This window comes from Anoplophora glabripennis, unplaced genomic scaffold (genome assembly GCF_000390285.2).
Source record: "Anoplophora glabripennis isolate ALB-LARVAE unplaced genomic scaffold, Agla_2.0 scaffold466, whole genome shotgun sequence".
In the NCBI taxonomy this organism is placed as follows: Eukaryota; Metazoa; Arthropoda; class Insecta; order Coleoptera; family Cerambycidae; genus Anoplophora; species Anoplophora glabripennis.
The window spans coordinates 11,127-64,991 of record NW_019416918.1 but is presented as its reverse complement, the minus strand read 5'-3'; the positions used below and the strand labels follow the sequence as shown (position 1 = coordinate 64,991).

At 33.7% G+C, this 53,865-nt stretch overlaps 1 protein-coding gene and 1 long non-coding RNA gene across 2 annotated transcripts; both read right to left on the bottom strand.

Moving 5' to 3' along the window:
• Positions 1 to 6,350: 6,350 nt before the first annotated feature.
• Positions 6,351 to 20,504, bottom strand: LOC108910157. The gene is made up of 5 exons (XR_001964442.2): positions 20,305 to 20,504; positions 16,943 to 17,233; positions 15,183 to 15,248; positions 12,023 to 12,207; positions 6,351 to 10,217 (listed from the first exon to the last, which is right to left on the bottom strand). It is a non-coding gene; the product is annotated as an uncharacterized LOC108910157 (long non-coding RNA).
• A 964-nt stretch (positions 20,505 to 21,468) lies between these two features.
• On the bottom strand, positions 21,469 to 30,972 carry LOC108910144. Its single transcript, XM_018714670.1, has 5 exons — positions 30,721 to 30,972; positions 28,338 to 28,579; positions 28,031 to 28,276; positions 27,772 to 27,979; positions 21,469 to 21,630 (listed from the first exon to the last, which is right to left on the bottom strand). Exons 1-5 carry the CDS (start codon positions 30,970 to 30,972, stop codon positions 21,502 to 21,504), a joined length of 1,077 nt encoding a protein of 358 aa, XP_018570186.1. The 3' UTR covers positions 21,469 to 21,501.
• Positions 30,973 to 53,865: the final 22,893 nt, after the last annotated feature.

Sequence of the window (53,865 nt, the reverse complement as noted above, 5' to 3'; positions counted from 1 at the left end):
ACGGGGGCGTACGTGTCTTTTGGTGTATTTGTCTGTCTGGTATATTGTTTGTCGGGGGTCGCAATTTTAAAGAAATGTATTTTAAAGTAATGCAAATAACTGATAAATAAGTAAAAACTTACCTGGGCATAACCCCGGGACAGGTGCCTGCAACAAAGATGCCGACGGCCTCTATGCTTAGCCGGGGATTAGGTCGGTGATTAAAAGGAAAGAAAGGGATTCTTTCCAGGTAGCCTTAATAAAGGCAGGTAGATTTTGCTCGTTGCAATCACTTCACCTCACAAACAAACACGTCCGCTCAGCTCGGCTGTTCGCACTGAACTCAAATTCGGCCTATGCAGTATCTAGTACTATAAGATCGATGGTTTTGCTCACAAAACATATGTTTTGATTTTTTGTCTTTTGACAGCTGTTGCCACAAAACATATGACTGTTGCTGTTAAGTAGAAATGGCGGTTAATAAATATTATGGAGACATATACGATTGAACAACGCGTTTTTACTTTTTATTGTTAAAAATTATTTTAAATTTGGTGAAAGTTATGCAGAAGTTAGAAGAAGATATCGTACAAAATATGGAAAAGCAAATTGTCCAACAAGCAGCATCATTCGAAATATTGTGAATAAATTTGTAGAAACTAGTTCAATTTAAGATCAAAGGAGAAAAATTTAGTCGTATTAAGTGGTTGTTAACATAAAATACTGCACAACCAAACACAATTCGTCATTGTTCACAGCAATTAGGCATTAAACAAACCAGTTTATTCAATATTTTGTATAAGAATCTTCGCTTAAAGGCTGATAATATACAGTTAACACAAGAATTATTGCCAACTGATCATGGATTACCTTGTACATTTGTTAATTGGGCTCTTGCAGTGAAAGAAGAATATTATTTTTTCTAACAAAATCATCTTGATGCTCACTTTGAAATTGGTGGATATGAAAACAAACAAAATTGTCATATCTGATGTGTAGAAAACCGACGATAATTTTGGAACAAAAAGTAACTGTTTGGTGGAGTGACTTCTTTGAAAATGAACCTAGAAATGTTGTAACTGTGAATGGTGCTTGATACTGAACGATGATTAATAATGTTTTATGATTCATTCGAATTGGAGCGTATTAATTAGCAGAATAAGAGTGGTTTCAACAGGACAGTACAACATGTCATACAGTAACGGAAACAGAAATTTGGTAATCAAATAATTTTTTGAGATGATGACCACCAAGATCATGGTAATCTATCACCATTAGACTTCTTTTTATGAGGTTTTTTGAAGAGCAAAATTTATGCTGACAATTCTTAAACCATTCAGGAACTGAAAGAAAACATAACTAGCAGATCGCTCAAATTGAACCACTATTATGCGAAGACGTGATGGAAAATGTTAAAAGATTGAAGGCTTGTAGAGCTGCAAGAGGTGCTTACTTATCTAACTTTCTTTTCCATTATTAACTGCAACATGTCTACTTTAATATTCAGTAAATATATTTGGTAATTTCGAATAAATTGTGTTTTACTAAAAAAAAAGTTGATTCAAATTTGACCATGCTTTAGAGAAACGAATTTTTGCACTGGCGCGGCGTACTAATAAAATTCTATTTCCTGAATATATTCTTCATTTCTTTGGTGCTCTACAAGATGCTCACAAATTTATGCTATTCGTCTTTTTTTTATTTCTTGAAGAAATCAACAAGTATATCTTGCATAACCCTTTCTATTTAGAAACTTTTTTGTCTTAAAATTTTACCATGGTTTTTGAATAATAAAATTTACTATTATAAAAAATGACGTGTAGCTACCCACAATTTCTTTCCACTTAAATCTAACCATATACTACTATCAGTTCTTTTAAGTGATAGTCTGGAATCTGGAATTTTAGGGATTCTCTTGATGAGACGGCAGTGCATTCGCATAGCACATGTAGTAATTATGTTTTCGAATTTTAGAATATTTTCAGTTTGACTTTAAAAAGGTGATTTCAAATAATGTTTTTTTATAGATTTAAATTTCTTGTAAAAATATATTGGGATCAATTATTGAATTATGAAGGGTATTTAACTTAGCAAAACTTGTGAGGGTTTCTATTTTTTCCAAAGTATTATAAATTATTTCGAATGAAAATATTTGATGTACCAATAAGTTATCTGTTTCCATTAAATTTTATTTTTTTTTAACAGTTCTCAATAATTCTTGAAAATAGCATGAGTTGATTGTGAGATTTTTACTAATCTCATTAAAATTATTTATTGAAATATTCATTAGTGATTGATCAGATCGCTTTAAATTTATTTTGATTTTGCTGAAGCATATTTATTTGTTGATCAAATTTTTCAGCATCATTTTGATCTAAATTACCTGTTAAACATTTTATTGTTGAATCTAAACCATTGATTAATCCTGTTTTTCTTCTAATATTGATTTTGGGATTTAGTCGTACTAGTTTTCATTGTAATAATTTTATACACATTTTATATACAGGGTGATTCATTAACAATGGGAAAATCGAAAGCTGAACATACTACACGTGAAATGGTGACCATAGGCGCAAACATGCCTTATCCGAAAGTTGATTGTTTCGGAAATACAGGGTGTTGAAAGTTAAAATTTTAAATCAGTTTTTTGCGATTATTCTGAAAATATGAAGGTTAGGAACTTAAAAATTTGTGAAACTATATTTTTTTAAGCGATGAATAAGATGCGCGTTGCAATTTCAGCGTTGCTTATAGAGGGCGCCACTTACGACCAATTTTACCGAAAATTTAGTTAATAACTTTTTACCCTGTATGTCTAACATGAAACTTGATTCAAAATCTGAAAACCAATAATTTTTCCATTAATTATGTATTCCTGTTTTATTTCGGGATCTCGATCCATTTTCGAGAAAAATCGATTTAACGAACACTATGTTTTGATACCTAATACGAGAAATTCACTGATAGCTTTACACAACGTTTTCTGAAAGATCTTCGAGTTTGAAACAACATATTGGCATTGCTTCTGACTTTACTGGCAGCAATTTGTATTCTTTGCCACAACTCGTCATGCGAACCAATAGATTCTTTGTAAACTATATCTTTCATTCGAAATCAAAAAGAAAAATCAAGAGGAAGTCCGGAATTCTGGGTGTCCAAGCTGACATAGCCAATCGATTTGGAAAAACTGCATCTAAATATACACGCAGTGGCCGAGAAAAATGCGGTGGTGCTCCGTCGTGCATGACCATATGTCTCTTCTTAAATAAAGTAGAACTTCTTCAAGCCGTGGAAGAATTTTTGCTTGGCCACCCAGAAGTTGTGGTAAAGAATATAAATTGCTGCCAACAAAGTCAAACGCAATCCCAATATGTTGTTTCAAACTCGAAGATTTCTCAGAAAACGTGTAAAGCTATCAGTGTCAACAGTGGACTTTTCAAACAATTCTTTTAAATCATTATTACGTATTTCATTTATTTTATTGTTATTTTTTGTTAAAATAACATGAAGAAACACTTTGTTTCGGTTTTAATTTCTCGTATTATTAAAACATAGTGTTCGTTAAATCGATTTTTCTCGAAAACGAATCGAGATACGGACATGAAACAAGAGGACATAATTAATGGAAAAATAATTGCTCTTTCAGGTTTTGAATTAAGTTTCATGTTAAACATACAGGGTAAAAAGTTATTAACTAAATTTTTGGTAAAATTGGTTGTCTGTGGCGCCATCTATGAGCAACGCTGAAATTGCAGCTCCCATCTTATTTGTCGCTTAAAAATGTATAGTTTCACAAAAAAAAAACGATTTAAAATTTTAACTTTCAACACCCTATATTTTCGAAACTATCAACTTTTGGATAAGGCATGTTTGTGCCAATGGTCACTATTTCACGTGTAGTATCTTCAGCTTTCGATGTTCCCATTGTTAATGAATCACCCTGTATAGTTATAATACTATTTGACCGATCAAGCCCATCTTTTGCACATCTCTTAAGGATATAAAAACTCACATTTTGGGAAAGTTTGGTAAGATTTTATTAATTATTTAAAAAGTTATTAACAATTAAAGAAAAAGCACTTTTATCGTTTAATTTTGCAATATTTTTTTTGTTTATGAAGCAATTTTAACTTATAAAGTCTCATTTTAAAGATGAGTTTCTCTAGATCAAATCGTCTATTGAACATTTTTTGCTAAGATTAATAGTTTTTTTACAATAACGCGTAGAACGAAAAATGAAGAATTTTTGACCTATTTGTTGATAAAAAACAATGACGCTATACTTTTTTCATGGCCCATTTGATAAGACGCCTCTTGTATTATCATTCCCAAGACTTTCCAACAATAAAATCACGCCAGTAATTAATCAATTTCAAAATGTTTCCTTTCCTGTTCTATAAGGTTATCGGTAATAGTCCGGGATTTCCATTATAAAGATGATAAGTGTTTGTTGCTACTGTTGTGTGGATGAGAAACCTGGAATATTTCGTTTTTAATTCTTTGAAATGAACCGTTACTACTTTTTAAATTTTTTATTTTGGCTTTATGTTTGGTAGAATTTCTACAATTTCGTAAGTAGGAGTCAATTTTTTATCATGAGCAGAAATTATTTTTTCTTTTTCACTCATTTGTGACTCGTGTACGTTTTCGTATATATTGCCTATGTGAATCAGCATAGTCTGAGCAAGTAACAAGGTCGAATGGATCTCTAGAGACAGTATGACCAAAAGTTAAATCAAAAGGTGAAAATTTTGTAGTTCTGTGTATACTAGTGTTATAAGCGCTAACAGTGAGACCTCGCCGACACCCTATAACGGAGGTGGGGTCGTCTCCGATGGCGGTCTTTTCAAACTTAGTTTAGAGCTGCTTTTTTCCCCAAGGAGATTGTGTTTGTTTTTCTCCTATTATTTTTTAACTATCTTTCTAAAGGGTTTTTCTGTTCCCTTTTTCTATTTCTTTTTTTCTTTCTATTTTTTCCCTTTAATATTTTAATTTTCAAACTATTAACTTTTTAATTTTATGTGTATACACAACTACTTTACTGTTTTTGAAATAGAAGATATCAAATTCTTTCAAATACACCGAAAAAATGCGACGCCACATGCCGTTGTTTGGTGAAGCTGTTTGCACTCGTCAATCTATCTGTCGAGTGAGCTCTAGCTCCACCTAGCGCTCTTAGGGCTAGACGCCCCGCATGTCAGGCTGCACTAGCATCCGACGAGTCAACAGTCAGCGCATGCGTAGTTACAAACGTACGCCACACAACGTTTTCTCCAATTAGTTCCTAACGCGGACGAGCGCTTATCAATAGATGGCGTAGCAAATGGAGCTCGGACGATGGTCCGTTAGAATGATAAGCGACTTTGAGAATCATGAGCAGGAATTTCATAAGCGACATGCGCGTCGTCGTCAGTGTTGTTATCAGTAGAAAGCGTTATCAGCAAATAATGTATATTGAATAATACTTAAATATATAGCGGCACTACCTACTTGACACATAACAACCAATTAAAATCTAAGTGTTATCATAATTCGTGAGTAGTGCTGTATCCGCCGCTTTTTATCCCATAGAACGTTCTTGTCCTGCATACATGGTGCACGAGAATTTGCTGCTTCTTCGATGGTCTGGATGTCCGGTGTATTCGACACGTACAATGTCGGGACCTAGAGAAGAGGCACGGGATGAGAAAAATCTCAGTATGTGTACATTGCTTATTAACATAAGTCAATATTATATCAGACAGAGAGATAGATGCCAAAAACATGGTGACAGAGAGAGACAGAAAATAAACGATTATGCATTCCGAAGTACTTTCTAACGTAGGAGGAAATTAAGAAGTTTACAAATTATAAAAACATACCAGAAAGTGAAAAAAACATATTCTCTACTCCAAAGGGGTTGGTTACCACAATCTCGTAGAGGCTAAATAATGTAAACGAATTAGTCTCTACTCCAAAGGGGTTGGTTACCACAATCTTATAGAGACTAATTACCATCGATGTATTCTCGGGAAACAATAAGTAAATATTTTTATTAATACAATTAATCCGAATTGACTGATTCCGTAAACATATACATACTTTTCTTCTATCTGTATAATTATATATTTTTTTCTTGTTTTGTTTTATTATATACATGTTTGATGTTTTTCTGTGATAGGCATTTTGATGTATGTACATATTTTACTTTATGTTCTTGAAACAAGTGTAAAGTTATCATTTGCCAGTCTTCATCGATACCTCGTAGAAGCAACTACACTTTCATCTACAGCTAATTCTTCAGTAGTTTCTGTGCGTTTGTGCCTTTACAACGTCTACATCTCGTTCAAGTAATTGTATCTAGTGCTCCTAACAAGTAAAGTCATATATATATATATATATTTAAATAGTTCTTTGCATTTTACAAGCTTTTGTATTGTTATAATCTGGATCTTAACGCAATTAAATAGTTTACCTAACATTCTTTACATTTAACAAGCTTTTAGTTATACAAGCTTTCCTATTGTTATAGTATGGATCTTAATGCAATTAACAACGTTTCTTCCATCTGCAGAAAACCATACATTAAACTGCAGGACCTACCTGTTGGCACACCTGCACATATTTGGGACATAAAAATTGTTACCACAAAGTTTGGACGGAGCGCTTTAGTAGACTTGGGGGATAACTCTGTCTTCCTACCAAAAAGAAGCCTTCACGCAATCGAAGCTAATATTGAAAATTTTACACCTGGGAAGTACGGCTTGGTATTCAAGGGGCTGCAGCAGTGCAGTCATCCAAACCCCATCATAAACTTTGAAATAGTGGAGCTATCATTGCTACAGCCTGAATCAACATAGAAAAAAAAAAACTGTAAGTGCCCCCAAATATTTTTTGTATCGTGTTTCTAATAGAAAGTGTTTTACATTAGTTGCACTCTTTTAATTTTTACATTTAATTGTTAATTATGGACTCTCTTGTTCAGGAAACCGATAATTTTATTGCTAAACTAACCCAGGTTTTAGAAGTTGTCAAATACGGTTGATTATTCGGGCTCTTAAAACGTTTGATTCAATTGGAACTAAGCGAAAACTGGAAACTAATATCGGTCACTTAAAACGAATCAAAATTTTATTAAAATCAAATTCAGAACATACAGGGGCGGGACATAGAGATAAGCGTAGTCATCGAATACGCTGGGAGGACGTAAATTCAGCATTTTCAAGTCGCATACGATCTGGTTTAATTATAAATTTAAAACATAAAGACATTAAAGCTTTCTTGAATGACGCATTTTTCCTATTTAAAAATAGAATATCCAGAATTCTGAACCACCATCCAACCATAAAAGTTAACGCTGCTTTTTGTGGAGAATTTATTAAAGCTAAACCTAATTCAAACGAAACAATTTCAGATTTTAAATATTTTAACACAAAAAATGCTGCAATAGATTTGAGTACAGATCTAAGTTTGGTTTCAAGAAAATGTTATGGATAAAATTTTAAACAAAGTAGAAGAGTTCCAGGAAAGGGACAGTGGGTGGGCGTTACACAAAATTGTTAGTTTAGAAATTAACATTAACAAATTTGAAATGGGTCACGGGGTCTCTTCCTTTATCAGGCTCCCCGAGGTAATTGCTAAAAAGCACGCTTGTGTTAACGTAAAAAATTACGATGATGCCTGCTTCGCTTGGTCTATTGTTTCAGCACTTTACTCAGTTGATAGATTAAAAATCCAAATAGAACATCATCATATCCTCATCCCTCAACTATTCTGAATTTAGACGGAATTGATTTTCCAATGCAAATTTCGCAGATTACTAAATTTGGGAAACTTAATAACATTTCGGTTAACGTTTATCAATTAAAATTAACCGGGAAGAATAAATATAACGTTGAAACTGCTCGTTTAACCAACAATAAACTTGAGAGACACGTTAATCTTTTAATAATTCAAAATGTTTATTTTTATGAACGTAAGGAAAAAAGTAGCAGCGAAAGCGTAGAAATTAAATACCATTTTTGTTTGATTAAAAATTTATCGCGGTTAGTTTCGAGTCAATTAAGTAAACACAAGAATGCTAAATATATCTGTGATATTTGCTTAAATTATTTTAGTACTGAAACTGCATTAGATAGTCACACTGAAGATTGCTCTAAAATTAATAAATGTAAAATTACCTTCCCGGGGGAGAAATCTTTATCATTCAAAAACTATTGATACAAGGAAAAAGTACCGTTTGTTTTATACTGCGATTTTCAGTCTATGCTAGAACCTTTCACTGATCAACAACAACATACGTCAACCAAAAAATATCAAAAGCATAACACAATTAGTGCAGGTTTCTATTTTAAGTGTTCCTATGATGATTCTCTATCGTTTTACGCGAGCAATAGGAGCCTCAGGTGTTGTAAGTAAACGTTGAAAAATTTAATAATTGGTGGGATAACCCCCCACCGCTTTTTCAAGTAGATGTACCCCGTTGTTCATATCATATGAATCCAAATAAAACAGTCAGATGCAACAAGAGGAACTTCGAGGATCTTTTCCGTTGGGTATACAACTTATTGCCCCAATGAAGAAGAAAACAGTTACTTTCGACAAATCTAAAAATCAAGTGTATCTAATGAAAACGTAGACTTTTGCGTCTACTGTAGTTTGACGTAGGTACTGGGAAGAATTAATATGGCTTCCAAAATCCTCGAACCACTATTAGTTAAACATCTTGAAAAAAATCGTCAATTAAAATCCGATATAGTACGATATGACAACCAGTGTAAAATGAATAAACAGTTTCAAAAAATGCAGATTCAAGACAAGTGGGATGATGTATTTATGAAGCTACATCGATTTTCTGTAACGAAGGATGGACCTACATCTACAAGAATTGTACCAATTACCTTATAAGTTACATTCATTTTTAATATGCTTAATATACGCTTGCTTATCCTTGTTTGTTTTATTTCCTCTCTCCCTCTATTTTTCAGGTATAACAAAAAAGAGCAGTTTTAAGACTTTACAAATCATCGTGTAGCTCATTCGTCTGTTGCTTAACAACGATGGCCGTTTTACATTCCAATTTCATAATTTTAACTGCAATACTACAAAATGTGTTGTACGTGCATGATATACTCAACGTACACGAAATGTATGTGTGCTACAGAAATGTTAGCGAGAGTGATACGGGTCCACATACAGTTAACTCAGATGAGACATACTATAGTTAATGGTGGGAAGATGAAAGTTTTTACATAAAAAATTCCAGAACATTTTAAATTCTACAAGTTGAGAATAACGTTTCAAGATAAGTCGATTGGAGATTTCGATATCTAGAGACTGTTACCTATTTTAAACTGCTCTGATTATGAAGATGTATACGCAGACGCACTCTTCGAGATGTCTGAGAAAACAGATATGAATATAATCTCTGGGCTTATTTACTTTATAACAGTTGCTACAATTGCATTAGTACTGAAGACTATCGCAAAAATCATTCAAAAGTATTATGGCTTAAGATCACTATAAATTAATGTAACGAAAAATGTATTTGCCATTGTGCTTCAAGATATCATTATGTCAAGTTGTCTTGTTGCTGCTAGTTTGTGTTACAATAAGGGCTCGCCACACATTAAATTCTACATATCATACGAATAATGGTACATTCCACTAAAACCGACGACTTGTGCTAGTCGCCTTATTGTTGTTTCTACATATAAAACTAAACTCCACGTGTCGCCATGTAACACGTCGCCATCTTGCCCCGCCTAGTTTATCTAGACCAAATTAGAAGCAAGTACGATACACAGAACGAAACGTTCATGGTATCCGATATTCGTCTGGAAACGTAGAATATAGTACTCTGAACTCTACACTTGGAGATAATCTGCAACAAGACGAACTGCGAGGATTTTTTCCGTTGGGTATATAACTTATTACCCCAATGAAGAAGAAAACAAAGTGTATCAAATGAAAACGTGGAGCTTTGCGTCTTTTTGTAATTAATAATAATTAAGACGAAGAAATAAAGAACTACTTAAAAGTTTACTATGATTATCCTTGGGAAAAGGACTTAATAAATGTCTTGGAATGGAGAACATATTTTAACTCGGGATAACTGATCGTGAGCATACCTAACCCTGACTAAGGATAACTGATAGTGAGCACAACTCTAATTATAGACAATAGTACATATACTTGACTCCTATATGCATTCCACTCCACGTTGTACACGCCCATGTATCCAGCCTCCTGTACTCTACCTGAAAATTTAATATAATCAGAAGGATATTTAAAACAGGAGGAAAAGGTCTAACGTTGTTGATGTTCACGCATATGCTTCCTAAAGGTACGTAACTTATAAAACCGTTTTTTGCGAGTTACCTATAACAGACTCGTTTTTACTGTTTGGACGAAATATCAATGACTGTTAATCAAACCATTATGGACAACCACTACGTTTGAGAAATCAATATAATCATTAGCAAGAGGGAAGTTTTGATTCAGTTACTTTGACACAGTACTCGCAAGAAGGCATCTCGAGTGTGACTGAACTGTCTTTGAAATAGGAGTAGGCAGCATCCCGTATAAAAAAACAATAAAATACCACGCTAATGCACGCGTCACGCCGTCAAGAAAAAAAAGGATAATCGTAGCAAAAAAAGATAACAAAAGGATAACCGTGATGTGAATAAGGATAACAAAAGGATAATCGTTACGTAAGAAAAGGATAATCGTCGCAAAAATAAGGATAGCCATGACGTAAAGAAGGATAGTCATCGCAAAAATAAGGATAACAAATGGATAATCGTTACGTAAAAAATAAAAATCGTGAGTTAAAAAGGATAACAAAAAAGGTATTTAAGGAGCGCATAGTCATTATCCCGCTGATATTGAATATTTTTTCAATTCGGGATATTTGAAACTGTTATTACTGTACGTGATTGATTTTTATACGTGGTCGAGAAGTCGAGATAATAAAGATTTTTAAAGTAAGAGCGCTTTTGAACGCGCGATTTCAGTTTTCGGAGCGGCCGAGTAGCGTTACCCCCACTCCGCCGCCCGCTACAGTTAGCTCGCGCCGCGCTCAAATACTTCGGTTTGACGCATAATTAAAAATGCAGAAGTGGCTAAAATGAACCAGTATTTTTTAATTGAAAATATAAGCTCGGCTCCAGAAGATCGTAGAGCAACGTTGTTTTTTTAAATTCGCGTAAAAATGCCATCAATCGATTCCTGTAATAACCATTATCGAGAAATGAAAATCGGAAAACATATTCAAGAAAAACGCGACCAAAAGATTTTTACTTTTTTCAAAATCATTTTTGGATACTTGAAATGAATAAAATCGTTAGCACTCTTTTTTACCATGAAAGTACAACTCTTATGGAAAAAAATGAGCCCTGATTCATTTCTCTACATCTGTTTGTCGAAGAAGAGCCGATTCTCGAGATGACCTTTTTTTCGAAAAATCGATACCTGTATAACTCGAAAAATTTTTAATATTTTTTAATCTTAAAAAATGCACTTTTTTGCTTGCCGAGGGCTACATTTACCGCAAGTAACAACTTCCAAAACGTTAATTTGCAAGAGGAGATTCAGCAAAAACAAAAGTCAATTTTTGACGGTTTTTCGATATATCTCGAAAAGTAATATAGCAATCGATATATTTAAAAATACAAATCTATAGGTTTTTTTAATAGCTACAACTTTCTCATTTAACTTTTTTCGATTGGTGCTCAATTTTTTTTATTAGTGAAAAACCGCTTTTTGACTTTTATGAATTTTTTAGTTTAACTTCGCTTTTATGCGTCACGGGGAAAAACACTATCTTAGATTTTTTTTTACTATATCACCATATTTTTTTTGTTCCAGGCAGTATTTTTTGTAAACTCTTCTACCTATTGGTTGGACTAAAAGAGAGAGCGGAGATATGCTAGACGACCCCAATGAACTTGTAATTGATTTACGCTATTATATTGAAGAGCTTCATTTCAGCATAGAACATCGTCTCTGTAGGGGCATTAACAAGCTACATACATAACATGGGAATAATTTAGTAACTTACAAGCACATCATCCATCCTCCTTCTGTATTCATCTCCAGACGATTGCATCATCCTCCTCTCGTCTTTCGATGCGCTTGGCGGGTGGAGCTGTTGTCACCTATGCCTTCAGAGTTCAGTGTTGCCACCTACGCCTTCAGACGCGCCTGCGCAGTCGTCTCCGATTATTGTCGTCTTCAGGCATCGATCTACACAAAAAACATAAATATCATTACAAGACCTGCACTCATTCTTCATCTGACAGTCAAAGTGTTCAGGCTTGCTGCTTAACGCTTAACACCTCTTTTATCAGTTTACAGAACCTCACAATGATGAGTCTAAGAGATGTATGATGCTTCGAACATATTCAAGACTGGAACTTAAAGGGGAAATAATTAGAATCCTACTTTAAATGAGATGCTGTTTTATGGATCAGGTTCTATGAATTAAAAATTTTCTTTATTGATCTACGGTTTACTTTAAAAAGGCATAATTGATTTTTTGTTTGCATGTTCGTTTTGAATTTGTGATTTTTAAAATTGAAATAGGCGAATTAACTCAATTTCATTTATCCTAATTTTTTGCTCAATCATAGTCCAATAAAGATATAATTAAAAAAAAAATCCAAACAGGATTGCTTGGGCAATCCAAACAGGATTGCTACCTCCTGAGTATTTAACCAAAAGATCACACTCGAATTCCTGGTACAACTTGTGCTATGAGGGTGGTTTTTTAAACATTTTTTTTACATCAAAATGGCCTTAATAAAAGTTGTACAGGATCAATTTTTTTTATATTTCTAATACTTAACGAGTTACTGCACACTATATGAAAAAAATTGCGCACGCTGTAAACACAATTTTACAAAGAGTTGGCAGTAGTGGGAGTGGGGCAAGCGGTGTTAGGCTGTCATGTGTTAGCTGACAGGCTGCATCAGTTCATTTAGTTTTCATTCATTTATTCAAGAAATTCTAATAATAGCTGAACGTATGTTTATACAAGCGTTCTGTGGATGCGACACCACATCAACTCCATTCGGTTTTGGCAAAGCCAAATTTGTAGCAGCACTAGTAGTATTAGATAAAAAAAAAATTATAGGGAAAAGTAGGTCAGAATTTGATCCTCTACAACATTTATTAAGCCCATTTTTTTGTAAAAACATGTTTACAAGACCACCTCTGTGGCGCGGCGTGCCCAATTTTTGTCACGTAATGCGTAGTAACTCGTCAAATATTACACATACAAAAAAATTTTATATGGAAAAGTTGGTTAAAATTTGATCCTCTACAACTTTTATTAAGGTCATTTTGATGTAAAAAATGTTTAGGAAATCACCCCCATAGCGCAAGTCGTACCAATTCGAGTGTGATCTTTTGGTTGGATATTCAGGAGGTAGTCTCCAAGTAGCCCTAAAAAAATCATCTTGTATGGATTTTTTTTTGCGACCCCCTATAAACCGAGTACAACTTTATTGGATTATCAGCTTATCTTTTCAAATTTTGTCTTTGTAAAACTTTCTGTTAAAAATTGCGGCTATTTCTGAGGAAGAAAAGATAGAGATGATTCTTATTATGGTAAATGTGCTAGGAGTGTTGATGACGCTGTTACACTTTATGCTGAACGTTTTGCTGACGTGCGATTTCGAGCATATTTTTATCGGGTCGTTACACAATTTCTACAAGAGGGAAATGTGTAAGAGAAAAAGGAGCCCGTCGAAACGTAGTTATTGAAACTGACAATGAAATTGCTGTATTAGTTGCAGTAAAGTTAACACTCATGTCAGTATTTGACAAATCGCAAGCAATTCTGGAATTTTGCGACATAGTGTAAACAGAATATTAAAAGTTATAAATATCCCCCTACCACAGTCCATTGCACCAAGAACTTCGTGGTAATGATTTTCAGAACCGAGTTATCTTTTACCAATCGGCACGTCAACAAATACAATTAGATCCTAATTTCTTTACTAAAGTACTATTTTCAGAGTCCTCTTAACATGCACTACTGTAGTATTGAAAATCCACATTGATTATGTGAAGTTGAGCATCAGCGCCAATGGTCCGTGAACGTTTGGTGTGGAATAGTTGGTGACAAGATTGTGGGTCCATACTTCATTGAAGGCAATTTGAACGGCGAAACATATCGTAATTTTTTGGAAAATCAACTTCCGCTTTTGCTCAAGGACAACAAATGTGGTTTGAACACAAAGGATGTCCCTTGCGTTGCTTGTGAAGTTTTCTTGTAATTTCTGAGGTCAAAAAAGAGGGTCCCATTTAAAATTTTGAATTTGATCCTCAAACGACCTTGCAGTCAAGGTCAAGATCCTTTTCAAGGTCATGTCAAGATGGCCCCCTTTTCACTCTACAACTTTTGTATGAAACATTTAAAAAAAAAAGTGATCCCAACAAGGTACTCCGTTATGTTTATTTTTCGTTTTTCAATCGAAGTCCGTAGTAAAAATTGGGTGTTTCCATTTAAAAAAATCAACTTTCGGTCTAAAACATCACTTCTGGTCTAGACCGGAAGTCGTAATATGGATCTTTCAATGGCCCCCTTGGTGCTCTACAATTTTTGTCTGAAACTTTTTTCGAAATAACCGAGTCCAACCGAGGTATTATTTTGTGACTAGATAAATGCCCCACCCGGAATAATCAGGACTCGTAGAAGACGTTTCCTGTAATCTTTGAAAAGGCTTCAGAGCAAGTATCTTTAGAGCGCAGGTCATAGCAAATTTGGAGTATAACCCCAACAGCATCAACCTGTTCAACCGCATCAACGAAGAAATATTACTTGTAGATACAATGATTTTAAGCTTGTAAATGCCCCGATTGAAATATTTATTAATGATGTAAATAAAATGTTGGAAATAAATATGAATTAAATTTGTGTTTTATTAATAGTTAAAACCCTGCAAGTCTAGGAGTGGGGATAACTACACTACATAAGAAGAATACCTATCAAGTCACGAAAATAAAAACAGTAATTCAGTTCTACTTTAAAGCAAAAGCTTTGAGAGCAATAAGCTCTTGGATAAGCAGCCTTCGTGTTATATACGTTATGAAGAAGAAAAACCTTGCTGTCAAAAATGGACTTTGACCCCTTCAACAAGCATTCAGTATATACAATATACCTTATTTTGCCACGCTTTTTATATTTTGAAATGTAGGAAATCGAAGCAACTTACCGTGTCTATCTCCCCTTTTGGTCTCTGTGCCTCTGTCGTTTTGCATTGCCTACCTTGATCTTGTGTCTATAAAAATAAATATTTTAGATTTTTGGCCGCCATCTTGTGGTTGGTGGTAATGCGGATCATACCAAATAATTTGTAACTTTTTGATAAATTTTTAATCACCTTTTTTATAAAGACCTGTATGTCTCTAGCTAGTTGAAGGCATACTATATAGTCCAGTCGGTATCTGTTTCGGAATGGATGTTTTATATAGATTTATAGAAGCTGACAAAAAATTGATTGAAATTGCACGAATGAATCACTCATTTTTTGACTCTACTTAATTCCTGTGAAATGTATCAATCTTTTTTGCATCAGAACAGTTAAAATACATTTCCGATTTAAACAAATTTTCATAGTTATAAAGTTTTTGCTTTGAGCTATCAAAATCACATTTGGTTGTTATTGTACAGTACGTTGTTTTGTCATAAACTCACTTGAACTTTGAGCTTTTATATCTGAATGACGATTCATCGTATCCACAAGATCAAAAATGGATTTTGTTCGTCAATTCTTCCTCTATTTGCTCGTATAATTACATTTAAAGAATATGCAAATACGGTAGCTCCACCTCTAAATGTTTATAAGTACTTTTTCGAAGAAATTTTAAAATAATTCTAATTGTTGCTAAAATGGATAAAATTATGAAAATTTTTAAATGGAGATTGATAGTTGAGACTCCAAAGGGTATGGATAAAAATTTGGAGCTCAAAATAATCTACCTGGCCAATTTCGATGAAAAAATCTCTCTAAAGTCAAAGTCTGAAATAAATTCATGAAAAAAACATCTTCACAAATTTTTTTCGGTCTACACTGTATTGCAGCAACAATAATGCACATAAAAATTTCGGACCACTTTTATTTTGAAGAGAATCTCGAAACAAATTTTTTTTTCCTTTGACTATTTTCTGTAACGTCAATATTCTCCGAGTTATACATGAAAAAAGGGAGAAAAATGCGCCTTTTTTATTTATTTTTTTACATTTTCTTGCACATTTCTGCACAACTTTTTCAGCGAGAGCATATCGCAATTATCATTTTACATAATATTTAGAACTATTTCCAACAAAAATTAGCGTTGCTATATGAAACATCCATACTACTTACTTTTAATACAGATACCGACTGGACTAATAAGCTATTGTACTTTTTCTTTACAGGTTTTTTAAATAGAATATTTGACTTATGACTAATAAACACTTATTACTGTAGGTTACGATTTTTGTTGAAGTGAATTTTGATGTAAAAGATGCTACCTGTATGTTTAATAAATCTTTAATTTATAAAATTTGGCCTCATGCCTGTTTTTATAATTCTTAGAATTTACTGCTAATATATATTTTTCCGTTTCACTTTTATTTTGAAGCATTTTTTTAAATTTTACAGCTAATGCTATGTTTTTATTAGAGTTTTGAATTGATTTTTTCCTGTTGAAATAATGGTGGTATTTTTTCAAAACTTTTTTGGCTTGGTTTTTGCAACTGTTAATACCTCAATTTTTATACATTTTTTTGCTTGTCTTTTCAGTTATTAAAATAATGATGCTATTTTATAGGAATTTTTTGGTTTGATTTTTGCTTGCTTACAGATTTTTTCTTTCTAGTGAATCGTAGCTGTCTTTTTTCGCTAAAGAATATTTTCTAGTAATAAATGCTGTTTTTCTTTTTTAATATTATGGTTTTTATAAATTGTTTCAAGCGTTTCATGCAACTTACGTTTTATGTATGTAGCACTCACTACACACACCTTTTTCATATACATCACCAAATTTATTTGTTATATCCCTGGTCAACGTTTTAAACTGAAATGGCTTTTGTTAACCGTTTTGCTTCAAACAGTCCACAGGATGTTGATAAAACTATCGTATATGTGGGTGTGCAGGCAACGTTAGTTTTCTTATCGCATGTAGCCAGACATTTAAGCGTTATTTTTAACTGAATATAATACAGCATTAATAATTTAAACTTTGCTTTGTAAAATAAAGTTACTTCAATACAATTGGCATGCTGAAAATAAACATATTAATTTACTACTTAAAACTTAAAATGATAGGCGAATAAAATATTGTTATATAATATGATAATAAGTAGTTACGCAGTGTACTATGCAGTGTGATCTCCATTATTCATAGGTCTGTAAGATGATGCAAATGAATTTGCTTGAAAATGTTTTTGGGGTTAAATTGAGGTCTTGAGGTGTGATTTGAATTAAATATCGGTCTAATTGATTGTCTATTTGTAAGTGAAATTCTGGTTTGAGTTCTCAATTTGAATTCGATATCTCCTTCCGATTTTACATGATTTTACATTCGATTGTATTTGGATTATTACATTTCACAATAATTTGGATTTTTTCAGGCAAATTGTTGAGATAGGTTTTTAAAGTCAATTTTTCCAAATGTAGTGTTTTTATATTTTTGGTGTGAGGAGAATCTTTGGTTTAATTTAATTTTGAAATTAATAAGCTTGGACAAATAATTTTGGCTGCTTACTGACAATGGTACTAATAATTAGTTTATTTACTGGATTTTCAGGTTGCTGAGCATTTTGAAAAGCAATAATTAATTATTCACTGGCTCTTATAAATGATGGTAAAATATGGTCTTCACCACTAAATAGAGGAATATTTTCTACATAAATTCTATAAATACTGTGATCCATTTTATATGTTTTATTTACAATTCCTGAGATATCAATATTTAGTGTGAATATCGGTCAGTTCTTCCAGTTTTAAATATAATATTGTTAGTACAGTCATTGAAGCTGAAAATCAGCTGTAACCTCCGAATTCTTTGAAACTGCATGGATTTGCATGAAAATTTAGAATAAGGCTCATCTTAGACTCAAGTTCAAAAATGACATAAGCCCAATTGACGTTTTTTGTTTTTTAAAACTACTCCTAAGTGAAAAAAAATTGAAAAAATTAAGTTTTAATCATTTTATTGATAAAAATCTTGTTCAAGCACAAAGAATAAATAATGTTCCATGTTCTCTAACATGTTTTATGATAATCTTTTTTATCCTTTATTTAACCCTTAAAAACTACCCCTATGCAAAAAAATAATTATAAAAAATTACTATTTAAAGATTTGGAATGATTAAATCGTGCAATTATTTAAAATAAAAGTTACCTTATAGATAATAAAAGATTTTTGCCTTTCAACCCCTAAAAACCACCCCTGCATTGACAAAAATGATAAAAAATTACTTTTTAAAAGCTTGGAATGCTTTAACGGTGCAATTATTTAAAATAAAAATTCCCTCATTGCTTATGAAAGAATTTGTATCTCATATCACTTTTCAACCCTTATAAATCACCCCTGTGCTAAAAAAATGAAAAAAAAATATGTTTTAAATCTTGGAATGCTATAATTGTGCAATAATTTAAAATAAAAATTCCCTTATATTGTTTATACACGCTGACGCGTACTCGAATCCAAAAATGAGAAAGCCTATTTTGCTCCGAAAAAATGTCATTGATTTTTTTACCATAACTCGGTTAATTTTGAAGCTATACAACCCTACAAAAAAGCATTTTAAAGATAATTTCAAGAGCTGTGAGATCGTTTGCATATAAAACTTTTAAATCCTTTGTTTTTTAAAGGCAAAGGATCGAAGGGCTCGAGACAGGTAATTTTTTCACTATAATAGATACTTCAAGCGGCAATATCTCCTTTAGTTTTTATGCTGTAGGAATAAAAAAAAGCAAAATATTTGTTGAAAAAAAAGCTACATTTTGTCTATCATTTTTTACATGTCTTCCATAGTTTCAGAGTTATTATATAAATAAGTCAATTTTTTTTTTGAATAATGAAAAATACGTTTTCAACTTTTACCGTACATTATTAAAAAAAATACGCATTCTAAACCAGTCTAACTTTAAGATCGTATGAAAAACACTAAAACAAAACTAATTGTAAAGGATCTACGATTAACTTTAATTCTGATGGAAATGGTATAGCATTTACTGCTCATTTTTCCTTAAAAAATATGAGCAACCCATCTGTTTTTGACGATAATTCCTTCAATTTTGCTCTAATTAACATTTATAAGTGCTTATTTTGAAGGTCTTTTTGAGTACTACAAAAAATTCCTGGAGCGTTATACACGTAAAATTAATCCTTTTTCCGTTATTTGACGTTGAATACATCGATTCGAGTATTCTCCCCAAAACAAGTCCCCTTCCACTAACCATATTTCGCTTTGATAGGACGTACAACACTTTTTAAAAAACGATTGTCTTTGTTTATTTATAAGCTACATTTTTGTTCATTACACTTTTTTCAATAAAATGCGTAGTTTTTGAGTTATTCGCGAAAAATACTTTAAAAAAACTGGTTTTTTTTCACTCAAAATTCCAAGTTTTCAATCGTGAATAACTAAAAAACTATTGATTTCTCGAAAAAATTCTTCGAATATTTTTTGCTCAAAATTTGATTTTATCGATTTCCAGCGTTATTTTTGAAAAAAAAATTTCCACCCCCAACAGGGTGGAAGCGTCAATCGGCGCTATGTCACTAATGTTCTTTGACCTTTTCTCTAACTATCTGCCAAATTTCAAGTCGATCGGTTCAGTTTCAAAGAGTTCGGAAGTGAAAAGCTTCAATGACTGTACTATGTCAATATTTTCTTAAAATTAATGTTTGGTATACTATCAAATAACCAAAATTTTAATAAAATAAATAAAGTTTATTACAATATGAAAATAAATTTTAAAGATCTTTTAGAGTATGGTCGTTGGATAGAAAACATTCTGTACTCAGAATATAAAATAATTTCTTAAGAATAACGTTGAAAATTAAAACCCTTGTTTAGATGTTAAATGTGTGAGCGTTGCAATGAGATATGATTAAGTACTAATATCGAATTTCAGCAAGATATAAACTAAGAATGTTTATTTCTTGGAAACAATGTGATATCTAAATCTAAAATTTTGATTTTTACAGTAATCGCAATGAACTAATCTTCCTTTGTAAAATTTGTACAAACCAAAATTAGTTTCTCGATAACTGATGAGTTCTAAAATGTGATTTCGATTTGGTTTTCTTAAAACTAGGTAATGATTTTTTTTGACTTACTATGTAGTAGCTGCTCTTTCGTAAACGGTGGTTTTCGGTACTCCCTATTTCGTGACCAATGCATCTCGTACTAATTTTTGCGTTCTCTTCAATTTTATTTAGAATTTGTTCCTCCACCTCGTAGAGTTCTCGTGGTATGCTGACACCCTTGACCCATAATCCTTCGTTGAAAAATGCGAAGTCACCTTTCAATTTTGGCAAAAATTTGATAAGGAAATCTTTCTCTGTATACTCTAGCACTTTCACGGCCATTGTTTTGACTAAACCCCTACACCAAAAGCACATGTACTTGTTCGAAATATATATAAGTCGTCCTCTAGAGGGTAATCTGAGCAATTTTGGAAATAGGTAAATTGGGCTCTATCTACTTATTTTGAGTCAAGAAGTCTGTCCGGACATCCTATATATTTTGCCACATATCTATTAAGGGTTTAAAAAAAATGTTTTTTCTAGAACTTCCTCAAAGTACAATATTTAAAAAACATTTAAACAAACTTTAAACGCTTTCCTCAAAATAACGTTTTCAAATATAGTGGCCACTATTAAAAACCACCCGACGGATTTAGATGAAATTCATACGGCACATTCTTGTGCCTGATTGAAGGATTTTTTTTAACCAAAACTTATATTTTTTTATAAACAATTGATTAGCGATTTTGCCCTCAAAATTCATAAAACGAAATTCTAGAAGTTGCCATTTTGCGAAATTTGAAAAACTAAAGTAAAGCCTTCTATCAGGCGCAAGATAAACTATTGAACTAACATTTTTTTTGTAAGAGCTGATAACTTCATCCAAAACTATATTTTTTAATTTTTCTGAAAGTTACTTAAAATATAGTGTAAGAACTTATGTAATAAACAAAAAAACACTATACAACCCTGCAAAAAAGTTCTTGAAAATGCCTATTTTTTCACACCTCTGGCTGCACATAACCCCTTAACAAGGTATATATTACACACATAACCCTGTAACATGTGAGCACCAAAAAGCTCATTCGGTTCAGTCACTAGGCATCAAGTGAACTGCTCGTTTCGTAAGTTGTTAAAATTTATGGTAAAAAACCAAAAATCAAATGAAATATTTACAATTAAATAAAAAAAATGTATGTAAAGTAAACTATAAACCAATAAAAATACACTATTAATAATAAAATTTAACTTATTATTCTTCTTATTTGAAAAAAGTATAACATAAATTCACTTCATAATTTTACATACCAATACTAAAGAAAGGACTGAAAACGAAAATATGATCTTCCTCCAAGGTAAGAAATTCGTCTTGGAACGTGATGTAATTAGATCTACAGGCTGAACTTCATTATCCAGCTGAAAATAAAAGAAAACATGCAAAACCAAGTAGTCAAACTCGAACTTTGACAACTCGAATTTTTGATGTCGAACAAAATTGGTTGGCAACAGCATTAGCAGTGAGAATTTAAGGTTATTTTTACTAATAACTCGAACTACTATTACTAGAATTTCTTGATAACTCGAGCATAATAATTGGTGCCAACTTCGATAAGTCGAATTCTTGAAGGGAAACATAATTTTAATATGTATTATTGCTGTACCTATAAGAACAATTTGAAATTTATTGCTATTAATTACATATGTAATGCAATCGACGCTCCTGAAGGTACTAAAGAGTCCTTTAAGACAAAACTTAAAATAACAAACAACATAAAATTGACCAAATGCAGTCACCGTCTACATATGTTATGTACTGCCCATTTTAGTCAATGCACTTTCGCACTACACTTCATTCACTGTACCACCACCTGCCATAACATTTTTTTATGTACGTATTTTTATTTTACCCATGTCACGTTTTAAAAAATTAAAAGAGTGGTAAAAATTTAGATTTTAAATAATGTTTCAGATTATTGAGGAAATTTGGCACCTTTTATATCGCATTTCACAACTTAATCTTCTTTCGCTTGTCTGCAGTTTGTTTTCTGCAGCTACATAGTGTGCATGCTTTGTTACTACAAAAGTGTAATTCGTAATATTTTTTTTGAAGTTAGTTAATAACATGGCCCTAAAATATATGTTAAAGACTTTAACAATTGCAGATGAATTTAAACTTACAAAAGAATTGGAAAACGGAGCAAGAAAGGAGGATGTGAGCAAGTATGGCGTTTCTCCAAATAGTCTCTACGAATAAAAAAAATTATCAATCACTGACGCTGCCGTAAACATGGATGGATCAGATAAATTAAAAATGCGTTTGATAGGCAAAAGTAATCAACCTCGCTGTTTTCAAGGTGTTAAGTGGTTGCCTCTTGACTATAAAGTAAATTCAAAAGCATAGACGACAGGGGCGCTTTTTGAAGAAGGGCTCTTAGATAAACAGTTTGGAGCTACCAAAAGATAAATTAATCTATTCATAGACAATTGTCCGGCACATCCTAAAGACATCCGACAAAGATTACAGTTTAGGAAAAATGCTTCCCCTTATCTCCCTTCCTCGTCTAAGTACTGGATATGAATCACTGCCCATTATTATGAAACACGGGTATAGAAGAGAATAAAAACAATAACATAAGTAAATTAATTAATTAATGGCCTGTGTTGACGATGTAATAAAAGCATGGAATATCGACATCAAGTCTGAGACAATTGCTAATTGTTTAAAAAAACCGGGATTTGGTCAATATACTGAATGGGAGGAAGGAGATGAAATTCCATTAATTTTCGTACGTGAACTTTTGGACGATAGAAGTGAAGGTGAAGTACAACTGCAATCTAAATATGAGGCTTGGGCAAATTTACAAAATACGTCAGATACTGTATCTTTTGATGATTATATGCACGTAGATGATGATACTATTATGTCGGAGTTTGCCACAGATGAGGATATTAAGGATAGTGCTGATGAACAATCAATAGATAATGCTGTGTAACAGCGATCTCTGAACGATTTGGTTGAAAATTCTTTCAACATCGTAAAAAAAATTTTTGTATCCTTATAGTTACCAAGAAAAAAATTATTGAAGTTGTAATACATTCAACCATTACAAAGCTGGACAACTGTAGTCTCAAGCGTCATTCGCAATACGCGTGGAGAGCCACGTGGCCTCAGCGACTCCAAATAGTGAAATCCGATTTTACAATCATCATTGTGATATTGTTTACCTGTTATTTGTGGTGTTTACAATAGTTTTTTAGTAAGTGTCAAAAATGGCTTGCGTGTATAACAACTCGGTGTTGATGGATATCATTTATGGTGAAGCAAGAAAACATTTGTATTATGGTGAAGCAATTGTGTTATGGTAACAACATTTGTGTTACTTCGTAGAAACTGTGTAAGACGGGCCAAATGTTTTTACACGTTGGTGGATAAAATTTTAAACAGTTGTTGTAATATCAGGTATGTCAAATTATTTTATTATTTAAAACCACAAATTAATTTTATTTATTAATAATAACAATAATGGCAAAAGCAATTGAATTTGCTGATATAAAATAGATGCTATAAAATTCTGTCCGTTTTTACCACTTTGCCGCCATGCTGGTCGCATTGTGCAAGGTTAGGTTTTACAGTGGTCCAGTTTCCAGTGCCGTGCAGAAGAGTATTTTTAAATCATTTTCGAACTGCTTTTTTTGATTTTTTTCTTTACAAAATTGTCTTTGTGAGTCCCCTGTACGTCCAAAATTTTTTTTGATAAGTTCTGAATCACCCTGTATGTACGATATATGTATTAGTGCCTATTATTGAAATAAATTGTAACAATATGTGAAATATTTTTTTTTCTCAAATATGTAAATATGTACAATACTGGATAAAAGTAAAGCAACAAACTGCTAATTTTGCATTTTTAATTTTTTTATCAATTTAAAATTGGGAGATGACAAGAAATAAACTTTTATCCGAATGGTTCGTAAATCTGAAATGTAAAACAGAAAAAATTATCCTCAATGTCATTAGGTACTGGGTTATAAATAGGACAAAAATAAAACAACATTATTTAATTAAGAAAAAATCTGACAAATCTGTTAACAATAACTAAATAATCCCAACTTAAGACTTAATTATTTATAGTTGATTGCATAACCATTATTTGCAATAACTTTTGCACACCTTCTAGGTATGGACAAGATCAACTTTTGAATAACGTTTTCTGGTATAGTTTGCCAAATTTCAATTATTTTATTCCGTAAAGCTTCTTTGTTTCTGAATGTTTCTATCCCTATTCTCCTTTCTACTTCTTCCCACAAGTACTCAATGGGATTTAAGTAAGCTGATTGTGATGGCCAATCCAAAACTTGTACATTATTGCCACGAAACCAATCTATCACAAGCTGCGAGGTATATGTATTTAGGATCATTATCCTGTTGAAATATGAATCTCAGAGGTATTTCCCACTCTGCATATGGCATCATAACATTTTGTAGGATATCTCTATACACAAAATGACCCATAATTCCATCAATGAAATGGATAGGACCTATTTCTTTTAAGGAAAAACATCCCCATAAAAGTACAGCTCCACTGCCATGCTTAACAGTTGTAGTTACATAAGCAGGATTGAATCTCTGATTTACGGGTCTTCTTACGCGATGCATACTACCAGAATTGAAAATATTGTAACATGTTTCATCGCTAAATAATACTTTTTTTCAGTCATTTTCAGTCAAAGTCAAATGACCTTTGGCAAACTCTAGCCTGGCAGCTCTATTCCTTGCAGAAATTAAAGATTTTTTGGCCGGCCAATATCCGCCATAATTCTGGGACCATGCAACAAATGTGTTTAATCAATCTGTCGTCACTTACTGATGTTTTTTTAGGAGTATTATTTAAGTGTAATCTTTCTTGAAACTTGGACAACACATTTAATACTCTTTGCTTAAAGTCAGTACTGATAGTAATACCTTTAGGCATTTTGAGGAAACTTATAAATATTGCAGGATTAACGATTATTCACTTAAACATTAAAGAAGAACAAATATCGAAAATAATAAATAAAATTAATAACTGTTGCTTTACTTTTGTCCGCTTAAAATTAGCACACTTAAGACAAAAACTGTATAACAACAAAATTGAACTGTCAAACCCAAAACCAAATAATTGAATGACAGCAGCATTCATTTTTTATATCAACTTCAGACAAAGTCAAAAATGCATTTTTTACATCCAATAGTGTACCTGCATGTACATACTAATTACTGTACCTGCATGTACAAACTAAATACTAGGTGTCCCAAAAAAAAAACGAATATTTTTTTTTCTTGTCTCTTGTGAAAATATGTTAGTTTATCATGTTTTAAGAGCCCCCTTAAAAAATCAGTTAAAAAAAAATTTTTTAGAGGTTCAAGATTTTTAAAAATTTCCAAAATCGTACCCTAATACACATACCTACCTCTATTTGACTGTACAGGCTGTTACAAATTCACTTCTCACTACAGGCATTTCGGAAACGGTAAGAGGTACAAAGTAGTGATGTAACGAATATCCGCATTCGCATTCGCGAATATTCGTTTGATTTATGATATTCGCAGTCGCATTTGCATTTGCAAATATCTTTGAATATTTTGCGAATATGAACGTGAAAGAAAAATACAGAATGTGAAAACAATATTAGGTAAATAAGTCCATATTTCACTAGAAGTTGATTTACTCATGTTAAGAAATAACTAGTAACAACAGTCTAACATCACAATTCACAAACTCATGCGAACCGGTAGCTAAAACAAAATTCCAATCATACCGTTCTACAACTTAACAACGCTAATTTCTTTAGCCTCTAGCGCCGCTGTCACTGGAAATATTATGTGCGTCGCGCGCGGCATATTTTGAATCATAAATAAACGGCGCTAGATATAAAAACTGAATATTCGTATTTGCATTTGCATTCGCATTCGTGAATGTCAACAACAGAAATTCGCATTCGCGAATGCTTAAAAACTGGCATTCGTTACATCACTAGTACAAAGTAATTAAAATGGTGGCAAAGTTGCGTAATCAAGGGACCAACATTATGCCTCTAAAAAATCAAGGCTAATATGATTAGTTTTCGAAATATTTGAAAAAAACACGAAATTTTGGAATTCCGTTTTTGTTTCATTTAACCCTTGTTTGTGGTGATGTTGAAAAAAGAAGAACACACTTTTTGCCCTCTATCGAATGGCATAATCAATTTTTTTATGTAACCTTTCGTCTCTCTAGGACCATCATCAACTTCATTTTTTTAAATACGGCCCTAGAAATTTTATTACATTTTTTGCGAGCCTTCATGATCCACAATACGTTTTGTCTCGAAAAATTCATCTTCAGTGTATTCGTTCCAAATTTATCCGAATTTTTTATTTAGATTTCTTTGTTTATTGAATTATCGTACACCGTTAAGTGTCGTTAAAACCCTGTGAAATCCATCTAGTTATTTAAACCATTACCACCACGCATTATAATAAAACATCTATTATTATTAACTATTACCATCACTTGGTCATACATAACTCAATAAGTTGTTGCGTCAAAATTAAAACATTATTACAATTTTAATTTTATTATAACAAATTAATTCTTAAAAATGCATATGAACAATCAAAACGCCAACTGAATTATTATTCTTTAAAAAATTTCAGTAAATGTTCAAAAACATTTTCGTTTTGGCAAAGGTTGAAAATGAAGATCAGCGTAATATTAACGGAATTTATTATATCTGTAAAAGCAACTGTGAAAGAGCATGTCAGATGTATTTGTATGAATATCCTGAAAAAAATAGATTGGAATTTGTTTAAATTGTGAGCACTCGAGAAGCTTAGAAATAACTATGGACACGGGAATAAAAACTCTAATAATTTTTTATTTTAATGCATGGTGGTAATAGTTCTAGATGGATTTCACAGGGTCTAACGACACTTACAGTGTTCAATAAACAAAGAAATCTAAATAAAAAATGTAGATAAATTTGGAACGAATACACTCTGAAGATGAATGTTTCAAGACTAAACGTCTGAATCAGGTTCAGGCTGAGGCAGTACAGTATTGGGGGTCATGAAGGCTTGCAAAAAATGTAATAAAATTTCTAGGGTCAATATGACTAAAAAAAATGAAGTTGATGATGGTCCTGGAGAGACGAAACGTTACATGTAAAAATTGATTATACCATTCGATAGAGGGCAAAAAGTAGCCATGAGAAAGTGTTCTTATTTTTTCAATATCACCTCAAATAAGACTAAAATGAAATAAAATCGGATTTCCAAAATTTCGTTTTTTTTCAAATATTTCGAAAACTGATCATGTTAGCCTTGATTTTTAGCAACTTTGCCCCCATTTAAGCTAGTTTGTATCTCTTACCGTTTTGGAGATCCCTATAGTGAGAAGCAAATTTGTAACAGTCTGTATAATCCAATAACTCAAAGTCTTGAAAACCCAAACTTGATAAGTTCGAGTTATCGAAGTTCGACTGTAATTAGTGTTAAAGACATATGATGATCGTGATTATGAAATAAAGAATACATACCCCTTTAGTTTTCCCTTTCAACTTATTTAATGTCACTTTGCAACTGGCTATTTTCGTCTTTATCGTTCGAATATTTTTTGCCATTAAAGGTAACCCTCCTTTAGAAACAGGCTGATTTTTGTAATGTTTCATTATATATGTCAAACTAGCTTCCATGGCTATGACTTGTTTAATTGTTGACAACAGCTGAACAGCCATATCGACATTACTAAAACAATTCAAATAAAACAAATGTTTACCCCTGTCACAAAATATTTACCTGTATACTTCCTTTAACGGTACAGAATACAATGATTTTGGATGAAACGGTTGTTTGTGGAATCTATAGAGTCCACCTAATATACGATTCCTTTGATAAGGTAAATTGATGCCCAATTCTTTTAACTCTTTGTCGGATGTTGACATAAAACTATACAAGTCAATATTTTTGTCCGATATAATTTTGATCACAGATTCAGCTTTCACGCCACATAAAATGTTACAAATATCTAGAAAGAATTTTGGCCTGAGAAACACAAAATATTTGTTATTAAAATTAACAGTGCGAATATTAAATTAATACATACTTTTCGCCTTTTTTTAAATTGGAAAAAATTTCCTCAAAGCTGTAGGAATGGGAAACAATGATGCTCGATATAATATCATTTTCTTCTTTGGGAAATAGTTCAATGATTTCTGTAAAGTCGCAACTTTTTGCAATATCAAGAGGTGTATTATTTCGAACATCGCAATTTGTGTATTCGAAACCTTCTTCCAACAAATACCTGGCAACAGCTTGTTGGTTATTACTGACTGCCCAAAATAAAGCCTTAAAATTAAATTGTGAAAATGTATACTGGAATTCGAAAAAAAGTCTCAGTGATTTTTGCTCAATTTTTGCAACATTTATTCCTATACAGAGTGTAGCTTTGAATGGAGGCCATATTTATACGGTGGCTACCTTTGACTTTCAGAATTACACATCATAAGCTTATTTTCCTGAAAAGTTTTTACACCTTAAACTTGGAGGTCATCGACACTGAGATTTACAAACTAAACAGTGCTTTAAAAAATGGTAGTAAATACTTTTTAATAAAACTGCCATGATTTTTCAAAATATTTCAAATCTATTAAGTATTTTTATTTATTTTTTTATTAGGTAGATTTTATAAAAGAGCAATAATTATTTTAAAACATAAATTAGTTTTACTTCAAATTGGTAATCCTGATTTTCGAGTTTAGTGTCATTATTGTATATATATTGAACTATAGTTTTCGAAAGTTTTATCACTTTTTGTTTATAATTGACATTTTTACAGCAACTTTAAAAAATTGATGTTTTATACCATTTATTCAATCTCACGGCTTTGTTATTGCAAATTTTGTAACCGGATCGCAGCCATTTTGTAGCTATTTTTATTACGAACATGTCTTAAGCATTTTTTCATACAAAGTCAGCCCGCTGAGTTATTTAAAGAAAACAACTAAAAAAGAGAATTTTTGCAATTCAATTGTTAATAAAATTGTTTTTCCTGATAAAATACTTTGTCAGCAAATTACCCTGTTATTGTACTCATCATCTAAAGTAGACTCCATATATTTGGAGATACACAGGGTGTTTATTAAGAACTTGTACAAACTTTAAAGGGTGAATCTGTGACCAATTTTAAGATAAACAATTCATACGAACATACGTCCGCAACAACTTGGTTCTTGGAAAGGAGAACAGATATCCCTGGAAGGGCTGCGACAGTTCGAACATTTAAGATTGAAGAAGCTATGTTAATACAATTGAAGAAGACTCGCAAATTAGTTAGAATTACACACACAATTGTGTGGCAAATTTTAAGATATCAACAACTTTATCCTTATCCCATGCAACGTGTACGGGCTCTATTACGTAAAGATTTCCCCCTCAGAGTAGATTTCCGGATTTCTTTTCAATGCTATCATGGAAAATCATTTTCAAACACAATTTTCTCTAAATATTTGTGTTAGACTTATCAGTGACCGCTTTATTGGACCTTGCATTCTTCCACAAAAACTTACTAGTGAATAGTACCAAAGGATTTTGGAGCATGAGCTTCCTGAACATTTAGGAGAAGTTTATTTAGAAACCAAAAACAAGTTGTGGTGGATGCACAATGAAGCACCGCCACACCTTAAATTTGGTTGCGTGTCAATTTCTGAACGAGAATTACCCTAACCATTGGATAGGAAGAGGCCTCCCAGATCACCAGATTTGAATTTTTTGGATTATTTTCTATGGGGTCACTTGAATACAAAACTGCAGTACAAAATAGAGGTGGAAATTCTAGTTCTTTTGAAGGAATTAATTCACTCGGTCTCGTTCACCAAAGTGAATAGTTCACGGAACTAGTTCCTTTAGTTCACATTCGCAATTTATTCCTGTGAACTTCGGTCAGAGAATGTTCAATGTGTTTGATTTATATTGTAAACAAACAAATATTGCTTTAAAGGATAGGAAGTAGAAATAAGCAGGTTCCTTTTATATATAAGAATAAAAAATATTTTTATTAGATGCATGTGTAACAAAACAAAAAGTATTACCACCCAATACAGAGGTATAGTATTTATACATGTGCATATCTATATTTAATATGAAGTAAAATATTTAGTGAATTAAAAGAAAGTAATTAAAAATTGCTGTTTAAAAACAATATTTGGGACACTTTTCTGGATTTCAACAGCAAAAGTTTTTCCGTTATAATTTGACCAGCTTTAGAAAATATTCTTTCGCAGGGAACTGACGTATCAGGAATACACAGACGTTTTTTTAAAAATTGATGTAAGGTTGGATATACATGACGCCGTTCAAACCACCATTCTAATGGATTGTCATTATGATTAATTAGAGGTTCGCCTAAGTAACAATCAAATTCTATTGTAACAGCCGCCGTCGAATTTTTTTCTTGAATAAAATTGCTTACAGTGTTGTCAAAAATTGACCACATCGATGCTGACGGTTCTGAAGACTGTTGGTTGTGCTGGTTGAGGTTGTTCCACATTTTCAATTTCAGTAGAAGTACTAGGAATGGTATAAAACGAGGTCAGTTTCCTTCGTAACATAGTTACAGTAATATTGTATTTTCGCTTGATCGCACCAAATCTTTTAAAGAAATTTTCCCGAAAAACTTCTAGAACAGCTTTTAATTCTGGTTCTGTGACTTGAGTGTAATGAGTTTGATTATGCTGGTACATTGTGTGTACAAATATTAAAATTTTTGAAATAGTAAAATTTTTTTCTGCACTAGGAAATTAGTGCATAAAATGTCTTCAAAAATTTTTAATATGCCTATTAGGTTTTCCAAAACAAGCCATTCTCCAGCATATATTGTACTGGAATTCCAGCGGGTCACTACATCCTGTTTCAATTTTAATTCTGATAACCCATCTGCTTTTGAATTTGTTTTAACTTTGAAAGAGCTGATGAACTTTGTTTAAAAAATGTTACTATGGCTTTAACAATACAAGCAATTTTATTTTCTATTTGAAATTCTTTAAATTTTGATATTAGTAATTCTTTTAAATTGTCTGCAGTATGTTTATTACCATAAGAAAAACAGTCTATCAAGTGAGATTTTAAGACTGTTTTTCCTCCAATAAATAATGAACCGTTAAAGCAATAAAATTTACATTAGTTATTGACGTCCAAGAATCAGTAGTGGCACTAATAAAATCTACAGAATTGAGGTCAGCTTGAATTTTCTCTCGTTTTTTCATAAATTTGAAACATTAGTCCTTCACTTAATGTTTTTCTGGATGGTATTTTATAACCTGGTATTGCTATTTTCATCAGTTTTATAAATTCCGGAATTTCCACTAACGAAAAAGGGTAATACCTTTTTACGATCATTCGTAATAACTTATTGTCTAGTTCCTTACTCTTAGATATTGGTATGAGCTTAGTATTTTGTAAGAATGTCGATATATCTGTCTGCATTGGAGATGGTTAAATTTTTTTTAATTGATTACTGCTACTGCTTGGACCAGGCTCTACAAATTATATTTTTTACTAACTGTTTTTAAAACATCCTGAATACCTTACCTCCCTGCATTACTGCCTCGGGATTTACCAGTACAGTTGATTTAGCATGTAAAACTGCAGTAGAAAGCTCCGCAGATCTTTTAATTGGAATTGTAGGATGCACCCTCTTCATATGCCTATTTAAATTGCCCAAAGAACCACCAGATATTGACAAACTTTGTTTACAATAATTACACTTTGCTTTCTTATCGAACTTTTAGTTCTCAAATGATGCATCGCATGATGTAGTTTACGGTGAACTATAGTTCATTGTGAATTAAACTTGAAATAACTGAGGAACTAGTTCCTTTCATTCCGCATAGGGAATGATGCTTTAAACTATACTCCACGGCCAAAATTATAGTGAGTGACTAATCGCTAGCTTTTGGACTAGTAAGGGGGATGAAGCGTGCCGGGAACGAAAATCCATTGGCGTGTCTGCATAAAAGGCTACGAGATATAGAAAATATTAAAAAAAGATAATAAAATATAACAGTAGGTATGGCGGCAGTAGAGCCAGACGGACGCCCGAGACGCCGGGCGTCGGGACGCCCGCTTGTGGCCTTCGGTAGTGTGCGATCGGGGGGTCGCTCGGCCCCGATCGGCAGGTAGGTACAAACGAGTTATGGAACTTGAGACTGGGGTAAGGTAAAATAAACATTAGACAATTAATTCATTTCGCTCGATCATAATTAACATATATCCGTCGCTTGATTATTTATAATTAATGTAAAGATACAGGGGGCAGCAGAATAATTGGATACCTACCTACGTTACGTCGAACTATATATACGTTGACAATTATTTTTAGATAATTGAGTGTCAAAGTATGGCCATAATCCTGTTTACCAAGATTTCAGGTAAGTATTTTAACTATTTAGCTCACCTTCATGAAAATGTAAAATTTCTTAAAAAAACTGCATATAATCGATAATTGTTTGACTAGAGAAAGGTATAATATATACAGATCAACAAACAAGGAAAATCGTTAAATGGACTATTAATGTGCTCGACAAATAAGTAATGCACACAATGTAGAGGAGGCCGAGGAGGGTATTACAAGTATTTATGTACCAAAGCCCGTGTACCCTGTGACGTTGACATAATTGTTTTTTATTAGTCGGCCATTTCAATCATTGCAGATTTAGTGTTCCTGAGACATAAAATTTTAAATACACTTGCGACGTTTTTCTTTTATAATATACAATACAAGACATATTTCTATCTCAAAAAAGGTTTAAGGTTTATAAAGAATGTACTCTAAGATTTGCTTAAATTTAAGAAGTGTTTGTAGGCTTTAATAATTAAAAAATATGTATCTGTAATTGACAAAGCCCCAGAGGAATATTTTATATTAGATGTTTAATTTTAACACATCGTTTTCATATGAAATATATGAACCTAACAACACCTTAAAAATAATGGAAAAACAGGCATCGCCCAAACATAACTATAGTCAAACGAAAAGACATTGAGATAATTTACAACAGGTCAAGTTGATTTTCCCGCTATAATCAGATCAAAATTTAGAAAAAAATTGTATCGGATATAAATAATTCTCTGTGGCTCTGTATATCGCGTGTATGGTATCTTAGCTATATGTGTAGTGACAGTATATGCACATACAACTCTGCAACCGAAACGACAATCATTCTGTATGTTCTTTGTCTTGTTCTATTAAAAATATGTAATGGAATAATATTTATTAGCTATCAATAACCATCTGGCAATTATCGCCGAGATTCCCGCAGTGATGAATTAAAAAGTCTTCAATTAAGGGAATTGAAAATGTAATTTTCTATCATAATTCATCATATATAATTATAAAGTTAATATCTAGTTATTTTATACCCCTTCCCTACAACTAATATTAATAACTGCTAGTTGGCAGATTGTATCAAATTTATACAAAAACTAAATCTTGCAACTTATACGTAGGGCGAGGGATGATACTTTTAAGCGATTATCAATATAATAGCGCACAAACATTTGAAAATACAGCTGAATATATTCGTGTCTGTTAGCCCTATGCACCTATGTTCAGTTTATTTTTATTTATTTAAATTTGTTATTTATATAATGCTGGCCAAAATAAAAAATATGATNAATGTTTGCGTTTCTCTCTTAATTTATTTTTTATTTAAATCACCGCGCGTTCCGCGATTTAATTTCATGTTGTCCTTGTCCTCTAACCGAGGGTGGGGAAAAAGACTCGATGAGGGGGGAGAAGAGTCGACATTCAACTTTAAAAGGGTGTGTGTATGTGAAAAAGCTTTGACCAAGACAGTACGCAACTATACGCAACTGAGATCTCAAATTTGGACTAATGTGTATATGGTACATATAAGTGATACAAAAAATTGATGCAAGGGTGCTAGTTCCTGCTGCAAGCGAGTGAGCCAACATAGTGAAACCCTCAAAGGTAAGGGCAACAAAGTCGCCGCAAAACTCTTAGTACATTTTTTCAAACATCTTTTTCCCTAGTTTATTCATTTGGTCCTTCGAGCCGGATTAGAAAAGCTCTTAAAATAATACAGTCCACCCACACAAGAATCAAATTGTAAATTTTCGTGAATTTTCAATATACATACAATATACAATACAATATACAATATACATTCAATATACAAATACATTGCATTTGTACAAAACCAAGCCGGCGATTTCAAGGTCAGCGCTCGCCGCACGTGTCCGTGTTGTGTTCATACATTCCACATTTTTTCTTATAGTTCGGTATTGCGACGTTGTCAATAATAACAAATATTTCAAGTTGTGGATTATTCAGTTTCGTGTTAGAATCGTGTTTTTCGTATTTTACAAACATTGTGGAATATTTCGTGTTAGAATCGTGTTTTTCGTGTTACAAACATTGTGGATTATTCAAAAATTCAAATTCGTGTTACAATCGTGTTTTTCGTGTTTTCAAAAACGTTGTGTACAATTCAAATTCGTGTTATAATCGTGTTTTTCGTGTTTTCAAAAATGTTGTGTACTATTCAGATTCGTGTTACAATCGGGTTTTCACAAATATAGGAATGCCTATTCTGTTTTTATTACATTCGTGATTTTGTCAACCGCGTCCGATTCTCAAAAATGGCTACTATGCAAGCAATAATTGAAAATAAACGACACTACGTGTTTACTCGCGTCAAGGATCTATTCAAGTTAGGTCAGACGGCTTGTGTTGATTCAGAAAAAGTTACTGACTTCAAATTTAGATATCAAGGTATGCGTGAACTCGTGACAAAATTTGAAGCTTTGCAGATGGACATGGTGTCGATGGTGGACCCTGAAAACTTGAAAATTCAGGATGAAATTCAACGGGAATTTGACGACGTGCATTACTCAATAGAGGGTATTTATCGTGATCTTTTCCCACCTAGCAATCGCAGCTCTGTTAGTTCAGACAGGGGTTCTGTTGTATCTTTACATTCTGTTCGAAATAATTCAGAATCGTGTTTCAAGGTCAAACTGCCTAAAATCGAGGTACCAAAATTTGACGGGGATATAAACAAGTGGCCGGTCTTTTATGATACATACTCGTATAAGAGACTTATTCATGATAATGTTATTTTGTCAAATATCGAACGTTTTCAGTATTTGATTTCTTATTTATCTGGTGAACCATTAACCATTGTAAGGAAGTTACCGACTACAAGTGATAATTATGAAATTTCTTTTAAATCATTAGTAGATAGATATCAAGACAAACGAGTCTTATTAACGCGTTATTGGCAAGGCATTTTCAATGTAGAATCTTTCAGTGGGAACGCAGCTTCTGCGTTGAAGTAGACATGTGGGATTTTACAAAATTAAATCTATTACTTCAGAAATTAGACATCAAAACGAGAAATGATTTCGAAATAAAAATTGGCGGGTCAACAATACCTAAATTTGAGGATTTGTATTCCTTCTTACAGGAAATATGTAAGGCTTATGAGATTACAGTTTTAACTTCTAATGCAACCATAGCAAAACCACCCAAACTTTGCCATAGTGCACTCATAGTAAAGAAGTGCATCGACCACTATCCGCTGCAGCGGCTCCAAACTCAAAACACAGAGGCCGTGGCGATAGCGGTGAGATCGCTACGGCATGGAGACGTTGCGGCGGTGTCCTGTTACCACCCACCCAAACTACCACTACTTGACAATGACTTAGACAAAATCCTTTCCTGGCCCCAGACAATTGCCATCGGGGACTTCAACGCGAAGTCCTCCATATGGCACAGCGGTATGACGACCATAAGAGACACATTACGGACCCGTAGGACGCCTCGACGTCATCGACATTGCCCTCTTAACCGTTGCCCTGTACCGTTAAATGCCCAAATATCCACCCAATACGAAGGGTCTTCCGCCCACAATCCAATATTTCTGGATCTGGGGCGAGGACAGAGATATGAAGGCACCTTCACGAGGAGGTTCACTGACTGGGAGCGCTTCCGGGTAGTAATGCAAGGAAACATCGCGCTCCCAGTCATCGAAACCATCCATGATCTGGAGGCGGCAATCCTCTCCCTTGAGACTGACATTAAAAACGCCCTGACTCAGACTACGACGGAGACCATTGTCCTCCGACTGACAAGCCCCCGGGGCACCCTCCCCAATGACATAAAAAACTTAATACGTAACAGATGACGTGCGAAACGGCTTGCCACCCCCACCCGCCTCCCCCGACACAGACATGACATAAACATACTTAACGGACGAGTGAAGGCGGCTCTGGGTGAACTGGCCCAGGACAATTGGGCTAGACACTTGGAGTCGCTGGATCCACAAGACAACAGCCTCGGTAATCCACGGTAGTGTGGGGGTGGTTTACACAAACCAGGAAAAGGCCGAGGCTTTCGCCGACAGCCTGTGTTTACGTTTCTTTCTTAATTTCTTTTTGATTTAAATCACCGTGCGTTCCGCGATTTTAATTTCATGTTGTCCTTGTCCTCGAACCGAGGGTGGGGAGAAAGACTCGATGAGAGGGGAGAAGAGTCAGCAGATATAGGTCGACATTCAACATTCGACAAGTGTGTGTATGTGAAAAGCTTTGACCAAGAAAATACGCAACCGAGATCTCAAATTTGGACTAATTGTATATATGGTACATGTGATAGTGATAGAGAAAATTAATGCAAAGGGTGCTAGTTCCTGCTGCAAGCAAGTGAGCCGACATAGTGAAACTCTCAAAGGTAAGGACAACAAAATCGCCGCAAAATTCTTCTAGTACATTCTTTCAAACATCTTTTTCCCTAATATAATCATTTGGACTTCGAGCCGTATTAGAAAAGCTCTTAAAATAATACAGTCCACCCACACAAGATTCAAATTGTAAATTTTCGTGAATTTTCAATATATATATAAGCAAATACAAAATTGTACAAAACCAAGCCGGCGATTTCAAGGTCAACGCTCGCCGCACGTGTCCGTGTTGTGTTCATACATTCCACATTTTTTCTTATAGTTCGGTGTTGCGACGTTGTCAATAGTAACAAATATTTCTACAAAGATGTGGATTATTCAGTTTCGTGTTAGAATCGTGTTTTTCGTATTTCACAAATATTCAGTTTTGTGTTAGAATCGTGTTTTTCGTGTTTTACAAACATTGTGGAATATTTTCGTGTTAGAATCGCGTTTTTCGTGTTTTCACAAATGTTTTGTACTAGGTATTCAGATTCGTGTTACAATCGTGTTTTCACAAATATAGGAATACCTATTTACATTCGTGATTTTGTCAACCGCGTCCGATTTTCAAAAATGGCTACTATGCAAGCAATTGAAAATAGACGACACTACGTGTTTACTCGCGTCAAGGATCTACTCAAGTTAGGTCAGACGGATTGTGTCGATTCAGAAAAGGTTACAGACTTCAAATTTAGATATGAAGGTATGCGGGAACTCGTGACAAAATTTGAAGCTTTGCAGATGGACATGGTGTCGTTGGTGGATCCTGAAAACTTGAAAATTCAGGATGAAATTCAACGGGAATTTGACGACGTGCATTACTCGATAGAGGGTATTTATCGTGATCTTTTCCCACCTAGCAATCGTAGCTCTGTGAGTTCAGACAGGGGTTCTGTTGTATCTTTACATTCTGTTCGAAACAATTCAGAATCGTGTTTCAAGGTCAAACTGCCTAAAATCGAGGTACCAAAATTTGACGGGGACATAAACAAGTGGCCGGTCTTTTATGATACATACTCGTATAAGAGACTTATTCATGATAATGTTATTTTGTCAAATATCGAACGTTTTCAGTATTTGATTTCTTATTTATCTGGTGAACCATTAACTATTGTAAGGAAGTTACCGACTACAAGTGATAATTATGAAATTTCTTTTAAATCATTAGTAGATAGATATCAAGACAAACGAGTCTTATTAACACGTTATTGGCAAGGCATTTTCAATGTAGAATCTTTCAGTGGGAACGCAGCTTCTGCGTTGAAGTAGACATGTGGGATTTTACAAAATTAAATCTATTACTTCAGAAATTAGACAACAAAACGAGAAATGATTTCGAAATAAAATCTGGTGGGTCAACAATACCTAAATTTGAGGATTTGTATTCCTTCTTACAGGAAAGATGCAAGGCTTATGAGACTACAGTTTTAACTTCTAATGCAACCATAGCAAAGCCACCTAAACCTTGGCGAAAATCGGAAACAGGAGTGTCTTCTGACAAACAAATAATTTCGAGATCCAATTCTAGACAAATTTCGTCCTTTGCTACTAATACAACCCCATCATGTGTCTATTGTAAACGAGATCATTTTCTTTCAAGTTGTAGGAAGTTTTTGGCATTGGATGTTCGCGATCGACATTCTTTCGTAAAACAAAATAGATTATGTTTCAACTGTCTTTCAGTGTCCCATTCGATTTCAAATTGTTCTTCTAGGTTTAATTGCAGGCAGTGTAACAAGCGACATCACACAACTTTACATTTTTTCGATTCTGGAACTTCTGCTGTGGCTTCGGAAACCCCACCTACCACTAGCAACGATCAGCCTAGCTCTAGTTCGGTGAATGTTATGACTAGTCTTTTTTCATTCAAACAATCTGTGTTACTTGCCACAGCAATCATACATGTGCAAGGTGCTGATGGGCAATACAAAAAATGTCGTGCTCTTCTCGATTCAGGTAGTCAGGCAAGTTTTATTACTTCCGATTGTGCTAATCGTCTGGACCTTCCAAAATCCTTGACATCCTTATCCGTTCAAGGTGTCAATCAAATGACGTCATCCACATTGGGAACGTTAAAGTGCTTGGTGAAACCGCCTAACGCATCGGCCTTCGAAATCGAAATGATTGTAATACCAAATATTTGCAACACGGTGCCATCTTCTAAGAAATATTTTCAAAGTATAAAATCCATTAGCCATCTTTCTCTTGCCGATCCTGACTGTGGAGGTTCGGGTGTTGTAGATATCCTGTTAGGTGCCGATGTATATGCTCGCGTGTTGAAACCCGGTCTCATTAAAGGGAAACAAGGAGAACCAAGTGCCATTAATACAATATTTGGTTGGGTGCTGATCGGTCCAACATCAACCCACTCTGAATCTCTCGTACATTCATTTCATACTTCTGTGAACGATTCTTTAGACGTGACATTGAGAAAATTCTGGGAATTGGAACAAATCCCAGAAAAAACCATAAATTCTCCCTCAGATGAGTTGTGCGAACAAATCTTTGTGGAAACGCATCGTCGTGATACGACAGGTCGATATATTGTTCATTTACCTTTCCAAGATAATTGTCATTCTCTGGGTGATTCTTACAATATGGCATTGCGTAGATTTTTGGCTTTGGAAAATAGGTTGGAAAAGGATTCGTCATTGTATAGGTCCTATTCAGATTTTATGAAGGACTATCTGGAACAGGGTCATATGGTAAAAGACACCGTTGACAATAATCAAAGTCCAAACTATTTTATACCACATCATAGTGTTATCAAAGATGAGGGTCATTCTCAGAAGCTACGTGTTGTCTTTGATGCTTCCGCTAAGTCGTCCAATGGTGTATCTTTGAATGACACTCAACTAACAGGTCCCAAACTACAAAGGGACATCGTTTCTTTACTCCTATCATTTCGAGTCCATGAATTTGTTTTTGTCGCCGATGTTCGGCAAATGTACCGCCAAATTAGGGTGGTAGATTCTCACCAGAGTTATCAGAAAATTTTGTGGAGATTTTCCAAATCCGATCCCATAGAAGAATATCGTCTTCAAACTATGACGTACGGGGTATCCTCCAGTCCTTATTTAGCAATCCGTTGCCTATTGCAATTGGCCCATGACGAAAAGGACAAATATCCTTTAGCAGCGCAAGCTTTAGAATCTAACATTTATGTGGATGATGTATTGGATGGTACCAATACAGTCGAGGAGGCGTGTGAGATACAACAGCAACTAATTTCATTATTAAGCAGAGCCAAAATTGAATTACACAAATGGGCAAGCAATTGTTCTGCTTTATTGTCGTCTGTCCCACTTGCAAATCAGCAACATACAAGGAAACCTCCTCGTTAAAAATTCTAGGGTTACAGTGGTGTCCTGTCACAGATTCTTTTTCTTATCGTGTTGAACCTACTGATCGTTCGTGTACAAAGTGGCATATATTGTCTGAAGTGGCTCGCATTTATGATCCGTTGGGTTTTCTTTCCCCATTGACTCTTTTTGCAAAACATTTAATACAATGTCTCTGGAGTCAAGGAATAGGATGGGATGATCCCCTGCAGAGTTTCTTCATAGTTGATCAATGTGATACAAACTGAATTGATGGGTTTTGTGATGCCTCTAACATTGCCTTTTCTGCTGTGGTATATTTACGCCAGATAACATCTAAGAGAAAGCCCCCTATCGTCACCTTTGTGTGTGCCAAGTCAAAGGTAGCTCCGCTAAAGAGGGTGTCTATCCCACGCTTGGAGTTGTGTGCAGCCGTCCTAGTTTCCGATTTATTAGATTTTGTGTTACAGTCATACTCGAAACACCTTTCTATAGATAAGATATACGCTTGGTCAGATTCCACTGTGGTCTTGTCGTGGATACGTTCGTCTCCCCATCGATGACATTTGTGGCCAACCGTGTCAGTCACATCCAAGACAAGGTGTGGCACCACATAAGTAGTACAGACAATCCCGCGGATTGTGCGTCTCGTGGATTATTACCAAGGCACTCGTCTCACATCCGTTATGGTGGGCGGGTCCACCATGGTTATTAATACATACCTTTCCTGAGGTTTTCATTTTATCTGTTACCGATCCCACTGATGAAATTGTTCGTGAAGAACGTCAAATAAACCTCTTGACCTCAGTTGAGCCCTTTGTTTGGATTAACTTACTTTTAGAGAAATTTTCTTCATTGTCTAAAATTCAACGGATCGTGGCATATTGTTAAAGATTTATTGAGCGTCTCAAGAAAAAATCAGGTGAAAGTGGTGCCTTCAGTGACGTGGAATTGTATCACGCATTAGTGAATATTGTCCGATGTATTAAAAGGCAAACCTTTGACAAGGAATATCCTGCCCTCTAAGATAGTAAACAGGTCTCAAATCCTTTGCGAAAACTAGCTCCATTCATAGATCCGGAAGGTGTAATCCGAGTTGGTGGACGTCTACGTCATTCCTCAATTTCTTTCAATGCTAAACATCCCATGTTATTACCCCGCTCCCCCCAACTCACTGATTTGATTATAATTCATTTTCATCAAAGTCATCTACATCCAGGTCCTTGCACTCTTCAAAATTTGATTTCTCAGCAATTCTGTATCTTATCGCCTAGACGGGCTATACATCACATTCTATCCAAATGTAATCAATGTTTCCAGGTGAAACCTTCTGTAACAACCCCTTTTATGGGCGATTTGCCTCCATGTAGAGTGTCCCAAGTCAAACCTTTCTCCCATTGTGACTTTGCTGGTCCCTTGTTTATTACCTTGGGTAAATCTCGTGGTGCTAAGAGGATGAAGGCCTACATCTGCCTGTTTGTGTGTTTTGCCATCAAAGCCCTTCATCTCGAACTCGTGTCTGATCTTTCTGCTGAGGCATTCTTAGCCGCACTCCGGCGATTTATTGCCCGACGAGGTCGATGTGGAGATCTTTATAGTGATTGTGGAACAAATTTCGTCGGTGCCAATAAATTACTTCTTTCTTGTATGCAACAAGCCACTGAAACGCTCGGCATTTCAATCCGCCTTCGGCCCCCATTTCGGTGGCCTCTGGGAGGCCGGCGTTAAGTCTGTGAAATCTCATCTTCGTCGAGTGGTAGTTGATCAAATCCTAACCTTCGAAGAGCTCTCAACCGTACTTACTCAAATTGAGGCCGTGTTGAACTCTAGGCCAATATGTAGTTTAAGTACTGACCTCAATGATTTGTCGGCTCTTACACCAGGCCATTTCCTTACATTAGAACCATTATGTGCACCTCCCGAAAGAGACTTCACTTTGGTAAAACTTAACCGACTAACTCGATGGCAATTACTGCAGAAATTCCCTGGAAACGCTTCGTTTAGGATGTACAGGATGTTAAATTAAAAATAATAAAGAGAAACCACCGCAAACAAAATTTCATGAATTTAACTCAAAGTAGTCGAGTTATTAAAGAAAATGTAATTAATTTTTTTTAATTTGACATCCTGTATATCCTAAACGAAACGTTTCCAGACCTAAGTTCATAAGAAATTTTTTGCTTAAAATTGAACGTAGAATAACATACTGTAACGAACATCCCTCATGAAGCACCCTGTGGCCCAAAAAAAAAACCAATATTTTTTTTTTCGTGACTTGTGAAAATATTAGTTTATCATGCTTTAAGAGTCCCCTCAAAAAATCTGCTCAAAAAATTTTTTTTAGAGATCGTTCAAGATTTTAAAAAATTTCCAAAATCGTCAAAAATTGAATTTTTTTTATTCTTTTTCTCGTTATTTTGTGATGTACTTTCGAGGTTCGGTCGCAGACGCCGAACTAGTACAGTCACAGTCCGGGTTCACTCGGTGGATAAGTGTTTTCCAAGGTTCGGGAATAATACAAGACTTGGTATAAATAGAACTTTTATTTTCCAAAATAAATTGCAGTCTATAAACACATATAATATTAACAGTAATACCCTACCCATATAAATAACAAAAACATCGGGTATCTATTGTCACGAAGGCAATACGGATGTCCTTACGGTGACAACGCCGAGTGTCGCGGAAAGACCTGCTAAACACCCGGAGTCNTGGAAGATATATATTTTTTAAACCCCCCAAAAAATTTGTCCGACAAAAATGTTGGTATTTTGAGTTTGTCCGCCACCCCAAATATGTCGATTTGGTGACATTATGGTTGGTGACAACCAGCAAGCTGATTTTTCTGGGAGGGTTTGGTAATAAGATTTGAAATGAAAGTATCTTATTGTCCGACAAAATTCTTGAGAAGTTTTTGCAGTCCGACCCCCCGAAGATGTCATCTTAACGACAACATGGTTGGTGATAACCAGCTGTCGGACAAAAGCGTCATTATTTAAAAAAATGCAATATTAATCTAAAAAATTAGTTGTCCGACAAAATTAAACTATAAAATTTTGCGGTTTCCATATTTACGCATGAAAAAAATATATATATGAATAAAAAAAATGTTTAAATTTCTCAAATTTCGAAATAAATATGACTAATTTAAATTTATTTTTTTTATACAATTACAAAAAAATTGTATACAGGGTGGTCCCGAGCTAATAGGTCAAAATTCATTGGTAGATTATCGAAGCAAAAATATTGCGATTTGGCCGAACTTACCTTAGTCCAAAAGTTGATAGTTAAAGAGATACAGGGTGTTAAATGTAAAATATTATTTTATTTTTTTTTCATTTATTCCTTAACAAATGCAAATATCCTCACAAAATTTTGAGGTTTGGAGTTCTTTAAGTAGAGGAATTGAAATGTGTTCACATTTTGGTTAAAGTTCATAGAGGGCGCTAGCTGCAGTAGATTGAATGTGTTAAAAACGACATAACTTTTTTATACTTTAAGGTATCTCATCTTTGGTATCAAATTCTTATTTTCCAACTTTTTTTACACAAAAAAGCTACACTTTATAAAACTAGCTGTCTCGCACCGTTTTCGAGATATTTGGCTTTGAAACTTCCAATGCTGTTGAATTAAATTACAATGAAGTACCTACCTATTATTAATTTAGCGGTGAAGTTTCTTAAGTTTGGACGAAAATCAAATAATTGACATATTCCACTTGTCTTATTGCTGTCATTTGTATGCTACTGTCCATTAAGTATTATTCGTACCTAAAATTACATCTTAATTTAAATTGTATGTACATAAATGTGAGATGGAATGCCGAGACTTCCGTTTTTGGGGTTACAAATCAGTTGTTTATGGAGAAACAATAAACACCTGTTAAGAACTTTGGCAGCAGGTTTTAAATGCTGCAAAGTCATTTCGCATTAAGGATTTATACTTTACAACAAGACAATCTTTTAATAAACGTGTTGATAAATATATAATAATATTTTTAAAATTGGTTTAACTGGATTTTCAAGAATAAAACTAAAGTAGTGGAAAAAATTAAGGGATAAAAAAAATCTATATTTTCGGCGATTTTTCAAATGGCTGTATCTTTGATAAAATATTATTGTATTGGAGTAAAAAAAAGCAATTTGAAGCTTGAAGTTTCTAATTTTTGGATCTTGCAAAAAAAATTTTTTCAAGTAACACGTATTGCGCAATCTTAATGAATATCATGAAAAAAAATTTTTCGAAATTTTTTTCGATCTTATTTTTGGTGTACGGAATTGAAAAAATTGAGAATATTGGGAAAATGACTAATGTTAAGTGTGGCTTTTACAGGTCATTGTACCCCTAAAAGCCCTACAGAGTTTCAATTCGATCCATTAAGCCGTTTTTTTGTTTCATTCGATTGAATTTTTTAAAAAATTAAAGGATCGCGTTTTTTTGCCTTTAAATGCTCATAATCTGTAAAAAAATGAAAAAAACATTTTTTTCTGATTTTTTTTACATTCTTATTGCAGAAATCGTTTGAAATTATGAAAAAAAAAATAAAACGTTTTGAATCGATTTTCAGAAATTTCGCAAAACCGCCGGCATTAGCGTTACCCAAAGCGTACCACGTGGAGGTTGCACGGTCGGATTTACGCTTCTTTTACACACGTTCGAAAAGCGTTTGAAGTTATGACAAAAAAAAATTTTAAATTTGTTTGAAAAATTGTTTCGTTGGATTCACTCCAGAAAATTTATCTCAGTAATCCCCAAGCATTTTCGACATGATTCCCCTACTACATTTCGTGATTATGCTGACCGAATTTTAATTAAATTTAAAAAAGTTGATATCCCTAACCGAATATTGACCTCTGCCAGGACCTTGTAGAGAATTCGTTCAAGTTTCTGAAACCCACCGTCGATTTTCTGTGCAACCATTGGTTTCTGAGATATCTATGAACAAAGAGAAAATGATCCATTTTCATTCAAAGTCCGATAGCTCAGCGAGAAATGGTCGTATCGAAACGAAAAAAAAAAGAAATTGAAGCTAAATGAACAACCTATCTAATCCATAAGATGGTTAAGTTGGAAAATTTGTTTTCAAGTCCGTACACCAAAAATAAGATCGAAAAAAATTTCGAAAAATTTTTTTTCATGATATTCAGTAAGATTGCGCGATACGTGTTACTTGAAAATTTTTTTTTGCAAGATCTAAAAATTATAAACTTCAAGCTTCAAATTTGAAAAATCGTCGAAAATTTAGATTTATTTTTTTGATCCCTTCATTTTTTCCACTAGTTTATGTGTAAACTGTTTGTCAAAACAAAATTGCAAATTTTAATTTAAAAAAACAAGCAAAAATTTATGCATTCATTGTACAGTTACTATTTTTTTATTAGGTACAATAGTTTATAAAATAAAAAAGAAATCATTTTGATGGAGATTAATTAAATTAGTTAGATATAATTATTTATGAATTTCAATTTCTGTTGCTCCTGTTAACAAGAAAATTTTCTTATTTATTCTTCTTTAATTTTTCATTAAAAAAATTAATTATTTTATAGCGGAATGAACATTAGGTACTAGTGATGTAACGAATATCCGCATTCGCATTCGCTTTCGCGAATATTCGTTTGATTTATGATATTCGCATTCGCATTTGCATTCGCAAATATCTTCGAATATTTTGCGAATGTGAACATGAAAGAAAAATACAGAATGTGAAAACAATATTAGGTAAATTAAACAAAAAAGTATTCATTTATTTTCTTTTTAATTACAAAACTTACTTAAAACAATTATATCTTTCTATAATCAACCTTTATATTTGGTGTTAATTAATTCACAAACTCATCTGAGCCGGTAGCGAAAACAAAACGAAATTCCAATCATAAAAAAATACCGTTCTACCAACTTAACAACGTTAATTTCTTTAGCCTCTAGCGCCGCTGTCACCGGAAATATTATGTGCGTCGCGCGCGGCATATTTTGAATCATAGATAAACGGCGCTAGATTTAAAAACTGAATATTCGTATTCGCATTCGCATTCGCGAATGTCAACAATAAATGTTTGCATTCGCATTCGCGAATGCTTAAAAACTGGCATTCGTTTCATCACTATTAGGTACCACAAAAATAGGTATTTTTCCCATTTTTAAGGCAAATTTTCTAATCTTTTTGGCGGACAAGTATATTATTGTGTTATACATTTCAATTATTAGAGAAAATCTAAATCAGATTGCTGGTTATCACCAACCATGTTGTCGTTAAGTCGACATCTTCGGGGCGTCGGACTGCAAAAACTTCTCAAGAATTTTGTCGGACAATAAGATACTTTTCATTTCAAATCTTATTACCAAACCCTCCCAGAAAAATCAGTTTGCTGGTTGTCACCAACCATAATGTCACCAAATCGACATATTTGGGGTGGCGGACAAACTCAAAATACCAACATTTTTGACGGACAATTTTTTTGGGGTGGTTTAAAAAATATATATCTCATTTAAATTTAAAAAAAAGTGCTGGTCATAATATTCCATGTTTATGCCAGATTGACATGTTTTCCTGAAAATCACGAGAAAACTTACCACTGTTGAATTTTCCTCATAGTCAAATCTTGGAAGACTCGTCAAACTTAAACTGCACGCAAAGTTACAGCTTGCTGGTAATCATTTTTTTCTTTGTACGNATATTATTGTGTTATACATTTCAATTATTAGAGAAAATCTAAATCAGATTGCTGGTTATCACCAACCATGTTGTCGTTAAGTCGACATCTTCGGGGCGTCGGACTGCAAAAACTACTCAAGAATTTTGTCGGACAATAAGATACTTTTCATTTCAAATCTTATTACCAAACCCTCCCAGAAAAATCAGCTTGCTGGTTATCACCAACCATAATGTCACCAAATCGACATATTTGGGGTGGCGGACAAACACAAAATACCAACATTTTTGACGGACAATTTTTTTGGGGGGGTTTAAAAAATATATATCTCATTTAAATTTAAAAAAAAGTGCTGGTCATAATATTCCATGTTTATGCCAGATTGACATGTTTTCCTGAAAATCACGAGAAAACTTACCACTGTTGAATTTTCCTCATAGTCAAATCTTGGAAGACTCGTCAAACTTAAACTGCACGCAAAGTTACAGCTTGCTGGTAATCATTTTTTTCTTTGTACGTGGGCCCGTGGACTGTAATAATTTTAATTCACGGCGATTGTTCCACGGATATAACATAAATTCAAAATTTCATTAGAATAATTTTTCTGCATTTTTCTTGTCGAGAAAGTACTTGATACTTGTAGAATACTGAATGACAATATTAATATTTGCCTTTCAAGGCACATTTGATTATAATCCTAATATTCTTGAAAATGTAAGTAAACTGCAAATATCTGAGAAAATTAAAACTGTAACCCCTACAATGCCTATATCGGTGAAAAGAGATTTGATTTTCTACAATATAATGCAGAAAAATACAGGGTGTTCCAAATGAATTGAAAAAGTTTTGTCGGTTTTAAGTTTTCAAAATGTAACGTGAAAAATGAGACACTTAGTATAATTTTCTTCAGATAATTTTGATAGCGGAAGGTAGTGCATCTTATGTCCTTTGTGTATTCCGAAAATTAAGTGAAAGCTCCCAGAACGAAGAAAGATATAAGGAATTTCCGAAACGCTTGCAATTATCAAATTTTTTATAATTCCGAAACGCTTGTAATTATCAAATTTTTTATAAAATGGCGATTATCTCGAAAACGGTTAGATTTTGATACAGGGAAGCTTTAACATTTTTGACTTATTTTTAATTTATCTTGTCGATAATGCACTAATATATCGGGTGTTCCATTTAAAATAACGAAGTTGACAGCTACTTCTGGTATCACCGGAAATGTTACGTTGATGGCATTATTTTCAATGAAGAGAATATATTTGATAACCCCCGTAAACAAAATTTCAGAGTCATATTGTCTTTGGTTCCTCTGAAACGTCTAATAGGCCACTTACTGTGAAGAATCCTGTATATATTATGTATATATACAGGGTTTTCAAAAAGTTTGGAACCCTCCCTCTATCTCAGAAACTACTGCTCAAACAAAAAAAAATGATTAGGACAAAAGTTGTAGAGTTTTGAGTGAACAATCCAACGGTGACCTTGACCATGACCTTGAAGGTCATTTAAAGATCAAGTTGAAAATTTTAAATGGAACCGTATACATTTGACCCCGGAAATGGTAAGAGCGGAAATTTTACGTTCGAATGTAACCTTGACCATGACGTTCAAGGTCATTTAGAGGTCAACCTGAAAATTTTAAATGGAACCGTATATTTTAGACCCCGGATATGGAAAAAATTGAAATTTTTACGTTCGGATATGACCTTGACCATGACCTTCAAGGTCCTTTAGATGTTAAGTTGAAAATTTGAAATAATAATAATAATATCTTTACTCCTCATTCTAACTATAAGAATTAGCCCATAAGTCGGAGACTTGTGCGGGAGAGGAGGTGGCATATTATTATTAGGCAGGCCGCATTTGCGCCCAGGAACGACCTATGTTGGTAGGCCCTAACCACCATTCAGTGCAGGAATGAGGGAAACGTGGAAAAGCTCATTAATTAGGGGGGTGGTCAAATGCCAACCGGTGTCAATTTCTTACATTGACCCAAGCCAACATTCTTCCACCCTACCATACCTGCACAGATGGTGCCAATCCTCCGTACAAGCATAGCTAATCTACGGTCTACCGGCCGCGGGAATCGAACCCGGGCAGAATTTGCACACGATTTAAGTACTGACGCCTTAAACCGTGCAGCTATCGACCGAATGGAACCGAATACTTTTGATCCCAGAAATGAAAAGAGCGAAATATTTTACGTTCGGATGTGACCTTGACCATGACCTTGAGGTCATGGTAGTTTCAAGGTCACAGTATTTCCAACAGCCTATCTCCGAAGACCTTGACTATAACTTGGAGGTCGTTTACAGGTCAATTTGAAAACTCTTTGAATTAAATTTTTAGTCCAATATATTAGATCCGTCGATGACCCGGCCAGTGAAGTCAAGATCAGTCGGGGACCCAACAAACGAAGGCAAGGTAACTTATGCTTACAATAAATGTTCAAAGTGTTGCCCTTCAACAGTTTGACAGTGAGCTAATCTGGCTTAAAAGGCCTGGGTAGCATTTTGGTACATTTCTTGAGGTACGATTTCCATTTCGTGAGTTATTCGAGCACGTAATTCATCTAAACTTTGTTGTTTAATAGTATACACTTTGCTTTTTAAATAACCCCATAGGAAGTAATCCAATGGGGTTAAATCTGGATACCGTGCTGGCCACTCAATGACACCCCTGCGACCTATCCACCTGTCTGGGAATACCTGATTGAGATATTGACGGACACTTCGGCTGTAATGCGGAGGTGCCCCCTCTTGCTGGAAATAAACTTCATCTATTTCTTCGTTGGTCAAGGCTTGGATAGCTGGGACTATTTGTTCCCAAAGCATTGTTTCATATTTTGGACCATTTAAATTGCCCTCTATGAAAAATGGTCCAACTTTCTAACCATTGAAAATACCAGCCCACACATTTAACTTCTGTGGGTACCGCGTATTATCTTCCCGCATCCAATATGGATTACTGTCACTCCAGTACCTATCTCATATTTTGTCTGTTGACATTGCCATGTAGCTCGAAAGTTGCTTCATCTGAGAACACGATGTTGTTTAATAATAATAGAGGTTTATCATCAATCATGCCCATCATGATTTCGCAGAATTCATTGCGCCTATCGAAATCATCTTCAAATAATTCTTGATGAAGAACTATCTTGTATGGATGCCATTTATTCATTTTCATAATTTTCGAAGCTGATCCAAGTGAGGTATCCTGTGCTGAACTAACTCGATAAAGAGAAATGCTTGGGTCTTCTACAAAAGATTGTAACACGGCGATCTTTGACTGACCCAGTTTCCTCAAACCGTTGAATTGTCTTCACAACTGTACTTTTTGCTATTTTATTATTTTGATCGCGAAACTCATCATTGAATAATTGATGCACAGTTTTATAACCTCGTTGTCGATCACCCCATCCTCGCATCATCAACAAAGTTATACGCTCTCTCTCAAATAGCTACACCTCTATCAGTTCCTTAGAGAGTCCTATTAATGTTAACAACGGCAAACTGAACTAGTCAACAAAGAACTGAGAACTGTCCTTAGTAAATGTTCCCAAAAAATCAAAATGAAAAAAGATGCAACTTACACGTATAGTTAATAAATGACAAGAAAACTTATAATAAAACGAAGCCGTGAACAGGAAAACAAAACTTTTAAATCTCTAAATTTTATCCTGAAAAAGTATAAAGACGCGAGACAAAGAATGCATAGACAAATTTTTGTACAAATCGTGTAACTGACTATTTAAAACAGTTCTCAGAGAAGTTTTTACAAAAATAATGCAAAAACAATATGTAGGGTGCCGCAATGAAAGATCAATCCAGAGTCGTGAAAGCGCCTTATTGTGAAAAGAATTTAGATAACTGTAATTATGAGAAAATCTCAAAGCACAGTTGAGAAAACCACTAAGTAATCTCTTTTATTAGGGCGATTTTCGGGGTCATTCTTTCGATTACTGGAGGCAAATGTAAGAGTTCCCATTTTAAAAACCATTCTGACCTTAAAATTATGTTGAAAGTTATCGTTATTTTTACTTTCGGAACAAGGCCGAGGTCATAACTATATCACCATCCGATAGCTAAGAAAATTTTTGCCGTTATTTTTTTTTATATGATTTAAATGTAAAGATTGGTTTTAAGAATTTACTTACTGGTAATAGACTTTTTTCTAAAATTAAAGAACCATACAATAAATTGGAAAAATCGGGAGTTGTATATAAAATCGATTGTGTAAACTCCAACCAGACATACATTGGACAAACAGGTCGTACATTAAAAGGTAAACTTACATCGCATAAGAGTGACTGTAATTTAAAAAAACGTCCTATGCCCTTTCAGAACATACATTAAGTACAGGCTATAAAATGAATTTTTACGATGTCACAGTCTTGGAGAATGAAATTAATTACAATAAGCTTGTTTTTTTGGGGATGGTTCGTATCAATAAATTTTCAAATGCCTTGAATAAAAAGTGATATTAACAATTTGAGTAGTATCTATAGTTTCTTATTACCTACATTTTGATAATTTTAGAAATTTACTTACATCTTTTTCAAATTTGGAGTGATTTAACACCTCCGTATTAAGTTGGTATTGTAGTTGGCAATGCTAATTGTCCCTGTTAGGCTATTCTTTAACCTAATTAGTTGGTTGTACTTTGTAGTCAGTTTTGAATATTAGTTGATTTTTCAAAAAAAACTTGTTCTGATAAATTACGGTATAAAAAATTGGTTCACTTTTCATAGGTAATGCTCCTTTTCAGTATATTAACTCGAAAATTGTTTTAAAAATGTGACGTTATAAGTGTTTTTAAAATTAATTGTGTAGTCTCCATGGTTATGTGTATAAATTTTAACAATGGCTTTGTATTTCTCCTTTTTGATGGTTTTCTTATTTAATCTCATGTTTGTAAGTATATAATGTGCGGACGCGAATTTTCGGAGGCTGTGACGTCACACCGTTTTCGCCCGTCCGCCGTTTTACGTTGGGTCGGGGAGCTGTTAACACCTCTCTCTTCGTCTACCTCGGCTAGCTTGAAACTCTATCTCGGGTTTGATTTTAAATAAAAGGAAAATGATTAAATACACGTAGTCTAGCTATTCTTTGTTAAAAAAGTATGATTTAAGTCAAAAAATGTAAGTTAAAGTTAAAGATATGTGAAACTCAAAATATTACTATAAATATGAAAAAGATAAGTGAAGCTTGTTTAAAGATAATGATTTAAATGTTTATAAATGCTTCTCAAACGTCAGGGAGCGTTTATAAATGCCAGGGCGCCATGATACCTTGGATATCAAAAATATGTGAGCTTTAGAACGAAAGTAGAGATTCGTGGGACACAAAATATGACAGTACAAAATTAACAAATACGACTGACAAGTAAAGTCACTTACCTTGCGTCGGCTTATCTTGTAGGTTGATCTCTGCTTTCTGGTTGAATTGGGTTGACTTGTAGTACAGCAAGTTTTCGTGTAATCCAAGTTTCGCACTTAACTTCACTTAGGGAAGGATGATGGGGATTATAGAATAAAACACTGTTTTATGACTTTAATACTCTGATTCCTCAGTTTAGGAGACAGAAGAAGGACGCTATTTAATGAGAGCGTGACGTTGCACTTTTGTAGAATAGGAATACGTTGTATGTAGTAATACGAATAACTTTATTTTAAGCTTCTAAAAATGTATAGACGTTGCACTTAATTTGTAGGTTGTAGTTTCGTAGGTTTAGGTTGATTTGAGTTTTAATAGTTGATTTTAGAGCGATACGACTCTGACTTAATGTTACTAATTTTAATTTAACTGTTACTGGTTTGGATATCAACTGACTGAGATTAACTCGTTGACGCGTTACTTGTTGATATTATCTAACTGGTGCCGTTGTATTACTGAACTGACGCGTCGAGATTGACTTGCTAACGCGTTACTGCTGCTGTGTTAACTAAGACTNTGTTATTGATTGTTCTCATCAGAATGAAAGTCTTAAATCTGGTTCAGTTGATATTCGACTAGAATTCGAAACTAATAAAGATATTTCTCCAAATACAAGTTGTTACGCTCTGGTACTTCATGATCGATTGGTTAAATATAGTCCTCTAACTAGTGCTGTATGAATTGTATAAAACATGTAACTAATAATTAATAAATAATAATTCATTTTATTCGACAATTTCATTTAATAAACAAAGAGTTCTATTATAATCTTGCAGATGTTCAGAAGGCCAAGGGTCCGAATCGGGACCATAACTCCATCCTAAACGGGCATTTAAATCTTGTTAACCTCTTTTTACATTGTCCTGAATCCATTTGAGAATATTAGCATGACGAATATTTGTTGATGGTTGAAATTTCCAGTACAACTTTTTAGACTCTTGTACCATGCATATTTTGCAAAGTGTACGGCTTCTAGCATAGTATGCTGCTTTACACATGGCGTCATCTATTTTTTCGTCAATGGCTTTATAATTACTTGATATATTTCTTAGCGGAAAAGGAATGTTCTCAAGATATTGATAATATTTACCATCCAGTAACAATTCAAATAAGTATATTTTGAATGATATTTTAATTGTGGGATGTAATCTTTGCACAATATCATTCATCTGTTTAATGGATACGTTCTCATATCCTTCTTTTTGGCACACAGTTAACACGCTATGAATAAACGCATCAAGTTCTATTTTCTTATCTACCAACAATTCTATGGTTTGGAGAGGAGGTTCTATATCATATTCAGTTAACCACTTAAAAGCTTCCTCTGGTATTGCCACTTCTTCTAAGATATTCTTTAATAACTTGTATTTTTCTTCATCGTAAAACTCGACAATGCAACGTTTTATAAAGTCACTGTAAATATCAACGGTTGCATAATGCAAAGCAATATGCATCTCACTGCATGGATTTGTCGTA

What these genes read in the sequence shown, in the direction of transcription:
- LOC108910144 (XM_018714670.1), bottom strand. Translation starts at nt 30,972, where the DNA reads ATGTACCAGCATAATCAAACTCATTACACTCAAGTCACAGAACCAGAA. An exon ending in GAACCGTCAGCATCGATGTG is followed by an intron (nt 28,580 to 30,720) that starts GTCAATTTTTGA and finishes TTTAATTTTAAG; the next exon opens with GCTTTATTTTGGGCAGTCAG. An exon ending in TGAAAGGGAAAACTAAAGGG is followed by an intron (nt 21,631 to 27,771) that starts GTATGTATTCTT and finishes TTTTATTTTCAG; the next exon opens with CTGGATAATGAAGTTCAGCC.